The sequence below is a fragment of the Oryctolagus cuniculus genome, chromosome 12, assembly GCF_964237555.1.
Source record: "Oryctolagus cuniculus chromosome 12, mOryCun1.1, whole genome shotgun sequence".
Taxonomy (NCBI): Eukaryota; Metazoa; Chordata; class Mammalia; order Lagomorpha; family Leporidae; genus Oryctolagus; species Oryctolagus cuniculus.
The window spans coordinates 24820787-24892875 of NC_091443.1; the positions used below are offsets into that span (position 1 = coordinate 24820787).

The 72089-nt window shown below is 46.9% G+C and overlaps 2 long non-coding RNA genes across 4 annotated transcripts; both read right to left on the bottom strand.

Annotated features, from left to right (window-relative positions):
• Positions 1–5628: 5628 nt before the first annotated feature.
• LOC127483831 (uncharacterized) lies at positions 5629–30750 on the bottom strand. Of its 3 annotated transcripts, XR_011380724.1 has the most exons (5): positions 30628–30750; positions 27746–27892; positions 8688–8802; positions 7236–7455; positions 5629–5694 (listed from the first exon to the last, which is right to left on the bottom strand). It is a non-coding gene; the product is annotated as an uncharacterized lncRNA (long non-coding RNA). The 3 variants fall into 3 exon arrangements; XR_011380723.1 differs by having other exon boundaries at positions 5635–7455; XR_011380725.1 differs by lacking the exons at positions 5629–5694; positions 7236–7455; positions 8688–8802 and adding an exon at positions 20848–21089.
• A 10741-nt stretch (positions 30751–41491) lies between these two features.
• Positions 41492–46839, bottom strand: LOC138844827 (uncharacterized). Its single transcript, XR_011381197.1, has 3 exons — positions 46144–46839; positions 44180–44246; positions 41492–43277 (listed from the first exon to the last, which is right to left on the bottom strand). It is a non-coding gene; the product is annotated as an uncharacterized lncRNA (long non-coding RNA).
• Between the last annotated feature and the right edge of the window lie 25250 nt (positions 46840–72089).

Below are 72089 nucleotides of genomic sequence, written 5' to 3' on the forward strand. Positions count from 1 at the left end.
TCAGATTGTTCTAGCCCCAGCTATTGTGGTCATTTGGGGAGTAAACCAGCAGATGGAAGACCTCTCTCTCTCTGTCTCTCCCTCTCTTGTCTGTAACTTGCCTCTCAAATAAATAATATTTTTTAAAAGGTTCATTCATTTATTTATTTCAAAAGCAGAGTTGCAGAGAGAGAGAAAATCTTGCATCTGTTGGTTTATCCCCCAAATGGCCACAATGACCAAGTCTGGGTCAGGTCAAAGCCAGGAGCCTGGAGCTCCATCCCGGTCTCCCATGTGGGTGGCAGGGAGCCAAGCACTGGGGCCATCCACTGCTGCTTTCTCAGGCACTCTAACAGGGAGCTGGATCAGAAGTGAAGCAGCCAGGACTCACACTGGATGCCAGCATTGCAGGTGTAGCTTAACTTACTGCACCATAGCGCTGGCCCCAACTTCTGCTTTAGATTCAACAATTAGCTAGAATGAATCTGGATGATAGATAAACTTGTATCACTGGACATCTCTGACATCCGCCCCGCCTTGAAATGTGTCTTCAATCAGTGCATTCATTGTTTTAATATTTCGCGAACTTGACCAGAGGGTCGGAGAGGAGTCGCATCCTTCAAAAGCCTCGCTGTGCGGGCCTGCAGTCACAGCTTCAGAGCACTCTGGATTTTGCAGTGGGAGCTGGGACTGCTCAGGAAGTCCCTGTCCACAGCACACCTTCCTGGGGAGACAGAACATCACAGGCCCCTGACATCCTGAGCTGGGACAGGCCCTACAGGTGGCCTATGGATGCCATCGGCCAGGAAAGCGAGAGGCAGCCTCAGGAGGGATGGCAGGTGTCATGACCACAGACTGTGCCCTGGAGGGGCTGGGATTAGAACCCAGGTCTTTGGGTGCCTCTGCCAGGAAACCTTTCCCATCCTGGAGTTCTCTGCCCTTCTTGGAAAGGAAGGCCTCGTCCTTTTCATCCTGGGAACCACGACGGAAGGGCAAGAGGGAAACAGGCTAAGCTGTTAACCATGCCTGACACCGAGATGAGACTTTCGTCTTAGTTCTGTTTTTCTGCACTCACCAAGATGTCTCCACAGGACATCTGTTGCTTTCATGCCACAAACAAAACAACACAAATCTATGTTTTAAAAAATTAAGTGGAAGGTATGGTGCATATGCTGGAAAGGATTGTGTGCCCGGCTCCCAGCTGACCACAGCAAACAGAGCTAATGAAATACCGCGGTGCAGCATTTCCCAGCGCCAGGGGAGGCATCGGCTGCAGTGGGATGACTCAGAGACAGCGCGCCGGCTGCCCCCCTGGCTGCTGGCAGGGCCTCGGCCCTCGCTCATGGCCTGCGCGCTGCTGCGGCTGCACCCACCGCCTGGCGTGGAGCCGGAGCGGAGTCCCAATTCATTGCCTTTGCTAATTTCCTCTCAAAGCGTGCACCTCCAGATGGGTTCTGAATGGCTCCTGCGTGGTTTCCAAGCTCAACCTGAACATGCAGTGTACTTGGCAATGTTTGCACGTTGCCTTCTGTATTTATGCACGGCCCCCTCCCTCGCAGTCTCTTTAGAGATTTGATTGCTGATTTTGGAATCCAAGCAGACAAGTTGCAACGTGTTTATGTATAAAGGGTGTGAGTGTCCAGGTCAGCTGGCACATGTTCAAGGGTGCTTCAAAAATGTTATGGAAAACGGCGTGAAAAGTTCAGTTTATTGGAGTGGGTGGTTAGTTTAGTGGTGAAGATGCCAGCGTCCCAATTCGGAGTGCCTGGGTTTGATTCTTGGATTCCAGCGTCTCACCAACGCAGACCCTGACTCCGGCCAAGAGCAGTGATGGCTCAAGTAATTGGGTTCAGCCATCCATGTAGGAGATCCTGGCTCTGGCCCTGGTCCAGCCCCAGCCCATCTGGGCATTATAAGAGTGAACCATATCCCTTGTATGCATGGATTTCAAATTAGTTTTGTGTCAAAATAAAGTGACCTTTTTTAAAAATTCAAGATACCAAGAAACAAAAAAAAGAGAGAGAGAGAGAGAGCGCACTTATATCCACTGTTTCCCTTAAAGCATGGCTAAGGTACGTCTGCATCCTGTGCATCACTTGCCTCAGGGCTTCTCGTGTTTCACTCTACCTGACCCGACATTAACCACAGTTCCTTGCTTCCTGTCTTTCCATTTCTAGGTTGGTCCCCCCTCCCACAGTCCCAAAAGGGGCCATGTCCTTCCCTCCCATTTAAGGCCAAGATCTTCTTCGGCTCTAAGTCCACGACGTGTACGCTCTCCAGGTGAGCCAGCTGTCGCCCAGCCACTCCCACACTGTGCTCACATGCTCCGAGTCCTGCTCACTCTTTCTTCCCATCTGGATGGAAACATCGCAGGAACAAACACTGAGTTCCCTTTGCCTGTGTGCCCACAACATCCACGATCATGTCTGACACGAGACAGACTTTCACAAACATTGGTGGAACTCATCTATTTTGAGGTACAAGCTGGTAGCCAGCAGGTGAAACCCAGCTCAGGATCATGGTCTGTTTGGCCTGTGTGATAAATTTTTTATTTTTCCATACCCATGTTTAAACATCAGAAGACTTCATATAAAAACCCCACAGTTTGGAATCTCATGAGAAATCTAAATATCTGGACACATCACGTTCATACGTTGCTGTGGTAACTGGACTCAATAGAAAGGTTGCCCAGAGGCGGGCACTTGGTATAGTGGCTAAGCCACCACTGGGGACACCAACAGCCCATATTGGCATGTGTTGGCTTGAGTCCTGGCTGCACTTCCAATTCCAGCTTTCTGCTACCATGCACCCTGGGAGGCAGCAGGTGGCAGCTCAGTCCCTCAGGTCTCTGCCACCTCCCTGGGAGAGACCCGAACTGAGTTCTGGGCTCCAGGTGTGAGCTGATGTGGGCATCTGGGGAGTGAACTATGGGACGGAAGATCTCTCTTTCTTCACTTCAAGTAAACACGTAAAAATAAATGGCACTCACTAGCTATCTTCACAGTCCACTCTTAGCCCACATCTCTCTTGGGCCCTGGAGCTAACCCCAGGGACAATTCCTCACATCTGCTCTGCTCAAAGAGATGTTGGAGGAAGTTTTGTTGGTTTCATTTTGGGGAGCTCGCAGGCCCTGACCATATCAGGAAGGTCTCCTGATTTTGAAACACGAGTATATAAAATCCATCATGTGGCCAAGCAAACCATGGCTGCTGGCTGGATTTGCCCCGCTCACACCAGCTTGTCTTTCAAATAGACGAGGTCCACCAGAAACAGTCAGAGACCAACATGGTGGCCCTAGAATATTTAGAGTGAGCAAGAAACCCACCCTGGCCAAATAATTCTGCTCTGTTGCTGTCCAGATGTTTAGCTAATATCTAAGTTATGATGCTGCAGCTTCCAGCTCAATTTTAGAACTCAGCTTTGTCTCAAATTTCCTTTGATACCTTTCCCCTACAGAGTTCAAGGGAAGATGTCAGTGACATTATCATCTTCCTACCTACACTTTCATCAGTCATCTCATTCAATTCCCACCCCATCTCTATGCCGTAAGTCACGGGTCTTAGCACAGGTGATTCAATTTTGTGAACATATTGAATTTTCACCACAGGTATGACTGCTTTCACACAAAACGGACAACAGCCACGGGCACAAAGACACCTCAAGAACTGTTTTGCATCTTAACTGCTAACAGCTTTATGAATCTGAACGGTTCAGAAGGAGTTTATTTTTCACCCTGTGCCGAGATGGGGATCCCTGTCAGCAGGAAGAGCCGAGATCCATGGCTGGGATCAAGCTGCAGATTTGAAGGCAGAGGAGTCAGAACTTGACCTACTGGTGCCACCATCTGCTCTGCCTCGCAGACCCAGGAGCTGGGGACTCCCCGGGGGCCCTACAGAATCACCCAGCTGTGGGGGTGTGTTTCACTTGCACTGAATTCAGCCAGCTTTGCGGCTCTGATAGGCAACCTGCAGTGCTGGGCTCTCTCCAATACTGCTTGTTCTATGTGCTTCTTGACACCGTCTAAGGAATCCTAATGCAGTTCACTCCAGTGACCGGAACTGGGAGGCTGGATGATTTTCTTCGGGAGCGCTCAGAGACACCCCCGCCATGCTGGACTCAGGACGGGCGCTCAGGGACTGCAGGGTCTATTTCAGCTGACCTTCTAGAATAGCGGGCCAGCTCTTTCTCTGTGGCTCTGCAACTGTTCTATAGCTGCCCTGACAGACGGCAGAAGACGCGGATTAGCCCGCTAATCACATAAGCTGCGAGGGGAAAATTCATTGTCGGGAGAGATTCTTTCCTCATCGACTGGAATCTCAAAGTCAGCAGCAGGCACCGCGGGCTCTTTCTGCAGCGCTGCCCAAGACTGATGGTCGCGTTTCTCCCCAGGAACCTCCCACTGACGAATGGCTAACTGCCAGACGCCGAATGCCACAGCGAGAGACTCAGCCTTCCCATCAGCCCTTCCCTCCGTCCCCAAATCACTCCGGGAACCCCCTCTGAGGTCATGCACGTCTTTCCTGGACTGTGACCCTGTCTGGGCATGACTGTGGCCACCAGCCACTGAGTAGACATCTGCTCTGGAAGACAGCACGGTGGTTTTTTTTTTTTTTTTTTTTTTTTTGAGACTTGAGAGACAGGCTGCTGTGATTAACACTGGCATCAGATAACCAAAGGCAGACTGTTTGCCTTGTTTGTCCACCCTCGTCCCACTTACCTGGTGCCTGGCCTGATACCTTACGAGTCTGAACAAGCTCCCGGAGACTCACTGGACCCCTCCGTCTTGATGGGATCCTTCCCTGGTGTATGTCTAAGTGAGAGAGAATGTGAAGCTTATCCCCACATCAAACTGGAACAGGCAACCCTGTTCAAAAAAGATGGCTGTTTCCCGTGTACAGCTTGTATTGCATAGCATTTCCTGCCCCCAATGTTTGTTGCGTAAGCTGACTGATATTTGGCAATTTTATTTGAAAAAGAGATACCTTGGCTTGGCTGTGGTTCACCTGTCCCATGGCTCTGCCTGGCCCAACCTACCCTTTACCCATAGACAGAGACAAACAAGCCAAGCAGTGCTACGTGCCTCTAGTGTAAGCACGGAGCCACCACAGTCCTTTATTCTTGCCATCAGTAACTGATTTGTAGTTTAGCATGTATCTCTACCTTAGATTGCACAGGAAGGTCAGTTGAACAATGGCGTCTTGGTCTTGCCAGCCAATTCATTTCCACGAACACTGATGCCTGGCTGTGTATGAGACACTAAACCAAGATGAAATACATGTTGTGTCTCCCCTCAAGGGGCTTCCAGATCTAATGTGTGGAATTCGGCACATGTACACCTGAGGAGGGAGTACCAAACTGGAAAGCAGAAGCAAATAAATTATCCAGAATGCAACCCATAGCTCTAAAGTAATGGAAATATTTTTGTATGGTTAAGGACATTTGGAAGAGTATCTATCACTTATTTTATCAGAAATTTGGATGTAGATAGAGGGAATTGTGAGTCATAATATTTAAAAATGATAATTTAGGCTTTCTTAAGCATCAGGAATTAAAAAAAAAAAAACAAGTAGATTAAAGGAAAGGAAATCTACAAATGTTCCATCCTAGTGAATCTGAACACCCAAAATGGAGTGATAATATTAAAAGCATCCAGAGAGAAAAGACTCCTTACCTACAAAGGGGTAGCAATGTGCAGCGTCTCCACAACACTGGAAGCTGGAAAAGAGGAGAATAACATCTGCAGGTGGAATGTAGCTGCCAAGCTGGCACTATGGGCCCTCCAAGCAGCAATAAAACTCCTTAGGCTGTGATGAGCATTGTCATAGATGAATGAGGTGCTCCGAGAAAGCTTAAGGCAGGGGCATCTCACTGTGCATGGTGGTGTTGCTGAGGGAGAAAGGGAACGAATGGCATACAACTAGACTTGGATCCTGACAGATGAGTAGGACTGGTCCTCTAGGGAGTGGGGAGGCTGGACTTCAGCTGCCTAAGGGGTCCCTTAGTCCAAATGAGAAAAAAAAAAAACCCTACCTCTCATCCAACAAGTTCTACATAAGGCACTCAGAGTGTAGGCTGTGAGATGCCAGCCCTCCCTGACTGTCCTGCTACGTGGCAGTACGTGGGGCACAATCTGCTCACTCACGTTGGGGCAGACAGAGTACAGCACAATAGCAGAGGAGCCAACATCCCCTACTTCCTCACGGTCAGCGTGGACTTTCTTAGGCATCACCTGTGGCCGATGCCCATCCCTGAGCTCATGCTGTCAGGAGCCAGAGGCTCAGGGCCTGCTTCCCACGATGGGTCTTCTCTCCAACTCTCATCTTCTTCCCAACATCGCAGGCTTGTCCTTAAGGGAACAATCCTCAATCATCTGAATACTGTCAGGATTTGGCCGAATGACCATAGTCCCCCCAATTACAGAATACTCCACTTCATTCTAGTTAATCCCCTCTCTGAAGAACCTTGAAGCCAACTGTTTGCTGGCCATTGTCAATACCTACAGGGCCTAGGGTACTGTGGATATGAGGCAGACATTCACTAAATTATTTGTGGAAGATAAGTTTAAAAAGATAGCCATATTGAATGGCTTCTGGCCATCAACTCATCTTTATTTAGGTATGCCACAGATGGGGAAAATGTGAAATCCAGAACCCAGCACAGGCAACCCCAACATTCAAGAGGGAGGACAGCCCTACTATGACGGTCCAGCTGAGAACCACAGATCCTCAGTTTCTTCCTGAGTCCATTAAACAAGTGAAAAACGGCAACAGTTGGTCAAAGTCAAACCATTTGCAGGCTCCAGAGGCATTTCAATGGTCATTAATATTTCTAGATAATTTCTCAAACACAGTGCATTAGCCGGGGCGGGGGGGGGAGGCACTTACAGGGACCACCTTGGAGGAGCTGCTTCCTCTTGGGCCAGATGGGAATGGACCTGGATGTGGGTGCTCCAGGAACCAGCACTGACAACCAGCTGCTCTCAAGCACGCAGAGGGGTTACTTGCTAAGGCCATGTAGGAGCCCAGATTAGAGACATGACAAATAAAACCCCAGGGAAGTGGGGCTCAGTGACTCCTACCAGGGCCAAGACAGCTCTTCACCTCACCTGTGCTGTCACCACCCGGGACAGATGAACCTGCAAAGCACTTAGCAAGCAAAGACGAGTGCTGAGTACAGAGTCCTGTGCCCTCTGCCAGCTTTTACCTGCCTCTCTAGTGTGGGGTGGCACGTTGCTAAAAATGACTGACCATACATACTGTGAATAATCCAACTGCTACTGATTGTCCACAGAAGACGGAGGAAACTGAACCGGTTCCTATTCTCAGTTTCCCATCAAGGCAACTTTGCAAAGAACTCTTGGCGCTGTCCATGCACCTCTTGGCTTCCCAGCCTTGCGCAGTCTTCAACATGTGAAGCTTAGGAACTAATGTCAGGGAGTTACAGCCACAAAACTATCCTTAAGCCTCTTGCCAGCTCCTAACAGAAAAAAAAAATCATTCTGTGAGATAAAAACATACTACTTGAAGGGCATAATTCATTCTCCAAACACACACACAGAGTTTTCTCCAAGAAAAGCAACCCTCTTTGCTAGAAACTTCTCTGGGCAGAGATAAGCCTAGTTCTGGCATTCCTGGCCAATGCTCAGGACCCCTTCCTTGTTTACTTTTTAAGGATGGGAGGCTGCTTCAAAGGGACTTGGAGAAGGAGGTATTTTGTATGGTTTCTCTTAGAAGATGGGGGCCAGAGGCTGTGGCCAGGCAGGCTTTCAGCAAGAGGGCATGAAGCTCACAGAGAAAAACCAATTCCTGGTCCTGGAACTTCAGCCTGATCCTACATGCCTGGTATAAGGTGGTGGAAGAGCAGCTCTTGGCTTCATGAACCATGGATTGAGGCTTTTTTTTTTTTTTGGTTGTTGTTCATCTGTACTTGGAGGCAAGAATCTGCAATTTTTGACAGCCTTAAACCTTGCCATATGCTAGAGAGAGAAAAAGAGAGAGAGAGAGAGAGTGTTACAGTTGAGTTACACTCAACCTAATCTCTTGGTATATCACAGCTCAGTCACATCCATTTTGACACTCGGAGAATAGAAATAGAAAGATTTGGGAGCAGAAATAAGAAACCTATCTATCTTGGAATTTCTCAAGTTCTTTTTGCTAGTGTATGTGTACTTGAAAAAGTTCAAAATAAGCTGACGTCTGAATTTTCCCACAAACTTTCTGACATCCCCTTGGATTTGCTGTTTCCCTGGGGAGCCTTGGCTGTGATCAAAGTCAAACAATGAAGAGCTCAAACGTTTGAATGTCTTTGATACATCAGATCGGGCAAGCCTGGGTGAAAGGCAGAGAACAGACGTGCTTTATTTCTTAGAACGCGGGCTGGGGGGTGGGGGACGGCGTGGGGGTGGCGCGCCTAGGGGCACGGCTTCACGTCGAATTCCTGTGGGCGATTCCCATTCTGCTGTCTTCACAGCCTCCTTAGGTATGGGGAAGGCGGTCATGCACTGATTGCTACACCAGGAATCCAAGTTCAGAGAGCATCAGGGCACAAGGCCGGACGCTGTTGAACTTGCCTGTTTCCCACTCCGTGGTTTCTTGACAAAATGTCGTATTAGTTTGTTGGTTTTCTTGCTGTTCTACTAGGAAGGAACATAATATTCCAACGTGTTTATACCCACATGGTTACGTCCAAGGGGTAAGACACATACTTACCCTGAAGCAGGCTGCCGAGAGGATGAAGAACTGACCACAGAAATTAGGTGACCAGGGACAGTGTTCCTGTTAAATATGTCAGCAAATATTTCCTTGGCAATGGTGCAGCTCCTGCCTTGGGGAGTTGATATTATTTAGAGAGGAAGTGGAGGTGAGCAGTAAAATATTTAACAATTAGAAGATGGCAAAACTAGAAGCAAACAAAGGCAGAGACTTTCTAGGCATTTCCAGAGTGAAACCGGAGACAGAGAAAAGCTGGCAGGGCCATTCAGTCCGGGACGCCAGTCTCTTAAGTCAGCCTTCCCTCTGGAGGGCAAATGCAATTCACGCTGTCTTGGGCTCTTACTAAAATTATTTCTCCAGGTACAGAATTTAACACCATTGAGAGGGCTTTGAAAGAAGAAGTGTTGGAGAGAGAGTGAGCGAGCCTATGAAGCAGAGAAGAGAAAATGGAGGCAAGAGGAGAGGAAGGGTATTTAAGAATGAAGAAGAGAAGCCGGCGCCGCGGCTCACTAGGCTAATCCTCCACCTTGCGGCGCTGGCACACCCGGTTCTAGTCCCGGTTGGGGCGCCGGATTCTGTCCCGGCTGCCCCTCTTCCAGGCCAGCTCTCTGCTGTGGCCCGGGAGTGCAGTGGAGGATGGCCCAAGTCCTTGGGCCCTGCACCCCATGGGAGACCAAGATAAGCACCTGGCTCCTGCCATCGGATCAGCGCGGTGCGCCAGCCGCAGCGCACCAGCCGCGGCGGCCATTGGAGAGTGAACCAACAGCAAAGGAAGACCTTTCTCTCTGTCTCTCTCTCTCTCACTGTCCACTCTGCGTGTCAAAAAAAAAAAAAAAAAAGGAAAACAGAAAAACTTTAACACTCTACCATCCTCCATGAAACTAGGAGACAACCTCAACTCCAAACTGCAGTGGGAGAAAGACGCCAAATGCAGTGCCACGAGGACCTCGCTGAGGGAGGGCGTGAGAACACACTCCAACCACTACAGACCTCCAAGGGCACACAGTGTGCTCCAGAGGGGCTGACCCAGCCATTGCCTGACACAAGTGCTGAGGATGTGGACAGGGCCCAGAGGCTCCCTGTGTCCTGCTGCCGGCTCTGGGGCTGTGGGTAAGGCCCCCCGACACTGAGCATACAAGCATGTCTGGGATAGGCAGCACAGTTACTAGGGACCCTGACCTGACACTGGGTTTGCACCAGTGACCCCAGACCTGCTGGTCACAAGGGTCTCAACCAAAAATAGCCCCTCCCCAAGGGACAGCTGCCAATACCTGGAGATATTTTGGATTCCCGCAACTGGAACCAAGTGGGTAAAGGCCCCAGATGCCATAAACATGTAATATGCACAGGGCAGTTCCCATAACAAAGGATCACACAATCCAAAATGCTCACAGCGCCATGTTGAGAAGCCTCTGACCTTGGACAAATTACTTAAAATTTCTGGACCTTAATTTTCTCATCTGAAGAATGGAACTGAAAAAAACACCTTCTTTTGGGCCAGCACCGTCATCATTGCAGCTGGTCAAGTTGCCACTTGTGAACCCGGCATCCATATCAGAATGTCAGGTCAAGCCCCGACTACTCTGTCTCTGATGCAGCTTCCTCCTGAGGCACCTGGGAAGGCAGTAGAGGATGGCACAAGGACGTCGGTCCCTGCCATCCATGTGGGAGACATGGATGGAGTTCCTGGCTCCTGGCTTCGGCCAGGCCCAACTTTGACTATAGCAGCCACCTGGGGAGTGAGCCAGCAGGTGGAAGACTTTGTCTCTTCCTTTCTCTCTCTCTGCATTAATCTGTCTTTCAAATAAATAAATAAATCTTTTCAAAAAACCTGCTTTGCTGAGTTATTGTGCTGCTTAAAGCACACATATGTTTTATATGAAGCAGTATTTTACCCAGTTCTTCTTGACACATTTGTAAGCACTCAATAATGACAATTCTCTTGCTCTCTTTCTTGATGAACAAGTACAAAGGCACCTGTTTGACTCTATGACCTATTACCAAGGTTTGACACCATTCAACCTCCACAAATCATCTTTAGCAAAAACCCTCTAGCACTTTCTATGAGTGACTTCACCTCATTGGTCTCTGTTCTTGGAGAAAAGTGCTGAAAACCAGTGCAGGTTATGGTCAAGGGAAGTCCAGTTCAGTCAATTGATTGATTGATTATTCTTCCCTTTTGGAATAAGGACCATAACCCATCATTCCAGCATGACCTAAACAAATTACAGGAAAACCCAGGACATCTAAACCTTTGGACAATTAATTATTCTTTGGTATGTTTTCGGGATCATGGAAGATTTACATAGGTAAGCACCCACATTCAACTTGAAACATCTTTTAAAATCACCCTAAAGTGAACTATATACCTCTTTGAATTTATAACAGAGTGCATTCAACAGCGTAAGCTTTTCTGCATGATTCGAGGTCATGACTACTAACATCAATTATCACATATGCTTCAGTACAATGATGGCTTTAGGATCTACTGAGGTTTGTTGGATCTTAATCCACACACTAAATAGCCCCAGAGCACTTTGCTGTTTGATCTTTTGTTTACATTAATTAAGAGGATTACTTTCCAGCCTAATTCCTTGTTATAGCATTTCTAGCTAGCTCTTCCCTTAAAAAAGTCAAGGGTGGATTCAAAATTGTAGGGACCTGAAATTTGCACAATCGATGGTTGTTTTGGAGGAGATCTTTAAAAAAAAATTACAAATACAAAAATTAGATACCAGATTGGACAATAGGAGATGTTCCCACTCCAGTTAAACTAGCAATGATTTCATAATACAGAAGTGACTGTAAGACGTACAAATATATCCCAATAAACCCTACTGGACTTGACTGGAGCTCAGGAATGCCTGCAGCCTCTCCAATTCCATGTGATCAGAGGCTTTGTGCACTGCAGGGCCTGTGAGAGCAGCAACAGCGGGCTGAACCCACTGCGGCTCAAATAGCTTAGCTTCACAAATTTCACAAAACCTATGATCGAGTGCAGTAGTCAGCTTTGCATTACTACAATGAAATACCTGACACTGGCTTTACAAAGAGAAGATTGTTTGTTTTGCTCACAGCTTTGGAGGTTCAAGGACACAGCACCTGCGTTGGTTCAGTTCCGGTGAGGTGCCCATGGTGAATGGTAGATGACAGTGGCAGGAGAACAAGCTATCACATCTTAGCAGCAGACAAGGACTGGGGTCCCGCAACCCCTTTCAAGGGCCTGCTCTAGTTGACCCAAGGACCCTCCATAGGCCTCACCTCTTAAAGGTTCTACCATTTCCCAACACTAGCTCCACCCTGGGGACCAAGTGCCCAACACATGAACCTTTGGAGATACACAAACTCTGTATAGAGCATCACACCTGACCTGCCTGGGGGCGCTTACCACTGACCTACCTGAGAGTGGTCTTTGCAGTGCTGTTTGTTCTCATCTGTTATGAGCTAGAAAACCAGAGCCCACCTCGACAGTGCTGAGTATGACAGAAGAATGAATGGGCTCTGAATAGGACTGAAGTCATCTCCTTAGAGAACAGCATAGAGACTTATGTGCCCAGAATTTGAGACAGGTGCACAAAATGTCTCTTTGCCTTATGACTTATTTATAACTGTGTTTCTACCACAGGAAGCCAAGGAAAAACTAGTCTATAGGTTAGAGTCATTTTTAAAAAGCATCTTCTTAGTATAAATAGTTTTGAATATGGTTTTGGTTAAAATAAACCTGACTGTAACTGGTACCTTTTCTGGTTGTGAAAATTCAAGACTTGGGTTTTCAAAAAAAGCAAATATCTGCTTGTGTCTCCCTTTGTTCTTCCTTACCAGTTACTTATTTTTATTTATTATTTTGAAATAATTTTTTCTTGGAGAAAAGTTGCAATAAATGTTCTGAGATCTCCGATATGTTTTACCTAGTTTCCCTAATAATTTCTCAGATAACTATAACACAACTATGAAATCAAGGAATTAACACTGAGTCAATGCTAGCAACTCATCTGTAAACCATACTTGAATTTTGTCAGTTTCCCACTAAAGTCTCTTTTTCTGGTCCAGGATCCAGTCCAGGAGTTCGCACTGCACTGAGTTGTCATGTGTCCCAGAAAGACTTTCAATGGTGGTAGCCTGAGTCTTTGTTTTCTGTGACCTTGACACTTTTGAAGCATGTGAGACAGTTATTTTGTAGAATGTTCCTGAATTTGATTTATCTGCTGGTCTCTCACAATTTTTTTTTTTTTTTTGCAAGAAGACCAGGAGGTTATGTTATGCCCTTCTCATTGTCCCATGTCAAGAGATACACAAGACCCACATGTGTCATTGTTGTGATAACTGATGTGGTGGTTGGGGTGGTGTCTGCCAGGTTTTTCTACCATAAAAACATTATTTTTCCCTTTGTAATCTTTAGGAGAGGCTATGCACACAATTCTATTTCTTGTTATACACTTACCCATTAATTTAATGCAAGTGATGGTTCTTAACTGAACCATTACTGTTGGCCCAAGTAATTTTTACTCACAGCTTTTCTTTTAAATTTATTACTTGAATTTATACTGTAGGAAAAAGTTATCCTTTCTAACCCTTTTGATTATTCATTCAATTATTCACATCAGTTAGGACTCAGAGGTAATTATTTTATTCAATGGTATATAATCCATAATTACCATTTGCTGTTGCTCAAGTTGTCCCAAATGTCACTAGATATAGCCCCTTCAATTTCTTCAATCTTTTCAAGATATGCAAGGTCATACTTTCCAACACAAAACATCCCCAACTATTCTTATATTTTCCCTGGTTCAGTTTTGGAGTCAACTAATTCTTTAAGGATCCCTGGTTCCTTTCATTGGAGAATGGCATTTAGGAGCCAGGATACAGGTGCCAGGTGTGCTCAATGCTTATGAGAGTTGGTAAAGGAAGTCCATGGGTGCACATGGCACATGCACACACATATTTCTATTTGCTTCTTCCTCTCTTCTGTATAAATAACAAAAGCAGGAGCTCATGCTGAGAGCTATTCCAACACCACAGGGATCATTGCGGCTTCCTCCCCTTACCTTATTTGTAACTCATTCCTTCTACTTGAAAAATATGGCTCTCATTAATCACAATGCTTTAACCTATTTGCTCAATCCTGGTAGACACATCAAATATGCACAGTTGCAGAATCACTGGACCATGTCCCCATGAGAAACACATTTACCACGTAGATTATACTTGTACACCATTCTCTTTGCAATATTTATGTACTGTGATCCTTAGTGTTACAGTGCTCCTTTATAGTCAAAATCCATTGTCACTTGAGTTGGCTCTTTCCTTACTATTGTATTATATTTTTGGTGCCCCCAACAGCCTGGGTGAATTTAGTCACTGTGGGTGGGGGTATCTGGAACATTCTTATAGTTCTACAAATCAGAGCTACACAATAAGCTGTATTCAGGGAATTGCTGCTTACATCATGTCCATCCTAGTCTGCTCTATTCTCATTCTCCTATCTTTCCACTCTGGTTTCTTCCACCTTCTGTAGGTAACCAATCTCATTGTCTTGTGATTTATTCTTTTTGGCTTACTCATACACAAATGATCTGATATATGTATATACTCTTAATATACCATTTTTTAAAAGATTTATTTATTTATTTGAAAGTCAGAGTTACACAGAGAGAGGAGAGGGGGAGAGAGAGAGAGAGAGGTCTTCCATCTGCTGGTTCACTCTCCAATTGGCTGCAATGGCCAGAGCTACGCCAATCTGAAGCCAGGAGCCAGGAGCTTCTTCTGGGTCCCCCACGCAGGTGCAGGGGCCCAAGGACTTGGGCCATCTTCTACTGCCATCCCAGGCCACAGCAGAGAGCTGGATCGGAAGAGGAGCAGCCAGGACTAGAACTGGCACCCATATGGGATGCCAGCGCTTCAGGCCAGGGCGTTAACCCACTACACCACAGTGCCAGCCCCAGACCATTTTTTCTTAAATGAAGGGCATACTATAAATATTCTTTGTGATTTGCTAACAACATATCCTGGAAAGTCACTATTTGTCATTTCATAGAGACATTCCTCACTCCTTTTTCACAGATATGTAGGACTCCATGTGTGGGTGAACGATAGCTGTAGTTTTTCTTCAATGTATGAGCATCTAGATTGTTTCCAATATTTCACAAGTGCTTCAGTGAACAACTTTGAACATAGGGACTTTCCTATCTTTAGAGGTACATTTTAGGCTAGATTTCTAGAATGAGATTACTGGGTCAAACAATAAGTGCATTTGCATATTTGCAAATTATTGCCAAAGATCACTCTAGAAAGGCTGAATTTGTGTGGTTTCCTATCAGTACTGTAAATGAATGACCACCGACTATAGCTTCATCAACAGAATGTTCTATAAATGTTTGCTGATCCAATAGGTAAGAAGTGGTATCTCAGTGTTGTTATCATTGTTTTTCTCTTATTATGAGTATTCATACATTTGAGGGCCATTTTATATCATTTGTTCAGAATTGAATGTTCATGAACACAACAACCAGCAAGAGGCCACATCTTAAGACTCTCAGATCTGGTTCCCAGGGTGGGCTCGGCCCTCATATTGAGTTCTACACACAAAGAGCTGAGACTTGCATGCTTTTCCAGGCTTATCCATACACTCAGCAGACTGGGCAGACAAATTTCCAGTCCTCCCTGAGGCTGTTCGTGACCTTAATCCTCCAATCTGGCCGGGGTTCTAACTAGGCTCTGTGATCCCAATTTCAAGGCTATGGTTATTTTTAGGTCTCTTGTATCAATGACTACAGCGTTTGCAAGTGCCTCAGAGCAAGCCCTGCATTTGATGTAGAAATCATGAAGTTAACAATTAACACGGGCCTCCGTATCATCAGGCCTTAGTCACCACGGGTCACAAGGGGAGAAGTCATTCAACTCACCATTTAGTGGAGGGCAAAGCAGGAGAATGACCTTGCCACAGATGATTTTGTGTTCCAGATCATTGTCAATTTCTCTACTTCTCTGTTTACAGAAGGAAAAGGGGATTTTGCTGAGTTTCAGTAGAATTAATCACATTGAACAGCTCTTCAGAGTTAAAAAAAAAAAAAAAAAAAAAAAAAAAACCTCAATCTTATAACACGCGAGTTCTGCCTGGGGACTCACACATTAGGTGTCATGCGTGTGTTTGTGGTCAGGACAGACATGGAGCTGGCTACACCTTTCCCAGGGGCACTTTGTGCCACTTTGTCTTTTCAACACTGGATCAGTGGAAACTGGATCGATTTCAACAACCTGCATTCCGTTTCAACGTACGCTGCTACTTCTTGTCTTTTTGATTCTCTAAGTCAAAAATAAAAGAGGGGGTTTTGTTTGTATGCTTGTTTAGCATCATCAGCAAACTGAATTGGTAAATATCTCATTTGCTTATAGTCTCCAGGGCTGGGAAGGACATAAGACACCGTAAGCCTTCTAGGTCACACAGCTCAGGGCACATTCATAAACTAGGTGCCTTTCAAAGTCATCTGTCCTCTCAAAAGGGGGGACCTCACCAAGAGCTCTGGCCCAACACCAAAAGCCATTCCATGCACGTGACCTCGGTTAGTTACATGGGATTGAGGAAAATTGATCTCTTCTAACCTGAACAGCTCATAAATCTATCTTTAATCTGGAAAGAAGATAGTAAAGGGAAAAGGGGTTAAGGGGAGTCTTGCTGACTTCAGGTAAAATCCAAGGTCTTGTTTGGATTAGCAGCTATATTTCTGAACACCTAAACCCAGGATGTTTCAGTTAAGGACCATGAGCTATAAAATAACGTTCACTTTTCATTACAACCTTTGGTAAGAAAGAGGCGTTGTTGGGGCCAGCGCCATGGCGCACTAGGTTAATCCTCCGCCTGCGGCGCTGGCATCCCATATGGGCGCTGGTTCTAGTCCCAGTTGCTCCTCTTCCAGTCCAGCTCTCTGCTGTGGCCTGGGAAAGCAATGGAGGATGACCCAAGTGCTTGGGCCCCCGCACTCGCACAGGAGGAAGCACCTGGCTCCTGGCTTCAGATCGGCGCTGTAGCAGCCACTTGGGGAGTGAACCAATGGAAGGAAGACCTTTCTCTCTGTCTCTCTCACACTGTCTGTAACTCTGCCTGTCAAATAGATAAATAATAAAAATCTTAAAAAAAAAAAAAAAGAGGTGCTGTCAATGCAAGTGTTAATCATCTCAAAGACCTTCCAATTGTGTGATGGGTTCCCTTACCTTGATGCAAACAAAAATGTTTCACTTTCTGTACCAGGTAGAAGAATCACAAGTGACTTTTCCCCAGGAGCAATTGAACGCATTGGAAGCATATGAACATGAACGTGTCATGGAAAACAACTTCTGTTAGAGCCGCGGGCATTACACAATTGCTCAACACTAAGTGAGACAGAGTCTACTTTGGAAGGATTTCCAACCTGAGTGACTAGTTTACAAACTTTGAAAATCTCTTATCAGGGCAATGGCTTAACCATTAATAAGAAAAACACAGGATCCTTCTCTAATGCTGTAACCCTCTCACTGGACTTGGCCGAGCACTGTGCAAAGGCTCAGGGCCCATTAAGCCACTCTGACATTTTTCTGGGTTATATGTTGAAAACAATAACCTCAATTATTTCAACAAAATAGACATTTAAAGCCACACACATACATATATATCCTCCTAAACACACATGCACACTATCTTCTTAGTAGCACTGATCGTACTAGCAAAATAAATGTTCCTTTAAGCTCTTCTCTCTTTAGAGGTTCCTATTTCAGAGCCACCCCACAGATTCTTTGTGTCCTACATTCTCAGGAAGCATCCCAAGCATTCTTGCAAGCCCTGTGGCTTGGCTCACGCAGCTGGGAATAAAAGATCCCTTGAATACAAACGGCAGTGCTACACTCTAGCAGATGCCACCCAAGGGCAGCAAACATCACGCAGTTCATGTTTGTCCTGTTGTCTTTTGTTCTGAGGGAAAGATGAGAGCAATGCTCTTTCTGGGGAGTTCTTTTGGTCTGATTTACGGGGGGAAGGAACAGATGATTCTCTGCAGCAAATAGAGTTTGACTTTGACTTTTAAGTCTCAGGAACACATGAACTTCAATACAAGGTTATGTGTGGATTTTGAAAAAATAAGGGATTTGAGAAATCATTTTCAATTTGCATGGAGTAATCATTTTGTAGCTTTCAAGACGCTGCAATGTGGCATTGTTAACAGCAGTGGGTTAGGTCCTCTCTATTAATGCAGACCAAAAAAGCACCCTGGAAAAGGTCATTGGGATTAACTGGAGCTTCAGGAAGTGAGTGACTATATTTACAGATCCAGGATGGAGCATATTCCACTCTCCACACAAAGAATGCTTTCTTTCTGTTTTTAACTTGTTGCTAAGTCGAGGTGGATAAATTCTGAAGACTCACAGAGAGGTTTGTTACTGAATTGTAAAACCAAACTTTCATGGCATGAATGTCATTACTCTATCTCTCATTCTACTTCAATAGCCCGTGGCATGGAATAGCTTTTGCCTGGCATAATCACCCTAAACACAAAGCCGCTATAGAATTTTCTGGATTGAAAGAAAGGATATTGAACTTATTTTGCTTCTTTTTTCTTTCTTCTTGAGCTATGTGCATTTAAAACAGGCACACATTCTCAGGAAGTTCAGTGCCCGAGGAGCTAGTGGTGTAGACACAAAGCTTTTCAAGCCTGGGTGGTGGGTATGAATCCAGACTCAGTCAGTGGTGATCAAGAGAAGATTGATCAGCTGCATATTTTGTGTAAAAATAATCCTTCCCAACTGACACTCACTATTCAACACACCTGACACTGTCACCAAGTCCCACAAAGGAAAGGGAGCATACAGACAAAGCAGGCAGAATTCTTCACTGTAGAAATGTCAAAAACAAGACTGGGAGATGATGTATGACTTGCCAAGGTCAAGGGGTGGTGATGTCAAGCCAGCAACCAAAGTCTAGGTTTCCTGATTCCTAGTCCAGCACTTGGTCTCTTTTAAAGTCCCTGACACTTTATTGATTGTTAAATGGGAGAAATGAGTCCTTTCTTCCAAATGCATGAGCTGGCCTTCACCCCACACACACACACACACACACACAAGTAGTGCATTTAGAGGGAAAATTAAAGAAATGGTTGGGTAATATGTCTATAACTACTAGGGTTAAAAAATTCTTATGGCTAACCAGGTGACATAATTTCTGAATGGCCAGCCTCTATATTAAAATCACCAGGAGGAGAGTTTGGGAGAACCTACTGCTATGTTCGCAGACTACAACAAAACTCAGCAATTGAAAACAATACCATTCTATCAGTCTCTCCATTTTGAAGGGCAAGAGTTTAAGCAAGGATTAACCCAGTGACTCTCTTGCTCCCTGTTGTGTAAGTTGGCATTATTTACTGGTGTTGAGTTGGTGGCTGCACTGGTTTGGAGGACACAAGATGGCTTCTCTCATATGCTTAGTGTTCTTATAGGAACATCTGGGAGTCTGATTCATCTGGTCTCCCTCTCTTCCCATGCAGTTTCAGGGAATATCTTTGGATATGGCAAACTTCAGACTTGTTAGCTTGGGGCTCAAGAAACTGCTAGAAGCTACCTTTATTTTTAAAGACTAAGCTCTTACTGGCCCAGCGTTGCTTCTGCCATTCTCTACCAGTCAAGACCATCAGACAGCCCAGACCCTCAGGGAAGGGAAATAAATCCCACCCCTTGGTAGAAGTGGCGGTAAAGAATTTGTGGCCATCTTGAACCTATCACAGTCCACTAATTATGTATATTACTTATATTCTTCTCACACGCAAAACTCACTTACCCCTCCCACAGTCCCCAAGAGTTCTATCTCATTACCACAACCAGCTCAGATAGGAGATTCAAGATCTCTTCTAAATCATGCCCAGGTCCAGCTGAGGCTAATCAGATATATGACTCTCTAAGTACAATTCTGTCCATCCTGAAAATCAGTAAACCATGGAGTGCAGTTGTCTGCCCCACATACCCAACACACAGCATGCACAGTGAGATGATTGCACCAGATACACATGTCCACACGTGTGGAGGAGGACAGCGGAGATTTGCCACAGCAAATCTGAGCCATACTGGGCACTGTCACCGAGTCCTTACTAGGTCCTGATTTAGTGCAGCATGCAACGAAGCCTGGGGGCTGGCGTTCTGTGCTTGTTCCCCAGGTGGAGCTGCTCACGGTGCAGGGTTGGAATCCTTGACCTGGGGACTTTGCCTGCCCCCTTTATTATAAAAGAAAGAAAAGACTTACCTTGGAAAGTTTGAATGTGTCCTAAATCATGGTCTCAGTGTACTTTACTTTTTTTTTAAGATGTGAAATTCTTCTTTTAGACCAGACTTAATGAACCCAAATCCCTTTCAGAATAAGTCCCCACCACTCCCAACCATTCCTACGCCACCAAGAATTCAGATCTGCTGGATTTACTTCTTGGTGGAATTCCTTCTACACACTGTGAGTTTTTAAAGAATGTGATAATAATGTTGCATGCAGTGTGTACTGGTAGATGTTTAACAACAAAAAAACAAATTCTTTGGGGAAGAAAAATGTTTGACTCCTCATGGATGCTAATCTCTATAGTACAGGGAGAGACTGAATGAGCAGTCCCTATCTGAAAGGCTTGGGACCAGAGTGTTTCAGATTTTTTCCGAATTTTGTAATACTTGTACATACTTAATAAGATATCTTGGGGATAGGACTCAAGTCTAAACATGAAATGTATTTGTTTCATACACAGCTTCTGCACAGAGGTTGAGATAATTTTATACATGATTTTTAGTGTGCCTGTTTTGACTGCACCTGTCAGGAGAGTTTGGGTGTGGAATTTTCCACTGGTAGCCTGTCAGCACTCAAAAAGTTTTGCATTTCAGATTTTGAATTTTTGGATTAGGGATGCTCAACTTGTATTCTCACTGAGGCTAATTTCAAGCTCATTGTTAACATCAAAAACATGAAAAATTCCTGCAAATGTAGAACCACCACTTACAAGACAGCACCAGCTAACCAGCATGCCACTAAAATCCAGTTTATGCTCACAGGTGACACAAAGTGAAAAACTCAATTATAGCACAGACCAGAAACTTTGAAGTAAGACTGCCTTGGCTGAAAATTCTTTTTTTTTTTAAAGATTTATTTTATTTATTTTCAAGTCAGAGTTACAAAGAGAAATGGAGAGGCTGAGAGAGAGAGAGAGGGAGAGAGAGAGAGGTCTTCCATCCTCTGGTTTACTCCCCAATTGCCGCAATGACCGGAGCTATGTCGATCTGAAGCCAGGAGCCAGGAGCTTCCTCTGGGTCTCCCACACGGGTGCAGGGGCCCAAGGACTTGGGCCATCTTCCACTGCTTTCCCAGGCCATAGCAGAGAGCTGGATTGGAAGTGGAGCAGCCGGGTCTTGAATCTGCGCCCATATGGGATGGCAGTGCTTCAGGCCAGGGCGTTAACCTGCTGCGCCACAGCACCAGTCTCCTTGGCTGAAAATTCTAATCCTTCAATTTGCATCAAAGTGTGATCCAGGACAAGTTCATTTTCTGCTTCAGTTTTTGCATGAGTAAAATGGGGATCCCAGTCATAGTACTGCTTTAGGGGGTTTTTTCCCCATTCTTCTCAATCCTGTATCCCCTAAGTGCAATGCACTTCCCTACTGGAAGACTCCTCACACTTTCCTAATTTAATTCTTTGCTTTCCTCAAATGCCTGTGAGTTTCATGAAGCCAAGTATTCCTTTCTCCTTGGGAACCATATCCCTAGGCATCAGGGGAGTGGCCAGCAGGTAGTTAAGTCCCAACAACCACATGTTGACCAAATAACAGAATAGATGTGCCCCACTCTCACCTCCTGTACCCAGGGTAGCCATACATAGATCCTGCCACTTGCATACAAGACGATGAATGACCATGACCTGTGGAGTTACTCTAGGGAACCTCTCTACCCATGTGGAATCAGCCCATGAGGGAAGCCTATTTCCCACCCTAGTACTTGTTCTGCTAACAAAGACTGCTGAACCTCAATGGAGAAAAGTACTAGACCAATCCGGTCTCCTTCAAGCAATCACTTTAACTTTCCTCATCCACCAAAAAAAAAAAAATCATGTTTTGTAATTTGAATAGGACTTAGACCCTAATGTCTGAGGAGGAGAAAAGAAAATTGAAAGAAAATTGCTAACATTTCCCAGGAGGCTAATTTCAATCCATTTCCAATTTTCTTGTGAGCATTTTGCTCTCAGTCAAAATCGCTGTCACTGTTAAGTGAAGACATTGGGGAAAATGAGAAGCCATCAAGCTAGGTGTCAGACCTACTCCAACCCCGACACCAGCCTCCAAGCCAGGGTCCTCGCTGCCAGTTCAGGGTGCAAAGATGGAGGCAATGGAGAGCTCTGGGGTCCAAGAAGAAGTCCCCCCGCCTCATGCAGGAGCCTCCCTGAAAGGAGCACCGTGATACTGGGTCCTAAACGCTGCACTCCCAGCACCTGGGATCCTTGTGTCCCACTTAGTGTAGCTAGACCCACTGGAGGTCAACTTAGGGGTCTTCAAAACCTTCAGGGAAACACACACTGTGAAAAAAAAAAACTCTGCATGGATTTCAACACTTTTTGCATCTAAAGAAACTTATTTTTCAATTCCATTTTTCCACAATTTTCAAAGTGCCTTTGTATATCATTTGTGCATTCTTCAGTCAATATATATATATTTCTTTTTAAAAATGAATTCTGGGCCGGCACCACGGCTCATTAGGCTAATCCTCTGCCTTGCGGCGCCGGCACACCGGGTTCTAGTCCCAGTCGGGGCGCCGGATTCTGTCCCGGTTACCCCTCTTCCAGGCCAGCTCTCTGCTGTGGCCAGGGAGTGCAGTGGAGGATGGCCCAAGTGCTTGGGCCCTGCACCCGCATGGGAGACCGGGAGAGGCGCCTGGCTCCTGGCTTCAGATCAGCGTGGTGCACCGGCCTCAGTGTGCCAGCCGCGGCGGCCATTGGAGGGTAAACCAACGGCAAAAGGAAGACCTTTCTCTCTGTCTCTCTCACTGTCCACTCTGCCTGTCAAAAAAAATGAATTATGAAAGAAATATTACCCATCTGCTGGTTTATTCCCCCAAATGCCCCTCAACACAGCCAGGGCTGGGCCAGGCTGAAGCCAGGAGCCAAGAACCCACCTGCATCTCCCATATGAGTCACAGAGACCCACCTACTTGCGGCACCACCTGCTGCCTCCCAGGGTGCGCATTAGCAGGAAGCTGGAATTGGGAGCAGAGCTGGAACTGGAAGCCAGGCACTCCAATGAGTGATGCAGGCGTCCCAAGGCCCATGATTGAATTCAGTATTTTTTTAAGATTGAACTACTGAATTCAGATTTTCTAGACACTAAGTGCCAAAAGTATAAATTCCTCGGAGGGGAAGAGTCTGCAGTTCACTTAGGAAAACAGCACGTACAAGACAGCTTGAGAAGATTCATGGAAAACAGAACTCACAGGTAATATGCATTTTCAACGGGCTGTGTGAAGCCCCTTGGATACAAGGAACCACAGTATTAAAGACTGGAGGGAAAACCAGAGCACTCTAAGAGCAGGGCTAATTCTAGCCAGGGGGCAGGAGGGGACCTTGTGGATGGACAGGGGGTGCTGCACAGAGGATGGTGAGGGACACACAGGCCAGAGGTGTCCAGAGGGTGCGGATCCCATGGCCGAGTCTCAGTGTGACCAGGCGGGGGTGTGGGAGGGGAACTGGGTGGAAACAAGATAAAGCAATCTTCAATGCCAAACTAAGATCCAAGCAGAAGGTTCTGGAGCTTGAAAAGCCACTGTCGGCCGGCGCCGCGGCTCAATAGGCTAATCCTCCACCTAGCGGCGCCGGCACAGCGGGTTCTAGTCCCGGTCAGGGCACCGGATTCTGTCCCGGTTGCCCCTCTTCCAGGCCAGCTCTCTGCGAAGGCCCGGGAATGCAGTGGAGGATGGCCCAAGTCCTTGGGCCCTGCACCCCATGGGAAACCAGGAGAAGCACCTGGCTCCTGCCTTCGGATCAGCGTGGTGCGCAGGCTGCAGTGCGCCGGCCGCGGCGGCCATTGGAGGGTGAACCAATGGCAAAGGAAGACCTTTCTCTCTGTCTCTCTCTCAATATCCACTCTGCCTGTCAAAAAATAAAAAATAAATAAATAAAAAAAATTAAAAGAAAAGCAACTGTCATGGTAACCAAGAAAAGGCATCAAGCTGTGATGGTGACAAGGAAAGCAGAGGGGAAGACAAAATGGGACCCTCGCTAGGAAGCTTTTGTGACAATCCAGAAATGAGGGCTGCTTTATGCAAGGCTTATCTTAGGCTTGAGACTGGATTTATGAACCAGAGAGGGCAGAAAGCCCAAGTGATTGCATTCAGGAACTGAGTGGCAGGAAAACTCATCCCATCGCCAACCATCACTGCTCCTTGCCACGGACCCAGCACAGCACTCAGTACTCAGGCCCAACAACAACAGCCTTAGTGCCTGCCCGATGGAGCTCACGCCCTAGTCAGGAGATGAGGCTAGCTAGGGTCCAGCGTCACCACGGGGTGGCTAGTACTGCGCGGGACATTCGCAGGGCAGCAGGAGAGAGGACGGGAAACAGGAGGGAGCTGCTTGGAGATGGAGCTCTGGGGAAGATCCCCCACGCAGGGGCCAACTCAGCGGAGGCTGGACAGGAGGAGGAGGTCACAGCCCTGCATAGGACGTGGCTGGGGGAGGAAGGATGGGGGGAGGGCACCACGGAGGGAGAGGCAGCTCCCGCCCGAAAGCAGGTAATGGCAGCATGGGGCAGGGCGTCAGAAACAGGCAGGTGAGTTTGGGGCCTACTTTGGACAGCGGCACCCATAAGAGATCAGGGCACTGGCTGGCGACAGCTGTGGGAGGCCCTGAGCGGAGCAGGGAGGCTCGCCCGGTGGAGGCACGCAGCGCATCTGTACGGACTGCTGAGGGCCGGGATGCAGGATACACGAACGCAGAAGACCCCGCAACTGCACAGAAACCAGGCATGGAGTCCAGGGGAAGAGTTCCAGGATGGGGACCACCAGAGCAGGGAGAGAGCGAGCGAGCTCGGACAGCAGCATCCGGCTCACCGAGGGTCACGTCTAGGGCACCAGAGTGTGGGCAGCACCGCCTGGCGCCAGCAAGCTCAAAGGATGGAACCAGGAGGAAGGGGCTGGGGGGTCAACACTGTCCAGGCTGAAGCGGACACACGTGGCCCTAAAGGTGAGGACCCCCAGCCAAATTCCCCATTTCCTGCTAGCTAGTCCTGCTGGGTCAAAGGGCACCGTGTGTTCCCAGGAACTGCTGGCCTACTGTTCGCCCAGGAGGGCGCCAGACATTTCTTTCTGCTCTTGGAAGCACTTTCTTTTCCCAGCAGAGACACACCATGCACGCAGACGCTTCCGTGGGCAACAGCTGACAAGGAAAACTTCTGTTTGGGACACGGTTTGAGACGGCAGCGGTGCGAAGCTATGGTTCAAGTCACTCATGCCTTGAGGGAGGCCGTTCCTGGGGAGCTATTAGGTATCACAGGAGGCTGACAACACTGGGTGCCTCCCCTTGCAGCTAACCCCCCCCCCACAGGGTGCACACCAGGCCACTGCAGCCTGAGGTTCTCCCCACTCCTGCAGTGCCGGTCAAGGAGGTGAATTTCAGCCTTGGATTTTTGCCACGTTTTCCATTCATTTATGTTCTTGGTAATTTTTCATAGGAACTCAAGAAGCAACCCCACTGAATGCTTGGTTTGTCTGTATCCACAGGCAGACCCGGGTGGTGCATTTGAGGCTACATTCTGCTACCCACTATTGTCCACTTCCACATTTCTTCTCAAGGCCAGTCAGTGGTTTTCACCTTGCACTTGGCCTTTAACTATTGTTCTTTCGCATCTCCCAAGATGAGAAAGAGAATGCAGTGGTCTCTTCCTTCAGTCTTTCGCCAAGGCTTACACACCTTGTAACAACCCAGAACCCTGCAGCTCCCACCTAATCCAGTAGTGCCCAGTTTGGCCACTGTCTAAATTGTATGATATAGCAGTTAGCGATACAGGCAGGATGCTAGTGTAGCGCTCTCCTCCACCCACTGGTTCACAAGTGACTAGCTGGAAGTAGTCTGTGCTCAATGATTATCCATTTTTTTATTTTTTTAAATTTTTTTTGACAGGCAGAGTGGACAGTGAGAGAGACAGAGAGAGAAAGGTCTTCCTTTGCCGTTGGTTCACCCCTCAATGGCTGCTGTGGCCGGCGCGCTGCAGCCAGTGCACCACGCTGATCTGAAGCCAGGAGCCAGGTGCTTCTCCTGGTCTCCCATGGGGTGCAGGGCCCAAGCACTTGGGCCATCTTCCACTGCACTCCCTGGCCACAGCAGAGAGCTGGATTGGAAGAGGAGCGACCGGGACAGAATCCGGTGCCCCAACTGGGACTAGAACCTGGTGTGCTGGCGCCACAGGCGGAGGATTAGCCTAGTGAGCCACGGTGCTGGCCAATGATTATCCATTTTATTCTGTAAATCTTCCTATGTCAAGCTCCAGGACAGGGCTAAGTGCATTTTCCCCTGGAGGAACACCCCAGTCCTCCAGGGACGGGAAGAATGACCAAGCAGGGCCAAAGCTAGATAAACAGGAAGTGGGTGAAGCAGGCGGCCCCACTGCTGGTGGAAAAGAAAAAGTGGTGTGCGCAGAATCAGGGAGATGGCGAGAACTGGCCAGAGAACTTCCTGAAGGCTCACGGTCAGAGGAGAGGTATCTACACGGGTCTGGGACAGAGGACCTTAACCCTGGGAGAGGTGTCCCTTAAAGGGTGAGGTGGAGCAGCCAGAAATGAGGGGAGCTGAGCCATCTTGGGAACTCAGTTCCCGTGAGGACAAAGAGACCAGCTTCAGGGAGAGTTCCCTGCATGGGAGAGGGAGCCCTGCCATGGCAGGCCTGGAGCAAGCAGCACCCAGCTCCTTCCTGCAGCCATGGCTCTGGTGCACAATCAAGGAAATAGGTTGCCAGTGAGGCACTACCCTTTTCGCTCATCTCATTGGCCAAGGCCAATCATGTGGTCGTGGTTAATTTCAAAAGGGCATCAAAGTACCATCCTACCATGTTCCTGGGGGGAAGCATTTGTGAGCAGCACTAGCAACTTGCACCAGTTCCAAGGAAATGCATTTTCCCCAAGCATTTTACCAATGCTCACCATAGGTCTCCATCGCTCTAACCTTTAATATCAGTTTCCTGGCTGCCTACTCCCCAAATAATAAGTGTAGTAGAGTTTAGCTTTGTGTTACTATAGCACCCAATTGCCCTCCCATTTCTTGCATTCATTCACATGAGCTGCTGTGGCATTAGCAGCTGAGCACCTTCACGTAACAGGTTTGCTCCCCACTCCGATGTAGACCAATCAGCAATAGAGGACATCTGCTCCATGCAGTTAATCAGAGACTGGACTCAAAGGAACTCAACCATTTCATGTGTGGCTTACAAGGCTGCCCTGGGCACTGGCATGCAGACCAGCGAGAGCCAAGGGATTATGCCTGGGACATGAGCACACTACCTCACTTTCACCATACTCTGCTAGCCAGAAGGAAGTCACACAGCCACACCTAACAATAAGGGAAACTCTGGGCCCAGGAACAAAACCAATTTGCTTATAGGTGGCAAAACAGAGGCTGATCTCATCCTATTAATTCCACAGACTTCTGGTATAGCCAAAGAAAATGTCAACAAAATCCTTATACGATAACTAGGAGACAGACTGGAACAAAAAACAATGTAACACAGAACAGTGAAAAATACAAAGCTGGTTGAAGACATATCAAAATATACACACAAGAAAAGAAAGCAGGGTGGCATTATGTTAGCATCACATGAAGGGTATCAAGGCGATTGACATTAAACAGAAAACACTGAAGGAAACGAATTACGGCAGACTGGAAAGTGCTGAGCAGAAGGGAAGGAAAAGAGACCATAGGTGCACTTTGGTGGTGAAGAATTTAGCAGATTAGTTTTTAGTTCCTGACAGGTCAGAAGCCAGAAAAGCAATATGGAGTATTTAAATCGTATAGTAATAAAGTTAATTTAAAATATTGTACCTTCATGTTGAGGATGCCCATTGCTCTTAGCATGTACAGAAATGTGTTCTGTCCTCAGCCACAATGAAAAAGTCCTCTCCCCCACAGTGCAGACTCTACAGGTCACACGTTCCAATAAAACATCCTTCCGTCTTCTAAATTTCACATCTATAAACACAGAAAGACAGCCACTATGTAAGTTGATGAACAATCAGATTACGAAGGAGCATGCACAAAACAATCCTGTTATGAAAAATAAAACAAGTGTTTATGCATAAGAAAAAGTCTGTCAGGATCTATAATACTGAATATATTTGACCATGGTTTTCTCTGGGTGGTGGGTTGGGATCACTTTAATTTCTTCTGAGATCTTTCTGAACTACACATGTCTAACCTTGAGCATAGACTTAAAGACAACAACCAAGATAATAAAGCAATTAAGGGATGGGAGTCTTACAACACACATACTTTGCAACCCAGTAAACCCATCTCAAAACACCTTCTTAAGAGAATAATTGCAGTTATGCTTAAACATAGTCTTAGAAAAGGTCTTTCTAAAAAAAAGAAACAAATCTTTTTGAGTGTCCATGTCTTCTCCACGGGGCTGACTGAACACTGAACCTCCTGCACAAACCCTTTGACATGAGAATTCAGTAACTGGCTTTGAGAGTAAATCACCTACAGATAAAGGTGACATGGGAGGCAGCATCCCCAGTGGTCAGGAAAATGCAATCAGAGAAAGCCAGACTCTTTACAGGGAAAAGATGCCGTTTTTCCATGCTACTATTAGCCATATGCCTCTAAATACCTGGTATTCCAGCTTGTTGTTATGAAAATTTGTTTCAGAAAAGAATCTGAAACTAATATGTACAAAAGCATACAGAGAGCAGCTTTACGAAGTCATTGTCCATTGGAACACTTAATAAACGGTCTTCCTTTCACCCAAAGATGTATCTTCAGGAAGCCCGGGATGTGATGCAAGAAGAACATTTTAGCAGGCGAGCCAGCAAGACTTGTATGGAGGTGGTCTTAAGACGCACTGTGCAAAGAATGCCTTGGCAGCTGCACCCTCTATCTGAAGCGTGGGCATCTGCATTTTAACAAGGGTCAAAGCCAAGTTAAAGGAGTGAGGTTGACACCCAATTTGCATTATGTGGTGCACTAGAGACCCTGGGCAAATCTACCTCTGCAAGCAACCACAAATCCTGAATGCAATGCTTTTTAGCCTCTGTGTAGTCCACTGACAGCTTTCCAAAGAGACAGTTTCTGAGGGTGCAAAACCTAATTGAAACCAAGAAGCCAGAAGAGTGAACAGGGCCGTGGGTCAGGATTCGTGCTAAGAGATTTACAACCCAGGTGGAATGAATATTTGTTTTCATGCCACAAAGGACGCAGGGACAAAGAACAAAGTCCCCCACACAGAGAGTGGGAGGGCTCCCATGAGGTCTCCATAAAAGCTTCCAAGGGCTTAGTCAAGGTTTGGATTAGAAATACACCTGCCTCCATCCTTATGAAAGGTAAGGGAAAGTGCCTCTCCCAAACTGTGAGGATGGTGGCAGGGAGAAAAATCCTCCCTTGAGAATTCTTCACCGCCACCAGATTTCTTGTGGCTTCATGCTACCTAGGCAACCAAAAATCCTCAAGGTGAACATGTCATTTAAAGGTTGTGGGGGTTGGTTGTGGCCCAGAAACCTGGCAGAAGCCAGCAAAGTCCTCTCTAGAAATCATTTTTTATTCATGTGCACAAAAGACGTTAAAGATTTCAAAATGTGAGACCATATTAAAAATTCCGAAAATGCCAGAAAACAAGCTTCCATTAAAGAAAGCCAGGAAATGGGGCAGGCATGTGGCACAGTGGGCTAAGCTGCCACAGAGGACGCCCACATCACCTCCCGTGTAGGAGTGCCAGGTTCCAGTCCTGGCCACTATGCACTTCCAGCCCAGTTCCCTGTTAATGCACCTAGGGAGAAGGTGATGGACCAAGTAGCTAATCCTTGCCACCCACATGGGAGACCGGGATGGAGCTCCTGGCTCCTGGCTTCTATCTGCTCCAGCCCTGCTATTGTGGGCATTTGGGGGTGTGAATCGGCAGATTCTCATTCTCTCTCTCTCTCTCTCTCTCCCCCAACACACTCCATCTCTCCCTCTATCTCTGTCACTCTGTCTTTAAAATATATAAGTATATGTTCAAAAGAGCAATTCAGGAAATAAAGGACTCAAGTCAGATATGCACAATATGTAGATATTGAAATTATTGGATGCACAATAGAAATAAAAGATAATCCTGAAAACAGTAATAAGAGACAACAGGAGGATTACAGAGAAAAAGTTATAAAAGTATGGAAATTTGAGTAAAAGGCAAGAGACTATAGAAATAACAGCCTATCTGAATACAGTTGCTCTGACAGAACTAAAAAGGGAATTAGTAAGCTGGAAGAGAGATCTGAAGAAATTATCCAGAATACAACTCATGGAAACAAATACAAAGAAACTTCAAAACAGAAGTCGACCACTGTGGGAAATAGACTAAGGCAGTGTTAGCATAAATCCACATGGTGCTCTTGAGGACAAAGATGAGAGAAGAGATAATGCCGGGGGTGGGGGGGACAATATTAAAGAAGAACTAGCTGAGAATGTTCCAGTCCTGCTAAAGACTCAAGTATCCAAAGAATTCCCATACAAATAAGCTTTAAAAGGTTTCCAAGTTGGGCCAGTGCCGCAGCTCAATAGGCTAATCCTCCGCCTAGCGGCACCTGCACACCAGGTTCTAGTCCTGGTCGGGGCGCCGGATTCTGTCCTGGTTGCCCCTCTTACAGGCCAGCTCTCTCCTTTGGCCAGGGAGTGCAGTGGAGGATGGCCCAAGTGCTTGGGCCCTGCACCCCATGGGAGACCGGGAGAGGCACCTGGCTCTGCCTTGGGATCAGTGCGGTGCGCCGGCTGCAGCGCGCCGGCCATGGCGGCCATTGGAGGGTGAACCAACGGCAAAGGAAGACCTTTCTCTCTCTCTCTCACTGTCCACTCTGCCTGTAAAAAAAAAAAAAAAAAAAAGATTTACAAATTGAACATCTTAAAATCCAGAAAACTTAAAATATAGATTATATTAAAAGCATCCAAAGTCTTTTGGTTGAAAGTACAATAAGTAAATACTATGAACAGTGAACATTATGCCCCACATTTTACAACTTGGACAAAGTAGAAAAACAATCATTGAAATACTGTTAAAATACAAATGAAGCATTTATGGTAATTGATTGAGTTAAGTGAACCATAAAGCACATCTCACGTTGTCTAACAAGGCAATTAAGTTTGACATCAACCATAAAATTATAATTAGAATACTTCCTCAAGTTTGGAAATTAAGAAACATACTTTTAAATTACTCCTGGGTTAACAGAAGAAATCAAAATGGAGATTTACAAATATATAAATATTTTATATTTACTAAATATAAAAACCAGCCATAAATATTGATATGAGAAAAATGGACAAATTCCTCTGAAAATATATATTACCAAAGTGGACTTAAGGAGAAGTAGGTGAATTAATTTATTCTACAACTATTAATGAAATTAAATCTTCCCACAAATAAAATTCTAGGCTCAGATGGCTTCACTAGAAAATTCTACCAAATATTCAAGAGAGAAATAATTCCAATTATACGAGCTATTCTATAAGACTGGAAAAGAGGGAATATGTTCCAATTCATTTAATGCAGCCAGAATTACCTTGCTCCCCAATCCTGACAAGGACAGGATGAGAAAAGCAAACCACATATCAGTCATACTTGTGAACATCCAAACAATATGTGAGCAAATCAAATATAATCATGTAGAAATATTGTATGTTAGAATAACTTGGTCTATCCTAAGACTATTAAATTGATTTAAAACTGAAAAATCAATGAATACAATGTGATAAGTTACATTATGCATTTACCTCATTATCAGAGAATAGAGCCAGGGCAAGGAGATATAAAACATTAGAAAAACAACACTCACGTTAATTGAAGTTAATATTATTAACCGCTTGGAAAGTCCCAAGAATCTTCAAAAAATCATCAGAATTAGTGTGATGTGTAATACATTGTTAGATATAAAACTGTGGACATAAATATCAAATACATCTCTTAATACCAACAAAAAGAGTTTTAAAAAGAGGGATTTTTAAAATATTTTTTAAAAATTCATTTGAAAGGCAGAGTTAGATGACTCACCCCAAATGTGGAGTTAGAAATGTGCCAGGGGATTCCAATTCAATCTCATCAAGGTGGCATGTCCCAGTGCCATCTCACTAGTCCAAGTGATCAATTTCAGTTCACAATTGATCACACTGATAGGTCTAAGAGTCAAAGGGATCACACAGATAAGACTAGTGTCTGCTAATACTAACTGATAGAATCAAAAAGGGAGAGAATGATCCATCATGGGAAGCAGGATACACAGCAGACTAATAGAATGGCAGATGTCCTAACTAGCACTCTGGCCTCAGAATCAGCCCTTAAGGCATTTGGATCTGGCTGAAGAGCCCATGAGAGTATTTTAGGCATGGAAAGCCAAGACACTCTGGAAAAAAAACAAAGACGTAAATGAAAGACCTCTGTGAGTGAGATCCCAGTGGAAAGAACGGGCCATCAAAGAAGGGAGGAGTGAACCTCCACTTTGACTATGACTTTGTCCAAGTAAGACCGAAGTCGGTGAACTCAAAAGGCTTTCATAGCCTTGGCAACTCATGACAAGAGTCTAGGGAGATTACTGACGTCATAAGCAATAGTGTCAATTTGTTAAGTCAACAACAGGAGTCACTGTGCACTTACTCCTCATGTAGGATCTCTGTCCTTAATGTGTTGTTCAATGTGAATTAATGCTATAACTTGTACTCAATCAGTATTTCACCCTTTATGTTCTGTGTGGGTGCAAACTGTTGAAATATTTACTTAATATATACTAAATTGATCTTCTGTATATAAAGATAATTGAAAATGAATCTTGATGTGAATGGAATGGGAGAGGGAGTGGGTGTTGGGAGGATTACAGGTGGGAGGGAAGTTATTGGGGGGGAAAGCCATTGTAATCCATAAGCTGTACTTTGGAAATTTAGACTTGCTAAATAAATGTTTTAAAAAAGGCAGAGTTAGAGAGAGAGAGGAGAGACAGAGATAGATCTCCATGCACTGGTTAACTCCCTAAATGGCCAATGGTCAGAGCTGGGCCAAGCTAAAGCCAGGAGCCCACAGCTTTTTCCACATGTCCCATGTGGGTGCAGGGGCCCAAGAACTTGGGTCACTCTGCTGCTTTCCCAGGTGCATTAGTGGGGAGCTGGATTGGAAGTGGAGCCACAGGGTCTTGAACATGCCCCATATAGGATGCTGGCATCGCAGGCAGGGTCATCCTCTATGCCACAATGTCAGCCCCTAACATGAGATTTTTAAATTGCTATTCATGACAGCATCAGAAATATAAAGTAATATATCTAACAAAAAAAGAAAGACCTTTATAGAGAAAATGATAAACACTATTTAAAAGATAAATAAATATAGAGCCAGATTCTGATGTGAATTAGTCAAATAAGCACTGTAAGAATACCAAGATCCTAAACTCTGTAAGTCCAATGCAATGGAATCTGAAACCCCAAGGTGGTATGGGTGCTCGGTCCAGTGGTTAAAATGCCCATATCTCACCCCACAGGACTTGGGTTCAATACCTGGAACTGAAGTCAAGGAATGCAGACCCTGAAGGCAGTGGTGATGGCTCAAATGGCTGGGTTCCGGCTACTCTCAGGAAACCTGGAATTTGTTCCCAGCTCCTGGCCTGAGCCCCAGATGGTAAGTGAACCAGTAGCTGAAGGGTCTCTCTCTCTCTCTCTCTCTCTCTCTCTCAAAAATAAAATTAAATAAAATCTCAAGATTTAAAAAGTATTTCCCTTGTGTGGGTATGAATATAATTGGACAGGTTGTGTCTACAACACATGTGGAAATAGCATCATCTTGAGGAACTGGGATGCAGAGAGCGGAATTCACTTATGGAGATGTCAAGAATTATTAAATAGTATGTCAAGTAAAAAACAGAGTGTAATTATGGCTAGAACAGAACACACAGCACAAATACGGTTTACGCAGAGAGAGAGCATTATAGAACAGCAGAGAAAGGACAGACTTTTTTAAAAACCGTACTAGAACATGTTCCTTATCTGTAAGGAAAATAAATCAAATTGAATCTTCACATAACAATTTACATAAAAGTCAACTCTAGACAAATTGAACACTTAAGGGAGAAAACAAACAGGAACGTTTTTCGAAAACAAAAAACATACAGTAGAATATCATTTAAGACCAGAATATAGCAAAACATTTCTAAAGTAAGATTTAAAAGCCAAAACTATAAAGGGAAGCTTTGTAAATATCAACTATAATCAAATACAGAACTTCTGAGAGCCGAAGGACAGTATAAAACAGTGAACGACAGCCAACAACCAGGAGAAGACACTTGCAACAAATACAACCGACGAAACTGGATATTCAGAATACAAAGGCTACAAATACAAAAAAGAAATGATCAAAGCTTGAGCATACATATTACAAGAGAGAAAATAAACCAATAAATAGGAAAATGTCAACTTTGTTAGTATTAGGGAAATGCAGGGGCCAGAGCCGTGGCATAGCAGGCTAAGCCACCACCTGCAGCACAGGCATTCCACATGGGCTCCTGTTGGAGACCTGGTTGCTCCATTTCTGATCCAGCTCCCTGCTAACGGCTGGGAAAGCAGTGGAAGGCAGCTTAAGTCCTTGGGCCCCTGCACTCATGTGGGACACCTGGAAGAAGCTCCAGTCTCCTGGCTTCATCTGGCCCAGCTCCAGCCATTGCAGCCATTTGGGGAGTGAACCAGCCCATGGAAGATTTCTCTCTCGCTCTGTCTCTCTTCCTCTCTCTGTAACTCTACCTTTCAAATAAATAAAAAATAAATATTTTTAGAAGAAAATGCAAATTAAAATTATAGTGCAATAGAACTCTGACTGCCAGAAAAGTAAAAAAAAAAAAAATTTAATCTGAAAATAACAAGAATCTAATGATTTTAACATTTATATGCCACTGGAATTTTAAATGGGTACAGCCACTTTGGAAAATAATTTAGCATTTTCTAATAAACTTGAAGATTCATGAGCCCTGTAATTTTGTATCTTTTCTCCCAGGAATAAACCAAGATCAACTCCTGCACACACATGCCAGACCAAAGCACTCACAGTAGCGTTGCTCAGTGATAGCCAACTCTAGCAACAATACAAAAGTCTACCAATTATAAACGAAAATTTAAATTTGTGGCAGTCACTCAATCTAGTTTTTTTTTTTAACTTTTTTTTTTTTTTTTTGACAGGTAGTTATAGAGAATATGAGAGAGACAGAGAGAAAGGTCTTCCTTCCGTTGGTTCACATCCCCTCCCCAAATGGCTGCTACTGCCGGCGCTGAGCCAATCCGAAGCCAGGAGCCAGGTGCTTCTCCTGGTCTCCCACGCTGGTGCAGGGCCCAAGCACTTGGGCCATCCTCCACTGCACTCCCTGGCCACAGCAAAGAGCTGGACTGGAAGAGGAGCAACTAGGATTAGAACCCAGCACCCATATGGGATGCTGGTGCTACAGGCAGAAGATTAACCAAGTGACCATGGCGCCGGCCCCTCAATCTAGTTTTATATAGTAATGAGGTGAGAATTCCAGATACGCACTAGAATCTGGATGAATCCTAAGACATACCATTGACTTTCAAGAGTTACAGAATGCAGTCTGATCCCATTTCTATAAAGTTCCCATATAAGTAAAACGGAACAATTTTAATAGAGAAATAAAAGGCAAAATTTCAAAGAAAAGCAAGGCAATGATTTATACAAAAATCAGGCCAATGTTTTTCTCTGAAGGACGAAAAACCCACGTGATACTTCAAAGGGAATGATAAACGTTTTCCTTAAACCGGGTAGCTAGTATCATTATTTCTTGTATGTCTACATATTTTATAGATCTGTTTTGTTGCTTTTGTTTTGAAAATACTTTCAAAAATCATATACTCTGGGGCCAGTGCTGTGGCACGGCAGGTAAAGCTGCTACCCGCAGTGCTGGCATCCCATATGGGTGCTGGTTCAAGTCCTGGCTGCTCCACTTCCGATCCAGCTCTCTGCCTGGGAAAGCAGTACAAGGTGCTCCAAGTCCTCATGGGAGATCCAGAGGAAGTTCCTGGCTCCTGGCTTCAGATTGGCACAGCTCTGGCCATTGCAGCCAACCGGGGAGTGAACCAGCGCATGGAAGATCTCAATCTCTCTCTCTCTCTCTCTGCCTCTCCTTCTCTCTGTGTAACTCTGACTTTGAAAACTCAATAAATATTTTCTTAAAAAATCATATACTCTCCCAAACAGTCATTTATTTTATTATTTATTTGAGAGTTACAGAGAGAGAGCTCTCATTTGCTCTTCACTTATCAAATGCCCACAACAGGCAGGGTTGGGCTTAGGCTGGGCCAGGCCAAAGCCGGGAGCCAGATACACCTTCCAGGTCTCCCATGCGGGTGGCAGGGAATGCAGTAACTGAGTTATCACCCAGGTCTGCATTAGCAGGAGGCTGGAGTCAGGAGTCAGAGCTGGGAACCGGGCCCGGGCACTGTGTAAGGGACACAGGCGGACTAGCCACTCTGCAAAATGCTTACCCACAAGCAGAAAATCTCCACTGGGGAATTTCAAGCTTTCTAAGCATTTGTGCAAGAGGTTGGAGAGAGATTCCAGGGGCCTTCCTGCCCTCGAGCTGGGGGGCCTGGGCATGGAGGCCTGGCTAGAGATAGAGGTAGTCTCTTTGACTTTCCTGTTTTCTTTGAAAATGTAGAGTTCAGATAAACCCCCAACTTCCTCCTGCCACTTGCAGACATCTCTTCAAGGCCATACTGGCCCATGCACTCCACCCTTTTTCAATGAACAGAATTCACGCCCACAAACATTTGCCAGGAGTAAATGGAAAGCCCTCAAATCCAATGCCATGCAGTCCTGCGGGCTTGCCCAGACCTCTTCCCTCTGGCCTGCTGGCTTTCCTGGTTCTTCAGACTCCCTCATTTTGGCCCAGTTCCTCGGCTCTCAGTTTGTTTGGCTCCAGGGATGAGTGGTCTTGTTGGGCCAACTGCTCCAGCTTCACCCTCAGCTATCTCTCCAGAGCCCGTTTGCTAAAATCCATTCTCAAACCTCACGCACCATGCCCACACATGGTAGGGACAAGGCTGGCTTCCTCATGCACCCCCTCCCCACCCCAAATACCCGGAGGAGAGGAGGTCAGAGCGGAGCACTCGCTTCACATTCGCTCCGGTTTCCTGCTCTCCCACTAGCCCCAGCCTTGCACCTGTGCCAGCATTCCCCATTCAAACCCTGTTGACATTAGCAAGTTCAATACTCGCACTGGGACGTTCCAAACAACGGAAAAACTCTTCAGAGAAATTGATGATTGTTTCACTTTTAGCTCGAGCTTGGGGTCGGACAGGCATTCCTGAGAATCCATTCAGGACACCACCTGATGGGAGCTTTTCCTCTCATAGTTCAAAATGTTCCTCGCGGAAGGCCCTTGCACTTCACAGCCTGCCACCCAAGGAACTTGTTGCTACAACACAAACTCCCAAACCATGGAAACTGGACTGGCCAGGCCCAAAGCTGAACCATACACACAGCACAAAAATCAAGTTGCCTTAATCTCGCATTTTTGGCTCATTTTTCCTAGCCACATCCTAAAACCAAATGGATTCAATTACTAGATGAAAAATAAATTCCATCCGTGGGAACGGTTGCTATTGTCACAGAAACATTTTCCTGCCGTATCTAGGAAGAGATGAAGTCACTGTTTTAGGATAAAAGGATCAGACTTCAATTCCTGCCCCGCACAGAAAAATGGAGCAGGTAACCTCATTAGCCTGCTGATTAAAAGGTCTCTCATTAGTTTAAATTGGGTTTTAAAATCCCCAATCCAGGAGGCTCTTTCTGAAAAACAATCTGAAAATGCGTATTTAAAGTCTTTCAAATGTGTGTAGTTGTGCCCAGCCTCTCAAATTCTGGGGATAATTAAGAAAGCATGCAGATTTATCTGCAAAGATATTTAATGCTGCATTACTTTTAACAATGAAGGAGGAAAAAAACATTTAGATGTCCAACATAGTAAATTGATTAAATAAATTACTACATAGTAGAACTGCTCTTTAAATCCCAAATAGCCCTCAAGACTAAACCACAGCTCCCCATTTTTTCCTACAATCCTATTGTCTGGCGCCCCAGCACACTGAGTGCACCCAGCCTGGAGGTTCTTGTTCCGTCACCCACACACGGACACTCCCACCAATTGAGCCGGACACTCACCAAGAATCAGTGTGTTTGTTCCTGAAGCTCGTGCTGCTCGTGTATTTTATTGTAATTATGTAATTTGATTTAAATCATATGTACACCAATGAAGTGACAAAAGAGAGGTTTTTCTTTCTCTGGAAATGAGATTGAAAGTGTTAGACTAAATAAAGTTGAACTGCAACAAACAATAACAAAGGCTGTTGAGGTAGATGGCCACAAACAATAATATGATGTAAGGGGGAAAGGTAATGATAAATTTTTCTCTGGACTGGTAAATCAATGTAGATTTAATCTAAGATAATGGTGGTTAAGAATTCTGATGAGGTTAAATATGAAAGGATCCAACTGGATATTTATATGATAGAGTACTTGTCAGTTATTAAAAATGATGATCTAGAAAAACAGATGCTGAAATAGAAATACATCTGTGGCACATTTATTGTACAACTCAGTAATAGAACATACAACAGATGTTCCTGATTTTGTTTAAAAGTGTTATATTTATACATAAGAAAAACACTTGAAGGATAGACTATAAACGGTTATAAGGAGTTATCTCTAGGTGATAATTAATTAACTAATGTATTTGTTTGAAGGGCAGAGAGACAGAGAAATCTATCACCTACCGGTTCTTTGATTCAAATGCCTGAGACAGTCAGGGCTGGGCCAGGCTAATGCCTGGAGCCCAGAAAGCAATCTCGTATGTGTGGCAGAGACCTAACTATGTAAGCCCTCATTGGCTATTTCCAGGATGCGTATTAGCAGGAAGTTCGAACTGGAAGCCAGCGTCAGGACTTGAACCTGGGTACGCCAATATGGGATATGGGCATCCCAGGAGGTGTCTTACCCACCAGGCCAAACACCCATTCCTCGGGTGACCATTATGGGCATCTGTGGCTTGGCTACAGACTACCACATGACGGTATGCAACAGGGGACAGGTACGCCAGTCCAGATGCCCATATCAGAGCGCCTGGGTTCAATGCTTGGCTCCATCTCCTGTTTGCAGCTGATGGCTCAAGAAGAGGGAGTCTCTGTCACCCATGTGGGAGACCTGGACTGAGTTTCTGGTCCCAGCTTGAGCCCCAGGCCATTGTGGACATTTGGGCAGTGAATAAACAGACAGAAGCTCTCTCTCCCTCTTTCCCTATCCCTCTACCTCTCAAATAATGAAGAAAAATAAAAAAAGGAAAGAAACCTGAACCTCCATCTACAGAGGGGACAGACGGACACAACTGTAACAGAGCAGGCTAATCAGACAGGAGATGGCAAGAAGGCTGTGCTCTGGTGTCTCCTTCCACTTTCATTTCCCAGGAATGGGCCCGGGAGCATCCTGGCCATAGTTCTCAACAACAGTCATAGTATTCATTACTCATTTTTCTTGAAGCTGTTTTTTTTTTTATATTTTTAAGATTTGTTTATTTCAAAGGCAGAGTTACAGAGAAAGAAGAAAAGATAGAGAGAGAAATCTTCCATCTGTTGGTTTGTTGCTCAAATGGCTACATCAGCCAGGGCAGGGCAAGGCTGAAGCCAGGAGCCAGGAACTTCTTCTGGGTCTCCCATGTGGGTGCAGGGGGCCAAGCATTTGGACCATCCTCCACTGCTTTCCCAGGTGCATTTTAGCAGGGAACTGGATGTGAAGTGGAGCAGCTGGGACTGGAACTGGCCCATATGGGATGCTGGTGTCTCAGGGGTGCTTGGATGGGGTTCCTGGGTCCTGGCCCAGCTCCGACTCTTACAGCCATTTGGACAGTGAACCAATGGATGAAAGATTCTCTCTCTCTCTCTCTCTCTCTCTTTAGATGTTTCTCTAACTCTGCCTCTCAAGTAAATAAATAATGATAATTCTATAAAACCTCCTAAATTTCACAGGAATTAAATTACCTCATAGGAATATATGAGTTAACATATATAAAATTGCAATAGTATTGCCTAACACATAGTAAGCACTCACTCAACGTCAGTTTCCATCCATTATGTGTGTATGAACACTTATAACATACAAGCCTCTATCTTGTATTTCATACAAACATGTTAGTGTCTGCAAATGACTAAACTCTGCTTACTAGTTACCATGGGGAAAAAAGATAAATAGTAATAGAACTCTTCAATTATACCATAAATACAGTTATAAGTAATACAACTCTTCATTTATACCATAATTCTAAACTGTCATTTTATTTCATGTCCTAAGTACAGCAGTTATTAGATATACCACTATTCTCTGAAATTAGATTAACACGTTCCCATGTTGCAAACCTTTATTCAATCTACTCAAGTTTCTAACAGTCTGCGATCAAGCACTAATCGGTAACTAAACCAATATTGCTGGCACACCCGAAGCATTAACAGAGAGAAATCCACAGTTCCCCATTTTCATAGTCCCCTATATTTTTGCTTTATATAAGAAAACTTCTCATTTCTACTCAAGTCAAGCCCAAGCTAAAGTTTATTTGGTGAGAGGCAACCAATAACATAAGTATAACTGGAATAAAAAATACAAAGAAAACAGCTCTCATAGGTAGGGAAATACTCTGGGATACACACTTATGTAGCACTTACGTATCACAAGTTTGACTAAACCTGAAGCAAAGGGAGACACTGCTCAGGCTATTGGGACATAATCACTTTGAGTCATTTCAAATCATTCACCAGGATCAGTTAAGGGAGGAACAATATCTGACAGCCTAACTCCAGTACCTACTGGTCCTCAGAAGCAATCAAGTTAGAGTTTGGAACTAATATTCTAGTGAACAGCTGTTTTTCTACCCCAGACTAGTATTTCAAATTTTATCTAGATTAGTAAGGATTCACTAGGCATTTCATGAACCTACTAATGGATTCAGAACATTCAGAGGGTGGCTAATTTCTAGAATAGGGCAAAGTAGAAGATTTAACATTTATCAAGTGCCTAATTGAGGAGTCTTGCAAAAAAATTCATGGCAGGAAGGAGTAGGCATTTGTCCTAGTGGTTAAAGTGCCACCAGTTAAGAAGCCAGCATCCCATAGCTGGGCGCATGAGTGCAACGTCTGCCTCTAACTTTGGACTCCAACTTCTGGCCAGTGCAGATCATGGGAGGCAGCAGTGACGACTCGGGTAGTTGGGTTCTTGCCAGCCACATGGGAAGCCTGGGTTGGGTTCCCAGCTTGTGGCTTTGGCCTCAGCCCATAACCACTGCTGTAAGCATTTGGGGAGTGAATGAGTGGATGAGATCGATCAATCTCTCTCTCTCCCTCTCCCTCCCTCCTGCCCTCCCTTCTTCCCTTCCTCTCTTCCTCCTCCTCCTCCTTCCCTCTGTCCTTCCCTCTCAAATAAATAAATAAATTAGAATGTTAAAAATATTTCCTGGAAAATATACATTGTGAAAAAAAATTCTACATGGATTTCAAACATTTTTTGCATGAAAATAAACTTACATTTCATTCCATGAACTTTTGGAAGCCACCTCATAGTTTCCAATGACTGTGAGGGATGAACGACGAACTGCCAATAGTCTCTGGATGAAGACGCCTGGCAGATGAGTGTGGGAAATGCAGAGAGAGGGACAGAACTAACGCAAGAAGACTTTAGAAAGTTCGTATTAAACACCTATTATGAAAAAACTATTCATGGACTTCCAAAACATTTTGCACCAAAATAAACTGATCTTTTCATTTTCCACAAACGTTTGGAAGTCGTTTCCCATGAAGGAGAAGGAAGACCTGCTGTAACACTGGAGGAAGGCAGAGGGGGAGTTTCCTGCCTCCAGAGGGAGGCGAGGGTCAAATTTCAAGAGCAGAGTTAGGGCGGGGCATCAGCAGAAGACAGCCTATGGCATCGGCTGGCCCAGGGGACAATGACTTTGCCAGGAGCACTGTGCCAGCTGCTCGGAGTCTAGGGTGTGCCTATTTAGGGTGGGGACAGGTGAGTGTGTGGGAAACTGAACCAGAGCATTGGACTGCTGGAGCTTGGGCTGTGCTCTGTAGACACGGGGGAGCTACTGACTCCTTTTAAACCAAGGATGGAGCAGACCCCAGGTTTGGGGCACGCTTGTTGGCAGCAGTGGGTAGAAGGGTTTGGAATCAGGGCACCCTAGAGACCAGTAAGAAGGTTATAGGATCTATTGTTTCTGGTGGACATTCTTTTGAGAGTAGTTCAAAAACTTCATGGAAAAAAAGGAATTCAAAGATAAATGTTTGAGGCCGGTGCTGTAGCATAGTGGGTAAAGCCACTGCACTCACATGGGAAACCTGGAAGAAGCTCCAGGCTCTTGGCTTCTGCCTGGCCCAACTCTGGCTGTTGTAGCCATCTGGGGAGTGAACCAATGGATGGAAGATTCTCTCTCTCTCTTTCTCTCTTTCTGTGTGTGTGTGTGTGTGTGTGTGTAATTCTGTCTTTCAAATATATAAATCTTCAAAGATAAATTTATTTTAGTGCAAAAATGTTTGAAATCTCTGCACATGAAGGTTCCTCAAAAACTTCATGGTAAACACACATGAAAGCATGAGTTTCATAAAGTTTTTGTACCAAAATAATTTCTCTTTTTTTGTTTAAATATTTATCTATTTATTTGGAAGATAAAGTTACAAAGAGAGGGAGACACACACACAGTCTTCCATCTGCTGGTTCACTCCCCAAATGGCTACAACAGCCAGGGCTATGCCAGGCTGAAGCCAAAAGGCAGAAGCTTCATCCGGGTCTTTCACATGGGTGCAGGGGCCCAAAGACTTGAGCCATATTCTGCTGCTTTCCCAGGCCATGAGCAGGGAGCTGGATCAGAATTGGAACAGCTGGGACTCAAACCAGCATCCACAGGGGATGCCAGTGCTGTAGGTAGCACTGTGCCACAGCGCTGGCCCTGAATATGTTTTTCTTATACAGATGAGAATATTCTCAAAGAATATTCTTTGAGAACTTGTTCATTGATGCAAACCTATCATTCATTTAAAAAAAAGATTTATTTATTTATTTGAAAGTCAGAGTTACACAGAGAGGAGAGGCAGAGAGGGAGAGGGAGAGGGAGGGAGGGAGAGAGGGAGAGAGGGAGAGAGGGAGAGAGGGAGAGAGGGAGAGAGAGGTCTTCCATCTGCTGGTTCACTCCCCAGATGGCCACAATGGCTGGAGGTGCACCGATCCAAGGCCAGGAGCTTCTTCCGGGTCTCCCACATGGGTGCAGGGGCCCAAGGACTTCAGCCATCTTCCACTGCTATCCCAGACGACAGCAGAGAACTGGATCAGAAGAGGAGCAGCCGGGACTAGAATCAGCATCTATATGGGATGCCTGCGCTTCAAGCTAGGGCTTTAACCCACTGTGCCTCAGTGCCGCCCCCCCTCCTTTTTCTGCTACTAACTTTTGAATAAAGGCAAAAAAATTACTGATAAAAACTGCTTTTTCCCCCCACAATCATCCTTGATACACACACAACTCAAACTTGGCAAGTATTTCCAAATTTCTTTAAGCTGTGAGTTTGACCTGCACGATCACGAGGATCCGAGGGAAGAGCGCCTGGGCTGGCTTGTTGATCCCTCCCCGCCGAGGGCCTAAGCCACAGGCACACTCCGAAAAGGGCCTTGCAGCTTGAACTGTGTCCGGGCCCATTGCTCACTCTGTCCACTGCTGGGAACTCCATCCTATGCCTCCGATTCCTTCCTGATTTATACAGGCATGAGCAAGTGTGTTCGATGCCAGCACACTGAGCAGCCCACTGGGATCTGTGTTCTAGGCTCCTCTGAGAGCCTTCTCTGCACCTCTCTGATGGAGAGGTGAGCCTGATCTCCCCTGTTCAGGTCCCAGGCCCCCCCACCATATAGCCATAACAAGAGGCAACCTACACCCAGGGGCTTCAGGACCGACCTGGCCAAGGATGAACCCTTCGGCTCTTCCCATGATGTGGCTTCACACTCAGCCCCAACGCAGGGACTCAGATGAGTCCCTATGCACAACTGTAACTGAAAATTGGGTCTGCAGAGGGGAGCCAGCATTGTGGCGCAGTGGGTTAAGTCAAAGGCTGCGATGCAGGCATCCCATGTGAGTGCAGGTTTAAGTCTCAGCTGTTCCACTTCCTATCCAGCGCCCTGCTGGATAGGAAAGCAGTGGCGAACGGCCCAAGTGCTTGGGCCCTGGTACCCACCTGGGAGACCCGGATGGAGTTTCTGGCTCCTGGCTCTGCCTGTCCCAGCCCCAGCTGTTGCAGTCACCTGGGGAGTGAACCAGCAAATGGAAGATTGATCTCTCTCTCTGTCTCTCTCCCTCTCCTGCTCTGTGTGTATGCATGCGTAACTGCCTTTCAGATAAATAAATCTTTAAAAAGAGAAGGAAAAGAAAAACAGGCTCTCGTCATGCTGATTAGTAAGGCCCTGTGGCTTGCCAAGGTACCTATTAGTGTCCAATTTGTCACCACGTCTGGCTGACTAACTCGGCCTTCAGCTCTGCAAATACAAGACTCTGACTCACCTGAAGGGTAATGATCAGGAGGCCAGAACGCCTACCTGGGAAAGTGCTTTGATGAGCAGGGACACTCGCCCCTGAGTCTGAGCACTGCCCGGCCTGGATGTGCCTATCCTGGATGTGCCCCAAGACAGAGCTCAGGGGACCGGCGCTGTGGCTTAGCAGGTAACGCCTCCGCCTGTGGTGCTGGCATCCTACACCGGCACCAGTGCAAATCCTGGCTACTGCAGTTCCAATCCAGCTCTCTGCTGTGGCCTGGGAAAGCAGTAGAAGATGGCCCAAGTCCTTGGGCCCCTGCACCCAGAAGAAGCTCCTGGCTCCTGGCTTCAGATTGTCACAGTTCCAGCCATTGTGGCCATTTGGGGAGTGAACCAGTAGATAGAAAATCTCTCTCTGTATGTTTCTCCCTCTCTCTGTAACTCTAACACTCAAATAAAATCTTTTAAAAAAGATTTGAGAGGCAGAATTACAGACAGTGAGAGGGAGAGACAGAGAGGTCGGTCTTCCATCCGTTGGTTCGTACCCCAGATGGACGCAATGGCCGGAGCTGCGCCGATCCAAAGCCAGGAGCCAGGAGGCTGTTCCTGGTCTCCCAGTGGGTGCAGGGGCCCAAGCACTTGGGTCATCTTCTACTGCTTTCCCAGGCCACAGCAGAGTGCTGGATCAGAAGAGGAGCAGCCAGGACTAGAACTGGCACCCTTATGGGAAGCTGGCACCGCAGGTGGAGGATTAACCTGCTGCGCCACACGGCTGGCCCCAATAAATAAAATCTTTAAAGAGAGAGAGAGAGAGAGAGACTGAGCTCGGCATAGAGGTGGCTCGTGAGCCTGGAGCTCGAGGCAGCTGCGGCGCACCCCCAGATTGTCACGATAAACAGTACCTCTTGCAGGTCAGAGGCCACAGAGCACATGGCTCACATCTTCAGGAAAACACGAAGAATTCACTGACAAAACGAAGAGGAAAGAAATCTGCCAAACATCTCGTTTCCTGCTATCTCGCCAGATGGTTATGAATCATCTGAAAAATCCCTTCCACCTCCGTGAACAAGTACTCGCTGGTATTTATGAAGCAGCAGGACAGCCGTGACTATGTACACAGAAGAAACTTCTCGGCCACAGAACACGGTTCTGGTGCACGCAGGAGCATATAGGATATGCAAACCTCTGTCTTCCCAGCTTATCTGAATAAGAGGCATTAAACAGGGATGAATGACCCAACAAAGACCAGTGGGATGTCAGGGGCTAGCGGCCACCACGCTACAGAAAAGAGGTTGCAAGAAACAGGTATGGAACTTGGCCACTGTGGTTTCACTCACTTATGTAGAAACAACCAGAAACATTTGTGTTAGAGCTTTGGGAAGAAAAAAACAAACGCTCTTCTGGAGGAGGCAAACAGAAAAGGAAGAAGGAAAGGAGAGGAGGAGGCGAAGGTTGGATGGATTCCTTGCTTGCCGAGGTACCCAAGCGCTATGGACAAACAAAGAAGGCTCTGCTGTGGCTTCGTGCGCTGCACCTGCCCCTTCTGGGAGCCGAGAGCGAGGCCCTGGGCGTCCCCAGCCTCAGAGGGGAGCGTCGCCCTCTGGCAAAGTCAAGTGCAGAAGGTTCTGGCTCTGTCCTGTTTGGCCGCCCGACAAGAATGTTCACTTACAGATCCCAAGTTCTCCTGAGTCCAGCGGGCAGGTTCTGAGGATCACAAACAAACGCAGGAGGCCTCCCCTCCCTGCGCCCGCCCTCCGGCTCAGGCTGTGACCTGCTTTTTCGAGCACTCGGGGTGAAGCCCAGACTCGTTCCAAAGAGGGCTCTCTGGGAAGGAGACAGAGCCAGCAGGAGGCTGCAGGCATGAGCCCAGCAGCGCCTCCCACAGGCCACGGCAGCCTGGTTGGACTGACAGAGCCCGGAGCTCCGGAGTCAGCTGCTCACTGGTGCTCCCCGTCTCAGGAGAATCACACACACACACACACACACACACACACACACACACACACACAGCTGGGAGGGAGCCCGAGACGGCTCTACAGAAGGCAGGCCGCTCAGCTTGGGCCAGGTCGGCTCACCCGAGGCACAACGGTTGGCAGAAGAGTTGGGATTATATACTAGGAATGGGACTCTCATTTAGAATATTTTTCCAACCTACAGAATGTATGATATAAATCAGAGGTGATAACCTCAACCCAGCTCTTCTTCAAGAGCTGAGAAAGCCGGGGCATTGGGGGTGGTACAAACGAGGGGAGACAACTTTCTGTCACTACACAGACACCTCTTCGACACAGATTGGACATGCTCGATACAATAATATGCCATCCGCACGGACTTGCTTGACCTGAACAGCAAGTTCAAATGCCAAGGTGAGTGGAGAAGGGGGAGGGAGGGCACAGGAAGTGAAAAGATTCAACTCTTTCTTGGGACAGGAGTTTGGCACCTCGCTCCCTTTTGAACAATGGAGCCACTGTGTAACCCTCACACCTCCCAGGAGAGGAGAAACCCAGGAGGCCCCCTCCTCTGAACCCACGGGGCTGCTTCCTCCATTCCCCAGGGGCTCCTGGCCCTGGGGGTTCCCTGTGGGAAGTGCTTGGAAACCACTTGCATTCACTGTCCCTGTGTCCTGCCCTTGCTTTTACTTAATTACAGGAAGCAGCCAGAGGACAGCTGGAGGCTCTCTGTGTCTTGCTTTGTTATGAAAAAGAAGGTTTGTAAACAGAGCTTAAGGGCCTTCCTGGGAAGGAGCCAACTACCTCACGCCAACCAGGAGACAGAGAATTATTTGCACACCAAGCAGAGAGCCCCCAAACTAACAATAGATGGTTCTGGAACCCTATCTTACACCAACCCTGACAATGTGTCAGAGTCACCTCTGGAATTGAAAACTGTTGGTAATTACATGAAAATGTAAAAGTTACAGATTCTTCCAGAAAACATGATCATTAGAAACAGGATGACAGTTCAGGTTATGGACAGGCACTGCCTGTCTGAGTTATTTCTTCCCATAACCTGAGCCCCTTAACACGACCTGGGAACCAATGTACATGAGCTGAGAGTGGCCTTGGCCCACAGGTCACGTGTCCCCCTCCCCCCTACATCCCCTTCAGTGGAGCACCCACTGCATTGGTCTGGTGCTTGAAGCACTTACCCAAGGGGTCCCTTCGCAGTTCAGCATTCTTATCCCTAAGAAGCACCCATGGGAGGGGCCCATCATGGTCATGGGCTGAAGCTTGTCTCCCCCAATTCAGACCCTTTAGTCCTAACCTGCAGGATCTCAGCATGTGATGGTGAGTGCAGAAAGGGTCTCTAATTAAGACAAGGTCACTGGGTGGACCCTGATCCCACATGACCGGTGTCCTGCTAGAGGAGGATATGAGGGCACAGCCATGCAGAGAGGGAGGGCCATGCCACGACGCGGGGAGAAGACAGCCAGCTGGAAGCCAACGGGAGACGCCTCACAAGAACTCAACTCCACTCACACCTCGGTCTTGGTCTCCCAAGCTTCGAGAAGAGAAACGTCTTCATCTGAGTCACCCCGTCTGCAGGACCCAGGGCAGCCCTAGCAAACTAACACACGGGCTACTGGCACTTGAACATGAATTACCGAGTTGTCTTGGAGAAAGGGGACTGAGTGGCAGACAGGGAGGGAAGAGAAACCATGGTAGTCGGGACGGCCCCCGCCCTGGATTTCAGCTCCAGTCCTGTACTGATCAGCCAGCTCTGAGAGGAAGCGTCCTCGTCCACCCAAGGGAGGGACAGACACATACAAGGGAGGGACAGACACACACAAAAGCAGGAGGGGACAGGGAGTTCCTTCTATTTCCCAAGATCTTGGGAGAAGATGCCTTGCTTTTCCTTCCCACAGATGTCAGCTGGGGACCAGCCTTGGAATCATACTTCAGACGTGAGGGCAAGTTTCTTCAGTCATCTTTTCTTCTATCGAATGTCCATCCTTGCAAGAGGGACCACTATTTTTTTTAAGATTTTATTTATTTGAGAGGTATAGTTACAGACAGAGAGAGGGAGAGACACACACAGGGAGATTTTCTATCTGCTGATTCACTTCCCAAATGGTCTCAGTGGCCCGGAGCTGAGCTGATCCAATGCCAGGAGTCAGGAGCTTCCTTCGGGTCTCCCACAAGGGTGCAGGGGCCCAAGAACTCGGGCCATATTCCACTGCTTTCCCAGGTCATAGCAGAGAGCAGGATCGGAAGAGGAGCAGCTGGGACAAGAACCAGTGCTCATATGAGATGCTGGCACGGCAAGTGGAGGCTTAGCTACTACGCCACAGCGCCAGCCCCTAGGTTCCACTGCTGATGAAAGGAACATTTTCCAAGGACAACTTCAGGCACGAACTCAGAACCCTGGAGCAGTCCTTCCTTCCTCCAGTGATTTTGAATGGAGTCTCCCTTCCAAACTCGCCTGTGTGTGTCCAAGAAACCTAGATTTCCGCTTCTCCACTGGACCCTATGGGAGTAGGTGAGCAGGCATGGTTTGGACCTTACGTTACTCTGAAGGGATACCCAGAGATTTGCCCTGAGTGGGTTCTCTGCAAACGCTAGAACTTCAGAGTCTTAAGGACAAAAACGGTTACATTTGTTACATGATAACCGCCACAGCTGTAGACAGAGCAGGCATTCGTTCAGGGAGCCACTCTGTCTGCCTGCTGCCAAGACACAGTGCTAGGTACAGGCTGGGCACAGGGGCAACCAAGACCTGAGCCTTTCCTGGGGGGAAGATCACAGACGCTCAGACGGCAGAAAGAGCCCATCATCGAGCCTGCTCTTCACATCAAACGAGACATGGCGTGATGCTGCGAAACACTGGTAGGAGGGGTTTACCTCGTGGTTTCGACACTTGGTTAAGACACCAGATCCCACACCGGAGCTCCCAGGTTCCATACCAGCTCTGGTTCCTGACTTCAGCCTCCTGTTAATGTGGACCCTGGGAAGCAGCGGTGATGGCTCAGTTGGGTTCCCGCCACCTACACGAGAAACCAGGGTTGAGTTCCTGGCTCCTGGATCTTTGCTCTGGTCCAGCCTAGTCCCAGCCATTCTGAGAATTTAGGGAATGAACCAGTGGATGGCCTCTCTCTCTCTCTCTCTCTCTCTCTTTCTCTCTCTCAGTATCTCTGCTTCTCAGATAAAATGAGTGTATTTTAATTTGTATTAACATAAGCCATCCCAAAAATAGGTAAACTTCTTCACTTTCCAGAGGCGTGAATCCCTGTTTGCCCACCTGTTTTCTGAAGGCATGTAGTGGTTTTCTGGATTCCAGAGCTCAGGTTCCATGTTACTAACGGGACATCTCTCTAGTCCCGGGAGCCAGCATGTCGCAGGGCCCCGGCTGACCGGGCAGAGCGCTCTGAGCAAATCTGTAAAGGAAGAGGAGGATTTGCGCTATTTAGGCCTCCCCGGTCAAAACGAGGATTTTAGATTCCGCCTCTGCTATTTTCTGGCACTGAAACTAGGCTCGCTCCTGGAGGCAATGTGTCTGAAGGAGATCAAGGTCAGGGGACAGCAAGGCTCAGTCCACCAAGTGGGCATGCGCCGTGCAAATAACTAGGGGAATGCAGATTTCTAATTACATGTGTGTGTGCATGTGTATGTGTGTGCGTGTGAGTGTGTGCATGTGTGTGCATATGTGCATGTGTGTGCATGTGTGTGTGTGACCTTCTCAGTCATGTGTCCTACTTGTCTCTCGGCTCTCAGCATGATTCCAATTCCGAATTAAACGTAAGGTGTTCAACCCCACTCCAGTGCAGAGAAACATTGGGGCGGGGGCGGGGGGTCTTTGTTTTTTTTGGAGTCCCTCATGATATCTGTAAGAAAGAACTGAGACACAATACAGCAGTACTTAAAGCCAATTTAGCAGGCTGGTGCTGTGGTGTACTGGGTAAAGCTACAACCTGCAGCGCCGGCATCCCATATGGGCGCTGGTTCAGGCCTGGATGCTCCACTTCCCATCCAGCTCCCTGTGAATGCACCTGAGAAGGCAGCAGCAGATGGCCCAAGTCCTTGGGTCTCTGCACCCACATGGGAGAGCCAGAAGAAGCTCCTGGATCCTGGCTTCAGATTAGTCCAGTCCCGGCCGTTGTGGCCATCTGGGGAGTGAACCAATAGATGGACGATCTCGATCTCTCTCTCTCCTTGACTCAGCCTCTGCCTCTCTATAACTCTGCCTTTCAAATAAATAAGTAATCTTTTAAAAATAACAAAAAGTCAACTTATTCGAAAGCTTCATGGGTGTCTAGAAGTAGACACCTGTGTCTTTCATTTCTTCCTTTGAAATCAAGCGAGCACAGTCCTTTCTGTCTTAAGAAGGCTCAAGAAAGCCAAATTTAATAGGTGGGCTCACAAGAACATTACACTCCCCTGTAAAGCAGTATCAGATAATATCCCTTGCTTCATATGTGAATTAAATCAGATAATACATGTAAATGTTCATGCTATGTCAGCTATTAATAAATAGGCATGAGTGTTAACCAGAAAAAGAACACATTATAAAACTTGGGCACTAGGGGGCCGGCACTATGGTGCAGCAGGTTAAAGCCCTGGCCTGAAGCGCTGGCATCCCATATGGGCGCCGGTTCATATCCCGGCTGCTCCACTTCCCATCCAGCTCTCTGCTATGGCCTGGGAAAGCAGTAGAAGATGGCTCAAGTCCTTGGGTCCCTGCACCCACATGGGAGACCTAGAAGAAGCCCCTGGTTCCTGGCTTCAGATCGGCACGGCTCCGGCCATTGCAGGCCATCTGGGGGGTGAACCAGTGGATGGAAGACCTCTCTCTCTCTGTCTCTACCTCTCTCTGTAACTCTGCCTTTCAAATATATAAAATAAATCTTAAAAAAAAAAAAAAAACAACTTGGGCACTAGAATTATAACAAGGATTTTTTTCCAATCAGTGAGAAACAGAATAAGGCAGACCTTCTAAACAATTATTTTATCTTTAAGCATTTTTTAAAGTTGCAGTAAATTGGGGCTGGCTTTGTGGCATAGCAGGTAAAGCCTCCACCTGTAATGCCAACATCCCACATGGGTGCCGGTTTGAGCCCTAGTTCTCCACTTCCTCTCTAGCTCCCTGCTAATGTGCCTGGGAAAGCATCAGAAGATGGCCCAAGTGCTTAGGCCTCTACCACACAGATGGGAGACACAGAAGTAGCTCCTGGCTCTGGTACGGCTCAGCCCTGGCTGCTGTGGCCATTTGGGAATGTAGGGGATGGAAGATTGTCTGTCTGCCTGTCTGTCTGTCTGTCTCTCTCTCTATCCCCCATAACTCTGCCTTTCAAATAAATACAATAAATCTTTAAAAACAATCAATAAATTAAAACATGTTGTAATTTACACACACAGTTTGCTATTATTAAGTATACAGCTCAGCATGCCAAAGGACAAGACTTTAACAATTTAGTGTAAATATCTTCATTGTCTTTATTTTGCGACTCTAGAATCAGGCAACAACAGTTCACTCCATAAAGTAGAATCAGTGTTCTGACAGGCTGAGCAGCAGAGGTTTCTTTGATAGACAGAGAAGAATTGAAAAAAGCAGAAACAAAGAATAATCAACAGACTCATCATTTCACAGTTACTTTTCTTGTAAGGCGGGGACAGGGAGAACAAGCAACAGAAAAGTAACAAGGGGACAGGGAGAACAAGCAGTAGAAAAGTAACTGATGATTTAACAGCAGGTTACTTTAGGTTACTTTTTTTTGCAAGGCCTAAAGGAGAGGCAAGATCATCATCACCCGATGGAAGCTAGCTGCTCTCTCTCTGTCATTTCTTGAAAGGGCAGATAAACAGCTTCAGCCTGGTGACATAGAAGCATACCATGAGTGACTCCATTTGAATTTGTAATCTGGTCTGTTGGGAGCTCCTGCAGGAGTCTTGTCTAAAACAATGGCCCTTCGTGACTTTTAGTTAACAAGCAGTGAAGTTCATTCCCAAGGGTGAGTGACCAGCAGCACCCTCCATCTCTAAGACTTTATCATCTCAGAATGAACCCTGCACCCACTGAAAAATAACTCCCCTCTCTCCCTGCCCACCTAGTGTGACAACCACCAGTTTAGTTTCTGTCTTTATAAAGGAAGCTACTTTAGATCTTTTGTGTAAGCAGAACTGTACCATATTTGGCCTTTTGTCCCTGGTGTATTTCGCTGAACGTAATGTCTTCAAAGTTCATCCATGTTGTAGCATATGTTGGACTTGCCTTCCTTTTTAGGGACAACTAGTATTCTATCACATGTATTTATATATGTACACACACACACACTATAGTTTCTTTACCTTGTCACCTATCATGGACAAATCTTGAGAACACTTTTTTATGATCAATTTATTTATTTATTCATATGAAAAGCAGCGCAGTAGGGGAGAGGGAGTAGGAGAGTCTCCAACAGCTGGGCCAAGCTGAAGCCAAGAGCCATGAACTCCACCTTGTCCTCTCCCCTGAATAGCAGGGCCCTAAGTACTTGGACCATTTTTGCCTTCCCAGGAGTATTAATAGGAAGCTGGATTGGAAGCAGAGCAGCCAGGACTTGAAGTGTCGCTGCAGTATGGAATGTTGGTGTCGCAAGTAGCGGCTTAACCCACTGAGCCACAATGCTGGACCCAAAATTTGAGACCATTTTACTAACACAAGATGTGACTTAGAGACCAAAAAACAAACAAGCAAAAAACCAACATGAGCACATACACAACACAGCACAGATGGCCTTTGACTTATGATACGGTTACCCCATGATAAATCCACCGTTAAGTTCAAAACGCCAGAAGTAGAAAATCCACAGGACACACCTAACCTATGGGGTGACCCAGCTTACAACACAGCTCACTCTAGAGTGCATGGTCTCTTCTCCTAAGTGCAGTCACTGTCCAGTTTCATAAGAAAATGCACTATCCAGGAAAACTCAATATCCAAAATACAGTTTCTACAGAATGCCTGTTACTTTCTCACCATCACAAAGCCTCCGAATCACACCAACATGATTCTACCAACATGAGACATCTAAATCAGCCCAGCCTAAACAAGCAGAGGATGAGCTGGGAGCAGCCACGTACTGAGGACAAGGAGCAAAAGGGAGCTGACATGCAGTGGTTTAAGGATGAGTCATGCAGGCCGGCGCCGCGGCTCACTAGGCTAATCCTCCGCCTTGAGGCACCGGCACACCAGGTTCTAGTCCTGGTCGGGGCACCAGATTCTGTCCTGGTTGCCCCTCTTCCAGGCCAGCTCTCTGCTGTGGCCAAGGAGTGCAGTGGAGGATGGCCCAGGTCCTTGGGCCCCGCACCCCCATCAGAGAGCAGGAGAAGCACCTGGCTCCTGGCTTTGGATCGGCGCGCTGCGCCAGCCGGAGCTGCTGTTGAGGGGTGAACCAACAGCAAAGGAAGACCTTTCTCTCTGTCTCTCTCTCTCTCTCTCACTGTCCACTCTGTCAAAAAAAAAAAAAAAAAAAAAGGATGAGTCACGTGGCACGGCCACTTCTCTACAGATGGCCCCTGCAGCATGGCCCTTGCAGCATGGTGCCTACAGACGATAACACAGCTGTGTTAGAGGGCTGCGTTTCACACTGCATGCTTCACTGTAATTTTTATAAAGGGAAGGAAGGGAAGAGACGGGCAGGGAAGGAAAAGGCGACGCAGTGTTTGTCCAGCTCTGTGGATGCACCGACTTGTGTGCATGCAAATAAGCTTGGCTGTTTTCCAACAGAGATCCTGACACAGAACGTCTTTGAAAAGTCACCAAATAATAGTGACCTTAGTTCTCTCTACTGAATGGTCTTCTTCAAACACGGTACATGCTCCAAAACTCTCCCTGGTCAGACAGGACTCAGGTTCCGCCACAAATCTTAGCCATATCCTGTAATCTCTTGTGGTGGCCAAGCATCTCTTTACAATCTTGCCTCTCCAGCTCACTTGCATGCTTCCCAATGAAAAGCCCCATGACATTGGCTTTAAAATGCATTTATTTAGATTAAAGAGAGGTTTTCTGAGCAAGTGGGATTTCAAATGTGCAGCCAGGTGTCTCAGGAGAAAATCAGACAGGACACACCCGAAACAGGTCGTCTGTAGAAGGTGAAGTGATCTTCCTGCTTTGCGGAAGTCAGAAGGTGTTCAGTCAATGCCTGGAAGGGGGAAGCTTTGCAGGAGACAATTACTAGCTAATACTAGTCGGTACTGAGCCTTTCCCAGCAACTCAGGAGGTAGCTATCATTATTTGCTGCATTGCATAGATTTAAGCATCCGAGGCCTGGTGATATTAAACAACTTGACTAAGGTCAAGGGACGAGTAAATGCAGAAGGTGCCTAAGATGACCAAGTGCCTATTCTTACAGAAATGGGGCTCTGGGAGATTAAGAAGGGAAACATCTTGCTGGGAATTGTCTGAGGGAAATGACCGATGATTGCTCTGCTGTGGCACAAACAAGCACAGGTGGCCTTTGACTTATGCTAGGGTTGCCCCATGATAAATCCACTGTAAGTTCAAAGCGTCAGAAGTAGAAAACCCACAGGATACACCTAACCTATGGAGTGACCCAGCTTACAACACAGCTCGCACACAGTGCACATGGTCTCCTCTCCTAAGTGCTGTCACTGTCCAGTTTCACAAGAAAATCCAGTATCACAGGAAAACTCAATATCCAAAGTACAATTTTGACAGAATGCCTGTCACTATCTCACCATCACAAAGCCCCCGAATCACACTCACTAATGTTCCAGTGAGAGTTTCCTGCCAAGCCCAAGGTCATTGTGAGGGAAGCCCGCACAAGGCTGTGAACCCCAGGAGCCATCATAATAACCACTCACCACAGGGTGTGACCATAATGATTCCCACTGGTAGACAGACTTGAGATTGGTGTTCATTGGTATTATTCGCCCACTCCACATTTGATTATGAGCCAGAAAGTTAACACCAATATTCCCTGTTTTTACTTGGCATATTGGGTGAAAAAAAGTCCTGTGAGAGCAAAGAAAATTATGAGTTAATAAAACCAAGGAAATACAGGGGTACATCAAAAAATTCATGAAAGTATGTATTTATGAAAAATTGCACATGGGTTTCATTGCTTTGTACCAAAATGGACTCATTTACTTTCATTTCTCCATGAACTCTTTAAAGCACCCTCATAGACTTGGCAGCTCATGACAAGAGCCTTGGGTGATCACTGATGTCATAAATAAGAGTGTCAATTGTTAAATCAACAACAGGAGCCACTGTGCACTTGCTCCCCATGTAGGACCTCTGTCCTTAATGTGTTGTACTATGAGAATTAACGGTAAAACTAGTCTTCAAACAGTACTTTATACTTTGTGTATCTGTGTGGGTACAAGCTGTTGAAATCTTTATAGTATAGAGTTGATCTTCTGTATATAAAGATAATTAAAAATGAATCTTAATGAAGCATGGGATGGGAGAGGGAGTGGGAGGTGGGATGGTTTGAGGGTGGGAGGGTGGCTATGGAGGGAAGAACAGCTATCGTCCGAAAGTTGTACTTTCAAAATTTATATTTATTAGATGAAAGTTCTTTATATATAAAAAAAAGTTTATCAGAAAAAAAAAAAAAGTTCTCACTCAAACAGCACAACAATACTGGAACTGCAAGACAAGAGGTGCCCATAGGGGGTAGGGTGGGGGGATGCTTGCGGGACAGCTGACAGGCCCCGCCCGCTGGCAGACACAGACACCCACGAGCATCCTAAGGAGTGGAACTGCCCCATGTTCTGAAACAAAGACTTTGTCAGGCAAGTCAGAAACACGAAAACAAGAAAGGGGTTTGGTGAGCCGGCAGCGTTAGCACTGGACTGTCCAAGGTTTCCCTTGCCTGATGCTTTATCTTTGCACCGGGAATGAGACTATTGAATGTGAGAATGACGAACCCTGGAAGGGCTGGCTTGGAATCTCAGATAACGGGACAAATGCAAGAAGCTGGCAGAGACGTCAGGGGCGCTAATCTCTTTGAGGAGTCACCGATGAAGAAGCGCGTGTACGTTGGACGGTGCGCAGGTAGGTTTTACAAAAAAACCCTCAGCTACAGAGAGGTGACTCATCTCCTGCAGGCCACACTGGGACGTGTCAGTGTGGGAGAGAGGATGTGTGGCCGGTCTCGGCTGCTTGTTTTGATCCATTTTGTAAAGGAGAAATGTCTGTAAATCAAAACATTTGTGTCTTCATTGTCTCTATGAAACTAGAAAACACAGTCTCAAGGAAAAGAAAATACAGCTCAAAGATGCAACCAAACATCTAATCCCCAAACTGAATGGAAAAACAGGTTTCATGAGATGGTAACTCAAAATCGTTATTCAAATCGGAAACAGAATCTTCAAATATCAACTTCCGAGCAGGTTCCCTGTGGCTACAGACCTAGGAGAGTATTTTTAAAAGCAGTAAGCTGCTTCTTTCTTTATTCTGAGTAATCCCTTCTAAATCCCTCTGAAATTATAAATAGAGGCCAAATCTTGGTAGTTTCAAAATTCGGACACGATTTGTATTATGAAGTCTTTATCTTAGCTTATTTTCTTACTTCTTCCAACTGCTTGTAAACTGTTGTTTTTGAACTTAGGATTTTGCAATCTTGGGCCAGGAATTCTAATAAGGTACATTTAGTTGATCTATTTGTTTGGTGTCCTCTGTAAGTTCTATGATACTGGTGGGGAAAAATACTCAGGGTTATGTAGGTTCCTTCTTGGAATGAAGAGGGCGGTGGCCAGGATTTGTCCATGACATTCGTGGGGGCAGCAGCTCCATCAGACACTGTTCAAAGTCCCGGCATCCCAGAATTTGCTGCTTGTCTCAAAGTTGGCAAGGGTTCCCGGCGAGGAAAATGACCCAGCATATTACTGCCACTGTACAACACAGAGCATGCCCCTGGGCACACACGCAAGGAGACAAGACTATAGGAGCAGCGGGCAGACATCTGGTTGCAGACTTTCTCAGAGCGCTACTAGAATTCAGTGTTCAATTTTGGACTCTGGGACTCTGGCAAGGAGTGGAAAGTTTGAAAAATGTTCAGAAAAAAAGAGTTCTGAAAATTATGAAGAATCTAAGAAAATGGTCCTTTTGAGAAATCCAAAGGAATGAGGGCCATTTGTTCTGTAAAGGAGAAGCCTGTGGTCGGATTTAAGGCCTGAAGATTGAAAATTCAAGGCAGGAACAAAGGGTGACAGCTTCCCGTGAAGGGGTCCAGGCAGAAAATGAGGACATCTGTTCGGGCTGGACTCTAGAGCAGACAGCCAAGGGAAGGTGCTGATTTTAAAAACAGGCTACAAGCATCACTGGTCTGTGTTCCCCAAGGACAGATTTGCACCCAACCATCAACAGCAGCACCAGCCCCCTTTCCTAGGCGTTCATTATTCACAGAATCCGATGAGATTCGCAGACCAGCTCAGAAGGGTCGGAGCCCCTTGCTGTTTGGTTTGGGAATGGGGAGGGATCCTTTGCGCATAAGCCTGAGTCTTTGCAAATAGCCCTGCACCTGTGTAGACCACACAGGGTCCTGGAAGGAATTCAGGTTTGGGATTCAAGCACACCCCTGAGGACTCTCCGTCTCTGCCCCTTTATCCGTTGGTAAACACCTTGCTCTTTTAGAGCTTTGTTTTCTGACTTGCTGGATGAAGATCATAACACTTACTTTAAAATGTCGCTGGGCTCCAGCGACACAATAGATGTGAAGTGCCCCGTCTGCCACAGGTGCCTCATCAGTCCTGGTTGCTTCTCCCTGCCCGCGCTCGGCAGGACTGTGGGAACAGGAAGACTTGAAGGGCATTTCACGGAAGCACGGATGCGGACTGCATGTATTTTACAGCTCCAGGTCAAGTACTGGGCACCAACGACAGGTAAAAAGGAATGCTCGAGGCATCGAGTGCTGGGCCAGGAGGCTCAGGCTCCTGTTTGTTGCATACTGACGTCAGGTGCGTTTCTCCAGCGCTCTCTAAAGCTGGGCACCCCCTTCCCCCACAGCAGGCTCACGCTGGGGCCCCTATATTGTAAATGAGGAAGCTGAGGCCTGAAAGACAGGGCGCTTGCTAAACAGGACGCGTGGTGACCGAGTCTGAGTTGTGGAGCTAGAGATGCAACACCTGAGGTGGTAAAAGGGGAGAGCGAAGTGGAGACACTGGCGCACGTATACCCAGTCACTCGGGGACAAGGCCAGAGTGGGAACCTACAGCTGCCGAGTCCGGAACTGGTGAGTCACCTCCTCAGGTCCCGGCTCCTGGAATCTGCTTGTGGCTCTCAATGCCGGAAACCCGAAGTGGCCAGGAGTCGGGCGTGTGCACCTGCCATAGGGGCATCACAAGGACGACACAGGGCCCCTGGCTTCCTCATCCCTGTTTGCATCTTACGAGAATGATGTCTGAAGACCCAATCCACGCTCTGACACCGGGAAGTCTTGGGTGTCGCCTGCGTGTCCGTCTGCCTGGCGTGTGCCGGCAGGCCTCTCTGCACCCACAAAGAGCTTCCCATTTACTGTGAGCCTACGGGTGGGAGCGGAGCCACGCTGACTCACACTGGGCTGTTCCCACCTGGTGCTCCTGGTCTTTCTTCACCCAGTCGCCAAGGTAGTGGGTGGTCCCGACAGTGATACTTCTAAACCTAAAAGCCACAGCTACACCCATGCCATCCAGAATGGGCCTATCCATGGCGGCTCCCACACACACGGTCTGGCTGCTTCCTGGGTGCCGTCTCCCATAGCTCCTGCCGGATGGTACGTGTGTGTCTTTTCCTTTCATGTAAGGGATTTCGGTCACGGTGATGAAGAGAAGAAAGGGTAATAGAAGAATATAGACGGCATCGTGCTTGATGTTTGTCTTCTGGTTATTAAATCCCATCATGCTCAGAATAAAGTAAACATTATGCCAACAGCATACAGAGCCCCTCGTGACGATCCGACCTCCTTGTCTCACGCCCTCTCCTTGTCTCCACCGGCACAGTGATTCCTCTCCCACCGCTCTCCCCCTTCGACATTGGGATCCAGCCACTGGGGCCTCCTCCTTGTTGCTCCTCAAACACACCCGGGTGAGAGCCACAGGGCCTTTGCACTTGGCTTGCCAGCAGCCCAGAACTCTTCCCCTCCACAGCCTCCTGACTTAGCCCCTCCCTCACTCCGGGAGTCTGCTCAGAGGTTACCCAAACAAAGAGACCCTCCCTGGCCATCTCGGCAGTCACTGTTTGTCTCTTCGGCCTCCTTTATTTTGCTTCCTAGCATGTAGCTGACATCACGCTGTATGTTTGCTTAGTTTACTCACTCTACATACAAGGGTACTTCAAAAATGGAAAATGGAATTACAAAGGGAAATTCATTTTGGTGCAAAAAAATTTGAACTCTATGCATATCGTGGGTCTTCAAAAATTTATGAAAAATATGTACTATGCAAAAGCTAGGCATCGATTTTATAATTTTTATACTAAAATATTTACCTTTTCATTCTAATTTCCACAGGCCACATGGATGCTTTGCCGTGTTCTCATGTATGTCAAAGCCATGACTCAAACCACCGGCAGCCAACGCGCAGGTGCCAGCAATGCGTCTCGAGCTCTCTACCACTCACTCATCGCCCAAGTAAGTGCAGTAGGAAAGGCCATGGTCTGTGCTGACGCTGCGCCCTGCACAGCCACACTGCACTGGCACACGGGAGCCTCCTCTCCCAAGTGGCCCAGCCAGGCCATTCCTTCCCTGCATATGATGATCCATGATTCCAAGGCCTTCAGCGGAGATTAGCACTGAGAGAGAAGCAGCGGCGGGGATGAGAACAGGGAGTCACTCCTGCAGGGCCCGTCCCCAGTTTGTGGCCCAGCAGCGTCCTCCACCCTGGACTCCAGGGCATGGCGCCACAACCCGCCAATAAATTCTCTCCTTGCTCTCTTCTCTCTGCTCCCCATAAACAGTCTACTGCGGGTATATCAGGACAACAGGGACATACAGGTGTGTCAGAGACGGCAGGCAGCGAATACTAGGACTTGTAACCCATTCCCCAGCTGTTTTCAAATTCCCAGCCTTTCTCTGTTCTTCCTCTGTTTTCAAACGTAAGCAAAGGAAGCTCCTGTGTAAAGGAAAGAAATCAATTCAGCAGGTACCAGATGCTAAGGAAAGATGCGTTGAGATTTTTCAATAGCCTATCAAAACCTGGTTAGTTTTGACAAATGCCTTCAAAAGGTCCCACTTCTGGGGCCTGCACTGTGGCATAGCGGGTAAAGCCACTGCCTGTAGTGTCAGCATCCCATATGGGCACCAGTTCAAGTCCCAGCTGCTCCACTTTTGATCCAGCTCTCTGCTGTGGCCTGGGAAAGCAGTAGAAGATGGCCCAAGTCCTTGGGCCCCTGCACCCATGTGGGAGACCCGGAAGAAGCTCCTGGCTCCTGGCTCCTGGCTTCGGAACGGCATAGCTCCAGCCATTGTGGCCAATTGGGGAGTGAACTATCAGATGGAAAACTCTCTCTCTCTCTCTCTCTCTCTCTCTCTCTCTATCTCTCTCTCTCCGCCTCTCCTTCTCTCTCTGTGTAACTCTGACCTTCAAATAAATAAGTAAATCTTTAAAAAAAAAGTTGGAATGCTTTTTGTGAGTACTTTGAGCTACTCTAAGAGGGTATTTATAAAAATTCATTGAAAATGGAATTGAGATTGCAGGCACAGGCTTTCTGGCGCTGCCAGCTAAGCCCTGTTTGGGATGCGTGCATCTCACGTAGGACTGCCTGGGATCAAGTTCCCCCTCCACTTCAGATCCACCTTCCTGCTCACTACCTGGGAGACAGCAGATGATGAGCCAAGTACCTGTGCTCCTGCCATCCAAGTGGGAAATCCAAAGGATGTCCTGCGTGCTGGCTTTAGCCTGGCCCAGTCCCAGTCATTGTGGGCATGTGGGGAATGAAACAGCAAATGGAAGATCTCTCTTTCTCCCCCTCTCTTTCTCTGACTCTGCCTTTCAAATAAATCTTTTAAAAAAAACTGCAAGAAATGTAATGAAATTACTGGTGGACACGTGGCACAGAGCCCAGGGAAAACGTGACAGGACAATACAGAAGTACAGGGTGTTTTACACACTGAGCACTGAGAACATGTTTATAAGTGCTCACTAACGCCATTAGGCACTATATTATATTCAGGGCAGACACAATAATTAGAATACTGTTTGGCAAGTGTACCATTGACCTTTCTTCTAAAGCAAGGCAAATATACTACTTAGTGTTAAAAATATTAATCACCCACTCTCCTACGCACTTTTACCTTTTAATCAGGCTTTGTTCAAGTGCATGAGGAAGAGTGAAATTCAGCCAGAAGGCCACTCTGGAAGAAGTCAGCGTGAGTCATTTTCCTATGGCTATTGCTATTGCTTGATCAATACTATCACCGAAATTCAACATCCTGAAGACAGACATTGCCCCTGCCCACAGCACTCTAAAAAAATCTTAGTACCATTGACCTTGAAATGTCCTCTGACTTAACTACCACTAATAACTCACCAATTTGGGGGTGACTGCTGGGTTCCAGCCCTCTTTTCAGCACTTTCAAGCAAAATCTCACTTAATCCTCACATAAACCCATGAACAGACTTTCATTTTCATTTTACTTGAAAGGCAGAGAGACAGAGAGAGGTCCTCCATCTACTGGTTCACTCCTCAAGTCCTCACAGCAGCCAAATCTGAGCCAGACCAAAACCAGGAGTCCAGAACTCAGTTTGAATCTCCCGTGTGGGTGCAGGGACCCAAGCATTTGAGCCATCATTTGCTGCCCTCGTAGGGTGCGCATCAGCAGGAAGCTGGGACTCAACTGGGTCCTCCAATAGGGGCTGCAGGTGTTCCGAGGGCGTCCTAACTGCTACACCAAATGCCTGCCACCGAGCACAGCATTTTAACATCCCCATTTCCCACGTGGGGAAATCCAAGCACACAGACATGGTGTTAAGTGGTCCAAGGTCACCCAGCTAGTTATATAGCAGAGTCTGATTTTGAACTCAGTCAAATTCTACTTGAAGTGCACGCTCTTGTCCACCAGAGCAAAACTCATTATGAGAGGCAGGCACAAGGCCTAGGAGAGAACATGCAGGCCAGGACACCCACGGCCCACATCGAGTGCCCGCATCCGAGTCCTGGCTCCACTTCTGACCTCAGCTTCCTGCTAATGCACACTCTGCCCAAGTGGCTGAGTCCCGGCTACCCACATGAGAGACGCAGGTCTTGATCCCAGCTCTCAGCTTCAACTTCAGACTGGCCCAGCTATGGCTGTTAAGGGCATTTGGAGAATGAACCAGTGAATGGGAGCTCTCTATCCATCTCTCAAATATTAAAAAAAATAATAATCAGTAAATAAATAACAAAAGCCCATCATCCCCCATCTGCTCCGCCCCTTGGAGCAGCCTCTCATTGCTCTCTGCTACTTCCTCACTGCTCCTCCCATAACCCCATCTGCTACCCAAGCCAAGCACCGAGTTCCCATCTGCCCTCAGCATGCCCTTGACAATGAGAGGTCAGCCTGTGTGGGACACCACACATGACATACTTGCCCCGTGTTTAATCAGTGTCATTACTTTATCACACGAGAATGGCGCTGCACACTTGTGGAGGGGCTCTACCTCATCGTCAAGGCTGCATGTTCAAGTTCAAGTCTAGTCCATTTCTCCCCAACAACCGCTAGCCGTCTTCTCCCAGGCCACTCTCATCTCGCCCTGCTCAAGATCCGAGTCCTTCTTAACTGCTCTTCCCTTCTGAGTCTACACATCTGCTCTGCAGCCTGGGCCTGTGGGTGTTGTCTCCAGCAAGCTTTTGAATCTTTTTCCTACTTCCCATTTCCCTGAGTGAAACCCCCTTACCTGTGGCTCTCTATGGCCTGCCAAACTAAGCACAACCTCCTGAGTGAAACCCTAAGACTTCTTCCTAACATGCCGTTACTGTCATGTCAGCGTGAATTTAAATTAATGCACTTATGGATGGCCTGCAGTAACTCACGTTAGACCACAGGATTTATACCTCATCTTTAAACAAAGGGAACACTGTAAAGTATGGCCAGGGAGTCTTGTCGTCTTCCAAAGGCCACTTGGATATTTATAACATCATTCACAAGCCATACAAAATCAAGTTAAAAATTAGCATGCTGAACGTTTATTAGACTTTATGTCCTGCCTGTGGATGCCTTCGCAGGGCCAGACCAAATGACTCCACCTGCATTATATGGCTCGTGGGCAGGATGACCCCCACCTGCGTACTTTCACACAGAGTAAGTCACACATATTTTGTCCTACTAGTGTCAGACTTTTTTTAAGAGAGAGAGAAGGGCCGGCGCCGTGGCTCAATAGGCTAATCCTCCACCTTGCGGCGCCGGCACACCGGGTTCTAGTCCCGGTTGGGGCGCCGGATTCTGTCCCGGTTGCCCCTCTTCCAGGCCAGCTCTCTGCTATGGCCAGGGAGTGCAGTGGAGGATGGCCCAGGTGCTTGGGCCCTGCACCCCATGGGAGACCAGGAAAAGCACCTGGATCCTGGCTCCTGCCATCGGATCAGCGCGGTGCGCCGGCTGCAGCGGCGGCCATTGGAGGGTGAACCAACGGCAAAGGAAGACCTTTCTCTCTCTGTCTCTCTCACTGTCCACTCTGCCTGTCAAAAAAAAAAAAAAAAAAAAAAAAAAAAAAAAAAAAAAAAAAAAAAGAGAGAGAGAAGATATCTTTCATCCATTGGTACACTCCCCAAGCAGCCTCAATGACCCCTGATGGGCCAGGCTGAAGCCAGGAGCCAGGAGCTTCTTCCAGGTCTCTCACATGGGTGCAGGGGCCCAGCACTGGGCCATCCTCTGCTACTTTCCCAGGCACATTAGCAGGGAGCTGTACTGGAAGTGGAGCAACCAGGACTCAAGCTGGCACCCATATGGGATGCTGGTGCTGAGGGCCGTAGCTTAACCCACTAAGCCACAGCTCCAGCTCCAATGTGTCAGTCTTTTCTTAATGAGCAACTTCTAAGTGATCTGGCCCAAGAAGTCCTTCTAACTTCTCACAACCAAAATTACTGCATTTTTTAAAACAAGGATTCATGCAGTTCTTCTTCATAGTCAATTAAGGAGAATATTCTCCACATTTAACACACAATGAAGCTCCTTCCATTTAATGTAGCAATAGAAAAGGAAAAGAGAAGGTATGAGTTACTGTTGGGCTACAGAAATTGTGGAAATCCTGTCTTGAAGTTCTCCTTCGCCCTAATAAAGAGCATGGTTCCCAAATAGGAAATCAGAGTAAGTGAGAAGGAACAGGTATTGTGTCTTGGATTATAAATGAAGTGACCCCAAATGATGAAAACAGGGCCAGTGAGGAAGGTAGCAAATGATCTCCTAGCCCTTGATTTAAGAACTTACTCAGATGAATAATCCATAAACCTAATTAGGGTAATATTGTTTAAATTCTTTATTTCTAAAGAAGTAAGGGGTTGGTGCTGTGGTGCTGCAGGTTAATCTGCTGTCTGCAGCACTGGCATCCTACAGGTGCCAGTTTGAGTCTCAGCTGCTCCACTTCCGATCAGCTCTCTGCTATGGCCTGGGAAAGCAGCAGAAGATGGCCCGAGTGCTTGGGCCCCTCATCCACGTGGGAAACCCACAAGAAGTTCCTGGCTCCTGGATTCAGTCCGGCCCAGCCTGGTCATTGTTGCCATTTGGGGAGTGAACCAGTGGATGGAAAATCTCTCTCTGTATCTCTGTATCTCTCTCTCTCTCTTTCTCTGTATCTCTCTCTCTCACCCTGCCTTTCAAGTAAACAAAATAAATCCTAAAAAAAATCAAACAACAACAACAACAAAAATGTAAAAATCACTTGGTTCTCTGAATACCGTAAGCCTAATAGTTGGGCCACACAACAAAGGCTTGCAAGTGCCCCCTGGTGGCAGCCTATCATAATTGCAGGTTCATAACTCCAACAAGAGTATAATGCCCTCAGCACTAAGTCATCACTATTGTCTAGGCAAGGTTCTCTCATGGTTCCATGGATTCTAATTTCATCCCAACATTTAAGATAATCCCCCACCCCCACCAGATGCCTGATGGTGCTTTATTACTTTTTCACAACAGCACTGGGAGAATGACAGGTCTGTCACTTGCCCTTGGACGTAAACAGGACGTTCCTTGGAGTCACTAAGTTCACCGCTGCTTGCTTAGAAGGGCTTGTGACAGCGAACAGTCCAGGGCCTTCAGGAAAGAAGGCAGCATAAGTGGTAAGGGTAAGAGAAGGGCTCAAAGTGGAGAGGCTTGGTGGACCAAAGATACATGCTGTCCACCCAGTGCTTTCTTAAATCAGGGTCAGCTTTGGGGAGGCGCTACCTATGGGGGAGGAGGCAAGGACAAGTTGGTGACAGGTGCCAAGGATTCCAAACATGACCGTGAGCAGCCGGGGGGGCTGACAAGGTTGCAGGGGTGCAGGGAGAGGAACCCACTGCCCGCCACGCCTCCAGCACTTCACTCGGCACCAGAAGGCAGTGCCTCCATCGCTCCCGATAAATCCACAGCCCTGCAAAGCAGCACCCATCACTGAGATTCTCTGTGCATTCGCCTCAGCCCCCGGGGAGCTGCATGGCCTAGGTACAGAGCAACGCGCGCCATCAGCTCAGTGATTTCCCTCATTTCTTTAGGAAAAAGAAAATGTGAAAATTGGGTCCTAGGAAACGAATCTGATGTTAACACTGGGAAGATCTTTCTTCTACCCAACAGCTGGCTTGGGAGAGTGGCAGTGAGTGACGCTTCTTTTCTGGGAGGAGGAAGATTGGACGGGGAAAGCCAAGCTGCAGGAGTCTCTCCTCCTCTCATCCCTGACCCCAACACTGGCTCAGCTCTCCACACACCGAAATCCCAACGATGCCTGCACTCCCAACTAGTTGAATCTGAGAGTGGAAAAAACTTGCCCATGACTATGTTCTATTTTCCTAGGTCAAAATCAGAGGCTCAGTGCTCATCCATACCATAGGGTACTGGGAAACTCAGCGCTGTATTTATCTGTGAGCCTTAATATAGCATCATGAAAGGTGCCTGTGTCCCTTAAATTCCAGACAGCATTTCCATTCTGGGAAGATACCTGGCACACGTTGCAAATCCTACCTCTTCATTGAACGTCCACAGTGATCCTTAAGAGGCTGCTTGTAAACAGGAAATAACACTGAATTACACCTCATTTTCTTCGGAGCCATCTCTTCTACTTTAAACGGGCAATCATCTTGTTTTCCAGGGTAGAGCCGGATCTGTCGCAGGCTGGCACTGCTGTGTGGAGACGGCAGCGGCACCGTCCGCTGCAACAGCCACAGCCACGTGTGGCTCTCTCACCATGGAAGGTCTCTGGTGCGAGTGCAGATGTGCTGTGAACTTAGAATACGTATCTTGCAGCCCCAACAAGAAAAGCATTAAAGAGCTCACATCCTTCTTTTATATTACTTCCATGCCCAAGTGGTAACCTGGAGGGACTTCAAAGAGTTCGTGGAAAATGGAATTAAAACACAAATCCATGTGGGTGCCACCATTTTTGAGGGTTGGGCATTTATTTAGCCTGGTAGTTAAGACAGCCACTCAGGATGTCCGTGTCCCTATCATATTGATCCTCGGTTCGATATTGCTCCCTGTTTCTGACTCGGATCTCCTGCTAACGCAGACCTTGGAGGGCAGAGGTGATGGCTGGCTCAGACAACTGGGCTCCTACTTCCCACATGGGAGCCCTGGTCTGAGCTCCCAGCTCCAGGCCGCTGCTTCCGCCCGGCCCAGCCACCACTGTTTTATTTGGGGAAAGACCCAGCGGATGGGAGCTCACTGTCTCTGTTTCTCTCTCTGTCCATCTTTCTTTCTGCCTCAAATACATAATTTAAAAAAATTGCAACCCATGCATCATTTTGTCATGATCCTCATTTCCTACCAGCTTTCTGAGGATGCTTGGTATGCATGGTTAGATCTGCTTAGGTAGATACACTTATTAAAATGGCTTTCGCTTGTTCTTCCTTTTTAATTTGGCTACTAGATGATTTTAAATCATGGATCGCGATGTGCCTTGCATTTAGGACAACCAATGTCTGAACGTTTGCTGCAGTTAGAATCACTGAGAGAGGTTTTATTGTTTGTTTGTTTTTTGACAGGCAGTTAGAGAGAGAGAGAGACAGAGAGAAAGGTCTTCCTTCCCTTGGTTCACCCCCCAAATGGCCGCCATGGCCTGCGCTGCGCTGATCTGAAGCCAGGAGCCAGGTGCTTCTTCCTGGTCTCCCATGAGGGTGCAGGGCCCAAGCACTTGGGCCATCCTCCACTGCCTTCCCGGGCCACAGCAGAGAGCTGGACTGGAAAAGGAGCAACCGGGACAGAATCCGGTGCCCCAACCAGGTCTAGAGCCTGGGGTACCGGCGCCACAGGCGGAGGATTAGCCTAGTGAGCCATGGTGCCGGCCACTGAGAGAGTTTTTAAAAACTACACAGTGCCAGGCTGTCACCCCAGGCCACTTAATTCAGAGTATCTGGGGCTGGGCTCAGCATCGGTATTTTTGACTATTTGGAAAGCTCTCCCAGGTGACACGAATATATGTGCAGCCAACATGGAAAACGAGTGTTCTGAATTCTGGAGTTCTGTGCCTCTCGGGATCTAATGACAACTCCCACAGGTTAAAAGTTCAGAGTTGTTTTTTTCCCTTGCTCTGTATAATCAACTTTGTCTGTTCTGATCTATTTCTCCCTAAAGAAACAATGAAATGTTTTTTGAGTCATGCAAGTTAGAACTTTGCTTTATTTTTTTTAATGAAGTTCACATGAGTCCCATACACTGTCAGGGTTGGAGAAAAAAAAAAAAAAACTGCATTGACCTTGGGACTTGCAGGTTGCTGAGTAACACACCATCTTTCCCAGGGCCGTTGCTTACACTGGCTTTTTTCTCCTTCAAGGCACCTGCTTTGTTCTTGCTAATAACAAGAAAGTCACAAGACTTCCTGGACTCTGACAAGCCTACCAGCCACCTGAGAATGCGGTGAACACACAGAGGCTGATCCAGTGGCTCTCGGCTGTGACAGAGGTCCTCCAGCCCCAGCGTGCAGCCAGATGATGCCAATGCTGCCGTCTGCGGACCACTCTGCAGGACACCAGGGCTCAGGGATTCACTGAGGCTCACCTGCTGGGAGGAACTTGGGCACAGCCCCCACTCCTGTGCGAGAATGGCACCAGCCCAGACTGATTTCTGCCATGAACACAGAGCAAGCCTTGAAATGGAGTGTGATCTATCTGCCCACAGAAGAAGTGATATGGGAATGTTTTTTTCTTTTTAATTTTTTTATTTTGTGAGCCAATGCTGTGGAATGGCAGGTTAAGCTGCCACCTATGACGCCAGCATCCCATATCAGTGCTGGTTTCAATCCTGGCTGCTCCACTTCCAATCTAGCTCCCTGCTAAAGTGCCTGGGAAAGCAATGGAATACAGCTCAAATGCTTGGGCCCCTGCCACCCACGTGGGAGACCCAGATGAAGTTCTAAGCTTCTGGCTACAGCCTGGCCCAGCCCCAGCATTACAACCATTTGGAAAGGGAACTAGCAGATGGAATCTCTCTCTCACTGGGTCCTGGCTGGATCCAGTGACCTTGCCCGCACCTGCAGGCTCAGCACTGCCTCGCAACTCTGCCTCCTCCCCTGGGCTGGGACTGCCACTCTCTCAGATGGCCCTGGAATTCCTCACCCACATCCCCCAGGCCTCTGACGTCTTCTCCCCCACCAGCACTTTCACAGAGAAAACCGCGGCCATCAGAAAAGGCCCCAGACTCACACCGCTGGCCCTGCTGGCCCCGGTACCGCACCGCGCAGCCCCACATCTGACACGGAGGCTGCCCGTCATGTGCCCATCTCACGCCAGCCCTCACCTGCAGAGCCCACAGCCCCTCCCACCTGCTCCAGCAGCTCTCCTCTCTCTCTTGGGATTGGGAATCCCTTCCCCCACCAGAGGATTCTCATCCCACACAAATGCCTTTATCACTTCCCCCTCAAAAAAAAAAAAAAAAAAAAAAAACACAAAAATTTTTGACAAAGTTCCCAGCAACTCCCTATTCCTTTATACTATGTCCGATTCCTCTTCTTTCTCTCTTAAAACTGTCCAAGCTGGTTTTAATAACCCTGCCCTTGTCAGGATCACAAATGGCCTCTATGTTATTAAATCCAATGGTTACTCTCAGTCTTCTAACTCTACCCACCAGCAGCTTCTGGAACATTCCACTCGCCCTCTTCATCACCTTCCTCAACACGCCATGGGCTTCTGGCTTCCAGGATACCACACTCCTTTGACTTCCCTTTCAGCCCCCAGGTCATCCCCGTCTCTCTGCTTCGCTGGTTCCCGCTTGTCCCCAAGTCTCCCTGGGCCCCGTGGAGCTCAAACCTTGGCCTTTTCCTGTTCTCCATCCGCGCCCCTCGAGGGCTCCTCCGGGCCAGATGCTGCCCCCACCTCCAGACAGTGAGGTCCACTGGTGTCCACCTGGGGGTCAGACGCCAACGACCAAAAGGCAGACTTGGAGGTTCTTCTACAAATTGACTCCAGCCACAATTTTCCCACCTTGAAAGCAACTCAATTAGTTGCTCACACAAAAATGAAAAAAACCAACAATTTTTTAAAAGTCTGAAACCAAACTAAAAACACCAAAGCTTTAAAGTCAGGAATTCCACGCCTGCTCTTATATCTCACTTCAACGTGTCAGGACATCCTGCCAAATGTCCCTTTAAATCTACCCACTTCTCACGCCTCCCCTGATCACCCCAGTCTGAGCTACCAGGACAGTCTGCATTCCCAAGAGAGCCTCCTCCTCCTGCCCTCCTACAATCTGTTCTCAACCCTGCACCTCCAGCGGACCTGTTAGGCACAAGTCCCACTCCCTCCCTACTCTGGACCACCCAATGACTTTCTGCCTCACTCAGTGCAAAGCCAAAGTTCCCAAATGACCTGTGGGGCAGACAAAAGCTGGACAGTTACTCTTCAAGGTCTTGCCTTCAATGTCACTGAGATCACGCTGGCCACCCTGTGTGCCTCAGGGTCTCTGTGCTGGCTAGTCCCTGGGCTCAGAAAACTCCTGCCCCAGATATACACATAGTAAACCCTTGATCCTTCTCCAAGTACTTGCTCAATGAGTCTCCTTAGCCATCTTATTCAAAATCCTGTTAGGTAGTACCTTATCACACTCTAATATTTAAGGATTTACTGCCTATGTATATTTTTATGGCCTCTCTCCATTACAGTGTAAGTTCCAAGAGAGAAGGGATTTTCACCTGTTTTTCTCACTGCTACATCCCAACACTTGTAGTAGTCCTCGATGGACATGTGTTGGATTAAAAAAAAAAATGAATCCATGACACCACCATGGTCCTTAGCCCAAAGCTACACATGAAGAAGGTACCAGGTAAACTTTCATTGCACAAGAAAATTAAAACACTCTGCATCCTTCATGTTAAAATGAATGTGCTTGGAGAACGCTTAAATCTCTGCAGCAGGAAGTCGTTTTTAAAAATATAGAAAGGGTGGGGGCAGCGCTGTGGCGTAGCAGGTAAAGCCACCGCCTGCAATGCCAGCATCCCATATGGGTGCTGGTTTGAGTCCCAGCTGCTCCACTTCTGATCCAGCTCCCTGCTATGGCCTGGGAAAGCAGTAGAGGATGGCCCAAGTGCTTGGGCCCCTGCACCCTCGTGGGAGACCCAGAAGAAGCTCCTGGCTCCTGGTTTCAGATTGGCGCAACTCCGACCTTTGAGACCAACTGGAGAGTGAACCAGCGGATGAAAGACCTTTCTCTCTCTCTCTCTGCCTCTCCTCTCTCTCTCTCTGTGTAACTGTGACTTTCAAGTAAAATAAATAAATCTTTAAAAAATGTATATACAGAAAGGGTGGATGCTGGGTGTAGAGTTTAGATTCTTTGGGGGTCTCCCATCCATATCGTAGCACCTGGGTTCAGTTGCTGCCTCCAGCTTCCTGCTGACCTGCGCCCTGGGGGACAGCAGGTGACAACCCAAGCAGCTGGGTTTGTGCCACACTCATATGGGAGGTGTGGATTGAGTTCCCAATTCATGGCTTTTGGCATTGTGGGTATTTGGGAAGAGAACCAACGTAGGAGCGTGCACGCACACTCTCTCTCTCTCTCTCTCTCTCGATTGTTCTTTCAGTGTCTCTGCCTCTCAAATAAAATAAATAAAAACTTTCAAAATAAACAGAAAACCTTGATGGTCAGCCTACAGTCATTCCATGCAGTGCCATCTTTGACACCATCGCATTTCCTGTCCTGGGCATTTCAGGCTGACTAATGAGCATAAAGATCTGCGGGTTCTTCCCGCCAACATGCGTCACCAGTGCCCTCTGCATCAGGCATTGTTCTAGGCACCAGGAATCCGCCAGCAAATGACAAAAGTCCCTTTTCCTCCTGTCTCAGCACCCAGCAGACTGCTTCTGCCCACCGGGCTCTTCCCTCCCCCTGCTTCATCAGATTCCTCCTCTGGGGACTTGGCGAGGGAGATACTGCCCATGAGAGTGGGTGAGCGGGTGGGGATCTGTTCTCCTTACCCTCACCCCCAGGACCTAAGAAAGAGGGGGTGCTACAATGCAGCAGGAAAACCAATGAGATAGAAAGGCAAGGAGTCAAATCAATAGCAGAGTGTGTGTGTCTGAGCCCTGGCTGTATGTCAGGCCGTGTCC